This window comes from Prunus avium, chromosome 7, assembly GCF_965620075.1.
Source record: "Prunus avium chromosome 7, drPruAviu1.hap1.1, whole genome shotgun sequence".
NCBI classification, from domain to species: Eukaryota; Viridiplantae; Streptophyta; class Magnoliopsida; order Rosales; family Rosaceae; genus Prunus; species Prunus avium.
In genome coordinates this window covers 21,497,240-21,569,328 of record NC_142290.1, presented here as the reverse complement: position 1 = coordinate 21,569,328, position 72,089 = coordinate 21,497,240, and the positions used below count along the sequence as shown (strand labels likewise).

The window sequence follows — 72,089 nt, the reverse complement described above, 5'->3', positions numbered from 1 at the left end:
AGTTCTTATAATGGAGAGTGGCTGCAAGCAAACAAAGCCCATAGTGCAAATATATATGTATATATATACTTTATGCAGAGAAGATGAATTATTAACCAAACAATATATGTGAATACTTTATGCAAACATAACTTATCTACTGTGTGTGCACGTGTGTTTCTTCTTTTGGACCAGAATAAAACCAACGGCCATAGTGCAAAGAAGAAAGTTTTCAAGACGCACGTACAAACAATCGCTGCTTTTTTTTTTTGGTCGAAAAAAACCCCACTTATTTTTTTTTTTTTTTTGGGTAGTTTATAATCCCTCTTCACTTCACACACCCCTGCATGTAGAAAACAGAAAAGTGATATGTAATAGATGTTTCTTGAGGGGTAAAACTCATTATGTCATACTGATTAGGTGTATTTTTTTGTTATCAATGAAATTCACTCGTACTATCGAATTTAACAAGAGTGTGCGTAAGGTAAATTTAGCACACACCAGTTTGAAATCCTGAGTCTGTTCCTTACAATAACCATTTATGACTGTTTGTTTTCTTGGTGATCAAATGTTGTCATTCGGCCACCGTTGTCCTGGCTTCTTGCATGAAACGTCTTCTCCTTCCTCCCCTCCATCAATGGCCCCCAAAAATCAGAACCTGTAACATCCTACATCTCATGCAAATTCTATGTGGTGAGCATGGTCTTAAATATCGATAATATCCCCGATATTATCCCGATAATATCTGATTTTTGGGGGTCCGATATTTTAACAACTAACCATATAGTTATCGTCAATATATCGATATTATCCCGATAATATCGGAAAGATATTTTCAACACTTTTATGAATGATTTGGTCAATATATCGAGATATTATCGATAATATCCCGATAATATCCCGATATGAAACTCAAAAAATGTAGAGAACTGAAGTAGCTCATTGAACTGATTTGGGTACTCTACGGAAAGCATGTCTCCTAGAGTAATACAAAAGTAGCTCATTGAGCTAATAAACAAAGCATGTCTAGCCGACAGAATGCTCACATGCTTTTACAAAATGGATAAAATATAAAACTTAGCTTTGGATTCCTGGCTTGGTTTACAAAATGGATAAAATATAAAACTCACCAACGTTTTTTCAACTTACATTACTTACCCTACCATTCAACCACTCACCTGCTTTTACTTACCCTACCATGGCAGTAGGCGGGCAGGACCAGGAATTGGTGCCATAAGGAAGAACTATACTCGTAGAGAAAGAGGCGAGGGGACATTGTCAAGTCAAGAAGATGACTCGTTATCTATAACTTCGGACTCTGTTGGAGTAGGAAGTAGTAACTATGGTTATACTCATAACCAACCATTTCCCTACCCTTCATATTCCATTCCTGTTGGGATGGAATCAAGTGACACATGGAAAGAATCCGAGACTCAATCTTCAAATGATTTTGCTTATGGACAACGTCAACCAATCTCGGATCCATATGGGTGGCATGTTAACAATTACATGGAAAACTATTTTGGGGATTTATCATTTGATGACTACTCTTCAAAATATACTTACTCTACACATAGAGATGATGAAGATAGTGAAAATATTGTAGTAATTCATTATATATAAATGATTATGGTGTGTTTAATCTTCTTTCATTAATTACTACATATTTCTACACTTACGGTGTTTGCCAGCTCGCTATATAATCAACTTAAATCAATTAAATCCATCATGCAATGCATTTCTTTCCAATTTTTTGTGATAAACTAATAGATAATTGACTAAATAAACATCCTACAAAGTTTCAATAAAAATTTCCAAGTTTTTCTTACAATTTCCGTGGTTTTTATTCAATTTTTTCCGATACCGATAATATCCCGATATTTCTTGCGATATTTCCAGATTTTTTGACTTCCGATACTTCCGATACTTCCGATATTTAAGACCATGGTGGTGAGTCACTTGGCTATGCCCTTAAAATCGTGTCCATGGTATGAACAATACATTTATTCCTTGATTGCAAGTAATGAAATTCTTAAGTGCTGAACTTTCAACTTATAGAATGTGTCATCAAAATTCAAATTTAAAATTTGAATACCATGGGGGCATAATGTATTCATTTCTGTCCTATCTCTTTCTAATTATTTTATATCTCTGCATTTAAAACTTATATTTGCTTTGGTGCAGTGCAGCTTCTCGTGAATCAATTGGAACTCTTAACTGAGCAGAAATTAAATGGCGGGTATTTACAAGTTACAACTTCCAGCAATCATCCCAGCAGGCTGAAGATCCTCTATCACAAGGGATGAAGGCATTGCAGCAATTAGGGGTGGGCACGGTTTAATCCGGTCTGGTCCGGTCTAGTTTGGAGCTCACCCCAAAACTGAAATTGGTACTATTCATTTGGTCCAGTCCAGTTAGATTTTTCAGAAAAACAAGAGGAAAACCGCACCAACCCAAACTGCCAATTTCTTGTGTGGTTTTCTGGTTTCTGGTTATGCACTTGCTTCTACTAGATCTACCAATAAGCACATACAACTGCTCAACAAAAGCGCATCAAACAATAAGTAGGGCTGCACACGGGTCGGGTCGGGCCGATTATGGGCCCAAACTGTACACCAAACCGGGCCATGTCGGCAGACCAAACGACAAACCGCGCACCTGTTTCTTAGGCCCATTTTCGAGTTAAATCGAAACCTGAATTAGACGGATCGGGTTAGTTCGATTTGGATGTCTGCCGAGGCCCAACAAAAGCAACAATTGAAGGTGTTTTTTTATATAAAGTTTTCCAGGCCCATTCTTCTTTTTTGATCAGATTTCCAGGCTCATTCTCCTTTTTTGGTCAGATTTCCAGGCCCATTATACTTTTTTAGTCAGATTTCCAGACCAATTCAAGTTTTAGGGTTCCTTACGTTTTTCCCGGTTGTCTAATTTTGCATATTTAAAGGAATTGGGAAAGCTAAGGATTGTGGGCTTTGTTGAATAGAGGAACATGCACTCATATTTGTTGGAGTGCCTGCAATTTCCATTGGAGATGGCTTGCATCCCTGTATCCAAAATAAAATAGACATTTAAAACAAAAAATTAAATAAGTAAAATATGAATGAAAAAATGGATTAACAGAAAGCTAAATAATAATAAAAAGTCTGCTTGGAAAATTAGGGTCTTTGGTTCAAATAACAATTGGATTTCAACAAATTAGTATATGAAGCAGGGTAAAGTGATGACCTGCTGGATACAGATCTCACCCACAATTCAAAAACAAAATTGCATGACCAAATCACAACCTTTTCATCCTTAACTATCAACAAATCATAACCTTTTTTTTAAAGTAACAAAATCTAGTGAGAGACGAAAGGAGAAAAGACCGTTTCAATATAGTCCAGATCCTAGCTCATAGCAATACCAGAACAGAGAAACAGATATGCAACATGCATGTGCTATTATTCAATTACAGAGAAAACAAAAATCAAAGGGGTTTTTTGCATTTGTGGAATAGATTAATTTGGGAAAAAATATAAAAATCTTTCAAACAATAAAAAATTTCTCCAATGATAATCCAAGATCAAAATCCAACAGGGATATAGCAAGAAGGCAAGGATTTACAGATTCAACATGATGTGCATGCAGATCTATGAACACGAAAAGCAAAGCCCAATCTAAAAAAGAGCCGATTCAGCTGAATCTGAATAACAAGGACACCGGAAATTACAATAATTTATGTCCCAAAATCAATTCTTTGATCCTACATATTACCAGAAATTACAACAACAACAGAAATAAATCAAACAAAAACAGAGTTAGATCAGAGAAATTACCCAGAGCAAGCCAATCGTTTCCTATGCTCCCAAAATCAATTATGTCCACCAAAAATCACAAGAGTCAGATTAGATAAATATAATTAACAAAAAAATTGTCAAATAGATAAATATAATTAACAAAAAAATTGTCAAATCCCTAAATTTTTAGGGTTTACACATATACCTCAAACTGAGAGAGAGAGAGAGAGAGAGAGAGAGAGAGAGAGAGAGAGAGAGAGAGAGAGCGAGAGAGAGTGGGTGAGAGAGAGAGTGACAGAGAGATCGGGTGAGAAAAATCTGGAAAGAGAAAGAGAGAGAGCGGGTGAGACAGAGAGAGAGTGAGTGACTGAGAAAGAGCGGCTGAGACAGAGAGAGTGACTGAGAGAGATTGAGTGATGAATCTGGATGAGTTTCACGGGCAGAGGTGAGAGTGATTGTGAGAGGCAGAGGTGAGAGGCAGAGGTGAGACTCGAGAGGGAGTCTGAGAGAAGAGAAGGGAGGAGGCGGAATGAAAAAATCGAATGAAGTTAAAACTTAGGGTTTCGCTCGATCTGGTGTAGCCAAGAGCAGCGAAACCGGCTAAAACTCCACCAATCATAACTTGACACATGTAATACTTATTATTTTAATAATATAATTTAAATATGCGGTTCGGTCCGGTTTTTGGACAATTAAAACCAGTCCAACCCGATTTAGGGGCGATTCGGGCTGTTTTTTTACTGGTTCTTCAATTTTACAGTTTAAAAACCGAACCAAACCACCTTAAACGATCTGGTTCGGTTGGGTCTTCGGTAATAATGTGCAGCCCTAACAATAAGCACGATCTACCAAATCTACCAACCTACCAATCTACTACCAGATCTCAAACCGCACCAATCTACCATATTTGCAACCAATAAGTACGAAGGAGGCGAACGACAGCGGAGACGAAATTGGCGAACGGCCGCAGAGACGAAATCGATGAACAACCATGGACAATCACAGAGAAGAAGGAAAAATAATAATAATAATAAGAAGAAGAAAGAAATTAGTTGTAGAAGAAGAAGAAAAGAAAAGAAAAAAAAGAAGAAGCCGAGAGAGTGAACGCAGAAGAAGAAGAAAGAAGAAAAGAAAAGAAAAGGAAAAGGGGGAGAGGGAGAGAGAGAGTGTGAAGTCGCAGAAGAAAAGAAAAGAAAAGAAAAGAAAAATGAAAGGAGAGAGAGAGAGAGATAAAAAGAGAGAAAAATTAGTGTATAGTGACAAAAAGCTTTAGTAATTAGCATAGGAGACATTACCTATTTTTCTTTTGGATATAACGGATGAGTTATAAATTTTATTTTGTTAAAAGCCAATGGGCCTACGCAGGTGCTCTTTAGGTTTGTTTAATTTGTATTGGAAAGGCTTATTTACTGTAGCACCCCCTGAAACTTCGGTCAAATCTCACTTAACCCCCCTAAAGTTAAAATGGCCCACTTAACCCCCTTGATCGTGGTTTTGTGTTCCACTTAACCCCCCACCATCAACGCCATCCACGGTGGCATTATGGTCAAATCATCCACGGTGGCCAATTGTTGACCGTAGTCAGCATCCTACGTGGCATAGTGGACCCCACAGGCGTTGAAAAGCCTAATCTAAGCGACTGAGTTTGAGGACCCCAGATAACAATCTCCTCTCTTCTTCTTCGATAATAGAGTTGGTAAACCCAGAAAAATTACTTGCCACCATTTGAAGGATTTAGGATTCCCCAGAGAAAAATCTCTCCATCTTTCTTTGATTAGAGGGTGTGAAGATGAGGAAAGAACCTCCAGGAGGAGAAGAGCTAGCCGTTGCTGCACCTCATTGCTACTGTGGGAGGCTTGCTCGGCTGCAGACTTCTTGGACAGAGTCCAACCCACTTCGGAGGTTCTTTGTGTGTCCAAAGTCAGAGGTAGGTTTTGGATTTGCTAGTTTATCGAAAATTGGACAAATTTTTTTGAGAATGTGATGGAATTGTTGTTTGAATGCAGAGGGGGGAAAACGGTTGTGGGTTTTTTTGTATGGGTTGATATTGAAATGCCTCGCCGTGAGAGAGGTCTGATGGCTTGGCTGCTGAGGACAAAGAGAGAAGTTGAAGATCAAATTGTGCGTGTGAGAGCAAGAGAGAAGAAGTTGTGGATTGCTCTGTTTATTTCTTGGGCCTTTGTGTTTATGGTTTGGTTTGGCAATGTTGGGTAATGTAAGTTAGGCAATTGGTATGTTTGAAAGTTAGGCAATGTGGTATGTTTGAAAGTTAGGTAAGGTTGTGTAATGTACGTAGTTGAATGGAAATTTAGGGAGATGAGAGCCTTATGTAATGGCTATAGCATTTTGCAAATGTAATGGTTTCAAAGCCCTTTTGTAATGGTTAAGACTAGACACTTTTTGTAAGCACCACTAATTCTGCAAACATTTAAGAACTTTTCAACTGCCATTGATTAATAACTTGTACATAAATTGTACACAGTCTTGTACATATATTGTATATACATAACTCAAAATTGACAGGATCCGACCCAAATTCCACTTTGGAATCCGAGCAGGACCCTGTTTGTGTCCGACACTTGGCAAGTGCCGAGCACCAAAGACCTAATTACCCTTCTAGTCAACTTTCAACTAAAACTGGGGTTTGACTTTTGCTGAAAAATTCAGCAAGGTCTCCCTTGCAGTTAAACCAATCCCAAGATTACACCTGTCAAACATGCATATAAAATATACACCAATTGTCAGCATGCAAATAATTACATTCCAACAGTTAGACATGCAATCTAGGGCAATATCAGAGCTCTATACAGAAGATTATAAGTATAAAATAATTATACAAGACCCTACGCTGTCCAGGGATATGACGGAAGGTGGACTCGGCCCGGTGGTGGCACTCTGATGCACGACTACTGCCTTGGGGCGCAAAACATTAAAAAGGTGAGTGGACCAAAAACAAAGTTTAGAAAGTAGCATAAGAACATACCAACCCCTCTGTAAAAACAGTTATGAAACTAAAACATTTCTTTTATGTATAAATCGTAATGAAATCCATGCCTACCTATTTATATCTATAAGCCAATCATACACGAAATCAAACATTAAGTCTGATATAAATATACGTACAGTAATTAATGCAATCGTATATATATATATATATATATATATATATCTCTATATATAAACAAACACACACTTGATTAAAACATTAATTACTCGAAAGCATTGAAAACAACTTTAGTCTACCACCTAGGTTTACCCATTTAGCAATCCGTCAATTCCTTATAATCCGTCAATTCCTTTAATTTCCGTCAATTCCATATAATCCGTCAATTCCATACTTGTGCCACCGGAGTGACACGTCCCAGCAGACCTCGGGAAACACAAGTCACCCGAGCCGCAATCTTAGCAGATTCAGGGGACACTTGGTCGGCCTGATCCGCAATCCTAGCAGAATTCAGGGGACACTTGGTCGGCCTGATCCGCAATCCTAGCACCACACGGTTCGAGCGTCCCCGAGACTCGTGGGGCTGTGTCAAGCATGCTGACATACCCGAAGGCAACTGGATGTCCGTCGACATCAATAATACCGAAGGCAACATATAACTGAAGGCAACCTTTAATATGTTTGGGTACCTAGGGTGGCTTTTAAGAAAATAGTAAGTTCTTAAAAGTAAATAAGAATTTAATTGAATTCTTATCTGCCCTTGAACTCTGCTGCCAATTTATCTGTTAATTATCTAAAAATTCTGCTATGCCAAAATCTCTAGGCACTCTCGACTCGGCAGCATATAAAATAAACATATGAAAACAACAATAAATCAAGCTATTAAAACTCTGGGCAATGAATAACTTATTCAAGATCAAGTAATAAGATTAAATTGCATAAATTCATTTATGAAAACAAAAAGGTCCACTCACAGGTGCTCTGAGCTAGCTGGACCCTTTGAAGGTCCCTCCTGCGGGTCACCTGGTGCCCGGGTGCCTGTATAATCATCACAATATTTTATTAAAAACTCTACTCAGTAATATAATATTAAATTAAAAATCCTGACCCCCGGCTCCTAAAAGTGCGTGCATCACTTTAAAAGTCATTCCTATGCCCACATTAACTTCCGATCGTTCCTAGAGGTTCCGATAGGCCTAGGACACATGTCCCAAAATTTCGGTCTCGATCGAATGGTCGGATTGCTCACGATCGCACGATCGGACGGATGAGTGATTTTTCTATAATCCTAGCCCTAGGATTGGCCTTTTCGGAGTATCCGGGACTCCGATTGACGATCCGTCAAAACCTACAAGATCTTGAAATTACCTAGATCAACATACTCCAGTTTGACTACGATCCAACGGTCTGAACATAATGAACCCGGAAATCGCACACTATGCGAGATCCGTTCGGGGTTCAAACGTTATCCGAATTGAGATCCGTGAAATCCTACGCGCTCGTGAGGATACGAGGATTATTCTAGGACCAAGAGTGGCTCCTGCTACCTGGCCCACGCGCCGCCCACGCGCCGGAAGCGCGTGGGTGTACCTAACAATTTCCGGTGACCGGATTTTCTCCACAACGTCGGCCCAAACTCCTGTTCTAGGTAATATATCCTATTTGGAACCACTTTTGTTCTTAGACTATGGCCAAAAAGTGGCCGGAAGTGGCTGAAATTGGCGATGCAAACCGGCAGAACTTCAATTCGAAATTTAACCTATCAAACCTCAAAATCTCTCCAATCCTACCCAACCATCAGCTAGTTCGTGAAAAATAGCTAGAAATACATACCTTACTCGCTTGATTTGGTGGTCGGAGGAGAGAGAACGAGAGGCTTGAAATTCGGGGAAAAACCAGCCAAATCCGAGCTGTTTCCAGTGGCTGGAGCTGTCGACGGAGGCGGCACAGGTCGGGGGTGCGACGGCGAGGTTGGGCTGGTCCGATCTTGGCCGGTTTCGTGTCAGGCGGTGTGGTGGGGTGGTGGCTATGGAGGTTTGGAGGAGCTGCTGGAAAATTTTCTAAAGGGGGGAGGGGTTTGCGCGAGGAAGAAGGGAGTGAGGAGAGAGAGAAGCAGATTTTTAAAAATCTGATTTTCGGAAAATACCATTTTGCCCTTTTTCCGTAATTTGCTCGTATTTTCTTCAATACGACTCGGAATTGAGCCCATTACGTGTCTACGGACTCGTTTTGTCGTGCTCTACGCAATGGTACAAGTGGATTTTTCAAATTCTTTCTCTGTCAAAAAGTCAACTTAAAACCTAATAAATTATTCCGAGGGTAGTTTAGTCTTTTCCTTCATTAAATTAATAGTTAAATAATAATTAAAGTTTGGGTTGTTACAAAAATACTTTCTAAGCACATGTTTAAACCATGGCAATGCCAAAACAAAATACAAAAGACCTCATATGCACCTGTTTAATCCATGGCAATGCCAAATAGTTTGTACCCAAAAAAAAACGTAGACAATAAAATACCAAACAAACAGTTTGTACCCAAACTTCTTAGACACCGAAGGTGTCGCCTAAAGAACTCCTAGACACTGTATTGACGGAGGTGCTCACTGGGGTAACCAAAAGTTAGCTTATATGATTTTTTTTTTTAAAAATAAAAAGAAACAGAAACTTAAAATGACTAAAATAAAAACAAAACAAGTAAAGAGAAAGGATTGAAATGCTCCCCCTTAAAGCGATTAGGTCGAGCATGGATGCACTTGGAGGTCGCGACTTCTCCCACTGCTCCACACTTCCCATTCTTATGATTGAGGTTGCCATCTCTCACCATTTTTATTGAGCTATCCCAAATTGCTTAAAACAAACACAGAAAACTTGAAACAGAATTAAAGGATTAGGAAATAAAAACTAAAATGAAAAGGAAAATCAACACACATCCAATTTCATGCTTCAAAGTAACAAACACCAATGGGTTGTGTAAGCTGGGACTTAAACCCAGTTCTCTTGCTTGTTGGGCAATTGTCCTTTTCCGTTGGACTACAAACACAACTTGTCAATTAACGTCATTAACTTTAAAACATGAAACTGTCCAGTTATAAATAAAAATAAATAAAAAGTAGGAAAACCAAATAGAATCAAGCAATGTTACCAATCCCCGGCAACGGCGCCAAAAACTTGTTGCGTCGATTCAGCTACACCAAAATGGATTCAGCTGCATCCTCAACTTGTGATACTCGCAAGTGCACGAGCCGTTCGGTAGTATAACATATGTAAGTGCGAGGTCGATTCCACGGGGATTGGTGATTGAATAATCCAATTCAGTTTTCCTACACAAAACAGAAAAACAAGAAAGAATATAAATAAAACAAGAAAGAAAGAAAAGAAAATAACTCAAGTAGATAAGTTCCCAAGTTCAATTAGATTAACGGATTGATTCTAGCTAAAGTATGATTAAGCCATGGTGTCTAGTCCTAACCTTGTATTCCTAATTCCCTAATTTGATCATTTGTTGTCTAACCTAAACTAAGCATTAGGAATCCATTAAGCATAGAAGAACATTTTAAACAACCAAGTATGTATCTAATCTCTGTTGTCGAATGTCCATACATACTCTTCCTATTCATAGTTCAATTCGAATTAAAGCATGGTGTCTACTCTTAATTCAAACCAAGATAGCTAACATGCAAGCCTAAATGGTGATCAATCATTCAAACTAGCATATTAACTTATAAGCATAATGAATAAGAACAAAAACCATAATTTAAACTTGGAAACTAATCAAACTTGAAACTAAAGAAAAGAATTTACATAACAATAAAAAGTAAAGTGGAACTAAGAAAAACTTAAGGAGAATTTCAGCACAAAGATTTCATTACAACAATTGAAAACTAGAAAGAGAAACTAAGAGAATTTGAGGGAGAGAAGGGAGGGGAGCTCTAGAGAAGTGTTTGAGAGCTCCCCCCTTTGGGGGTGTTTTATGAAGCTTGAAGACTTCTCTATTTATAGGGCTAAGAGGGAGGAACATCATGATGAAATCCAACACCACCATTCCTCTTTTAATACAATCCATAACTCCCACTTCATCTTGTCTATGTTAGTGTGGTTGGAATCAATTCCATCCCATACTTCTTTTGTTGCACCTCAAGCTTTCTTCACATGGGATTTCAAAGGTGTTCAATTGTGGCTGCACTACTACAAAAAAGGCAAAAGACGACGGGAATTCACCGTCGTGAATTTGGTTTTCAAACCGTCGTAAAATCGATCGATGTCTTTTGCAAAGTAAAACCACGACGCAAAATCACCGTCGTTGTTATAACAAACAACGTCATTAACAAAAAAACAACCGACGTCTGTATACTGAAAAATGAACCAAAAAATTGTCTTGGAGAAGAATAGACGACCTATTTTATACAACCTCCGTCGTGTAAAAGAATACAATACGTCTTTAAATAAATAAAATATGACGTTATTAAATCATACGACGTCCAATGTATTTATATAACCGTCGTGCAATAGTAATGCCACTTCGTTTTTTACATTAATATTGACGTGGAAATAGCGGTTAGGGTAAATCACCGTCGTTGTTGTAACAAATAACGTCATTTACAAAAAAAACCGACGTCTATACACTGAAAAATGAACCAAAAAATTGTCATGGAGAAGAATAGACGACTTATTTTATACAACATTCGTCGTGTAAAAGAAAACACTACGTCTTTAAATAAATAAAATATGACGTTATTAAATCATACGACGTCGAATATATTTATATAACCGTCGTGAAATAGTATTGTTACTTCAGTTTTTCCATTAATATTGACGTGGAAATAGCGGTTAAGGTAAATCACCGTCGTTGTTATAATAAACAACGTCATTTACAAAAACAACCGACGTCTGTATATTGAAAAATGAACCAAAAAATTTTCATTTAGAAGAATAGACGACCTATTTTATACAAACGCAGTCGTGTGTATGTATATACTACGTCTTTAAATAAATAAAATACGACGTTATTAATATTTACTACGTCTTATATATTTATATAACCGACGTGGAAAATATGTTAGGCTCATGACTTACGACATATTTATTTCTATAAACGACGTAGTATGTGATATACAACGTCGTGATCATGTAAAAGACAGCCGTGTTTCCCTATTTATACGTCGTCTTTAGTAAAATAATAGTCGTCTAATCCATCCAAGACGTCGTCTTTTGTAACGTTCAGGTTCGATATCTGTCCTTTTAGACGTCGGTATTATTGTACTGAAGTCGTGTTATTTGTAATTACATGTCGGCTCTTTATCCTTCTCCGACGTGATATCGTTAATAACTGTTTCACAATAACGTCGTCTTTTTTCACTTTTAGTTCGCTTTTAGACGTCGGTAAATTCAATGCCGTCGTTGAATGCTCCAAAACGTCGTTTTTTATTGACAATTTTATGGCAACAGACGTCTGTTTTTCACAGTTTTATAAGGACCGTCGTTTTATAATACTGAACCAGTATTTTATGTACTGATTGTTTTGTGTCCAAAACCTGCATAATGAAAGTGAAGAAAACACATTACAATTTATTGCAAAATTAATGTCATACAGTAGTGCTGTTTAAGGCATAAATAATTTCATAAATTACAAGAGCATCATTCAATCCATATATCTTCACACCCATCTCGAATATTTTGACTCCCAAACTCACCCACTAGTTCATCAAATGTGTCAACATTTGGCATCCCTCTAGTAAATGGCTCACACTCAATTCTCACATCACCTAAGACATCATCACCAATAACATCATCATTATATTCTCTATTAGGCGCTGATAACACTACCGACCAACCATGATGCATCGGGTCGTCAACAAAAAATACTTGTTTGACTTGAGAAGCCAAAACAAATTGGTCATTCCTATGTCCAATTTTACTCAAATCTACAAGGGTAAATCCAAGTTCGTCGACTACAAGGCCGGAAGTACTATCTATCCAATCGCACCTAAAGACTGGGATTGTAAACTTTTGGTAGTCAAGGTCCCAAATTTCTTGAATGACACCATAAAAACCCATATTTGAGAGAATTGGGTTTTTATCCTTGGCACTAGCAACTTGCATGGTATGTGCAAGTAAATAAACTCCACTATTTTGAACTGTCCGCACATCATCTTGTTCCTTGATGTTAAATTTAACACCTTTAATAAGATAGCTCCTATATAATGGCACTGCCATGTTTGGACCAGCTGCTAGCCACCTTAAATTTTCTGATACCCCATGATTGCCTCCCTCATCAAGTTCACTTTGAACCTGCAAATTAATCATATCTTAATTCAATCTAACATAGAAAGAAGAAAATTAAAAGTCCAATATGTTATTGAATAACATATACCTTGAAGTGTAGCCATTGAATGAAAGTGCTATTGTGCTTATCTTGCAGCCACTTTGTTCTCTTTCTAAATTTTGGATAAGCGGCCTTGATGTGGATCATATGTTCCCTACATGACACAAAAAATTCAAGCATTACGGTCCCAAACATATAAGATAAACATAAGGAATAATTTAAAATGGAAACTTAAGGAATAAAACTCATACTCGATATAAGGTAGAACTTCCTCCGTATTCTCCAAGACATATAGATGTGCTTGGTTCAACAGGTCCCGATCAACTAAGCTCACTATGCAACCTGATAATGGCTTTGAAACTCCTATCTTCTGACTTGATGGCACTCCAATTGTACTAATATCAGATAAATATTCAGTGCAATATTCTACAGCTTCTTCAGCTATATAATGCTCCGCAATGCAACCTTCGGGATGAGTACGGTTCTGAACATACCCCTTTAGAACTTTCATATATCTTTCGAACGGATACATCCATCTAAAATAAACTGGCCCACATAGACGAACTTCTCTAACAAGATGTACTACTAGATGAACCATGATATCGAAGAATGAAGGTGGAAAGTATTTTTCAAGCAAACACAAAGTAACTACTACATCTTCTTCCAACTTATCTAGCTTGGAAACATCAACCATCTTTGCACATATAGCATTGAAGAAGAAGCACAAACGAGTTATTGCATACCTTGCAGGCTTCTCCAAAACAAAACGAATTGCCACAGGGAGCAATTGTTGCATTAAGGTATGACAATCATGTGATTTAAGGCCAAGAAGTCTTGAATCTTGTAAAGATACAAGATTTTTTATATTTGAAGAATAACCTTCAGGGACCTTCATACCATAGAAAGAATTGCAAACCGCTCTCTTCTCTGCTCTTGACAAATTCCAAGGCCCTGGAGGCAAACGAGTACTTCTTTCTCCATACTCGGGTTGCAAATCAGTTTTGACCCCCATGTTCAATAAATCTAACCGAGCAGCAATCCCATCTTTATTTTTTCCAGGGATCTCCAGCAATGTACCAATGATACTATCACAAACATTCTTCTCAATGTGCATAACATCGAGGACATGCCTCACTGGAAGGTATTTCCAATACTCAAGATCAAAGAATTTTGACTTCTTCTTCCAACAAACTTTGTCACCATCATTTTCACCTCCACCTCCCCCTTTTTTCGATCCCCATATGTAATTAATATCTTCAACCATATGCAGCACTTCTTCTCCCCTTAATGGCTCCAAAGGCGTGCCATATTCAGGTTTCCCATTAAAAGCTGCACGTTGCCTTCTATATGGATGATTAATTGGTAACCATTTTCTATGCCCAATGTAACAAATTTTGTGGCCATTTTTCAACCTATGACTAGGTGTATCATCGCCGCATATTGGACAAGCTTTATATCCTTTAACAACACAACCAGATAAGTTTCCATAGGCGGGAAAATCATTAATGGTCCACAGTAATGCAGCTCTGAGTGTAAAATATTCTCCTATGTGTGCATCATACACTCCTCTAATCCCATCCCACAAAGATTTTAAATCATCAATCAAAGGCTCCAAGTAGACGTCTATATCATTTCCGGGTTGTTTAGGACCGGAAATCAATAAAGTCAACATCATGAACTTTCGTTTCATGCACATCCATGGTGGGAGATTATATGTAACTAAGATAACTGGCCAGCAACTATATCTACTACTTAGAGAACTGTGGGGATTGAATCCATCAGATGAAATAGCCAATCTCAAGTTTCTCGGCTCATTACCAAACTCGGGCCATTTATCATCAACAAGTTTCCAAGACGAGGAATCCGCCGGATGAGACATCTGACCGTCAATTGATTTTCTAGCAGCATGCCAAGTCAAATTCTTAGCTGTCTCATGTGATTGAAACATCCTTTTAAACCTTGGAATTGGAGGAAAATACCACAACACCTTCGCTGCCACACCCTCTTTCAAGAATCCATCTTTGGTTTCCTTCCACCTTGAGATACCACAAGTAGGACAATTAGTTGAATCTTCATACTCCTTCCTATACAAGATGCAATCATTGGGGCATGCGTGGATTTTCTCATAACTCAGCCCCAATGCACACAAAGTCTTTTTTGCCTCATACAAAGAGGCCGGTATTGTATTTCCTTCTGGAAGCAACTCGCCCTGAAGTATCAATAATTCTGTAAAACATACATCACTCATCCCATGTTTTGCCTTCAAATTATACAACTTCACTAATGCCGATAACTTGGTGTACTTTCTACAACCAGGGTACAATGGTTGATCTCCATCCCCAATCACATTAGCAAACTCATAAGGATCGGATCCAAAATCACCAAAATCATTATCATCCATCTCTATTTCTTCAGACACAAAATTGTACCTACTATGGTCATCATCTTCTTCAACATTTCTACTAGCATTACCAGTTGCAATTGGTTCCCAAGGTTCTCCATGAAATGTCCAATTCTTATAGCTTTGGTCAACTCCATTAAAGTATAAGTGATCCCTTATAATTCCAACCCCAAACAATTTCAAATTCGCACATTTAACACATGGACAACGGATATGCGTTGTAGTTAGAAGATTTTCTACAGAAAATTGCAAAAATGCTTCCACCCCTAACTCATATGCCTTCGATCTTCTATCCGAGTGCATCCATGACTTATCCATCTCCGACACTATATCCTATTATCTATAATAAGGTGAAAAGACAAGCAATGACTATCACTTATAGCAGATTATATAAGGTTTTAATAGCAAATAATAGAGTAAACAGACGACGATTTTTAAACAACAACAGACGTATTACACATATATAGACGACGGGTTTGAAAAGAAACGTCGTCTAATGCTAGCAAGAAACGACGCCAGCGAACTTGAACCACGACGGTAGTTAAAAACTGCGTCGTGGTATATATTTACAAACGACGGTTTGTTAAAAAAACCGTCGTCGTATGCATAAAAAGATATCCAAATCCCAGTTTATTTTCAAGAACCCAAAATATATTCAGAACACACATATATAAGGTGAAAAGACAAGCAATGACTATCACTATAGCAGATTATATAAGGTTTTAATAGCAAATAATATAGTAAACAGACGACGGTTTTTAAACAACAACAAACGTTTTACACATATATAGACGACGGGTTTTTAAAAAACGTCGTCTAATGCTAGCAAGAAACAGACGCCAGTGAACTTGAACCACGACGGTAGTTAAAACAATTATGTATAATATTTTTATAGACGACGGTTTGTTAAAACAAGCGTCGTCGTATGCATAAAAAAGATTTCGAAATCCCAGTTTATTTTCAAGAACCCAGAATATATTCAGAACACAACATATACATTAATACTAAGCACGAAACCAACATATACTAAGCATGAAAACATTAAATCCATTCCCGATTCATAATAACAGAGAGTATTAAAAGATCCGACAACATTAAACCCTAAACCCGATTCATGAAAACAATAAACATTAAATCCATTAACCCATACCGTCGACAACATTAAAACATCACAAAACCCTTTACCACAGAACTGAATATCATTCAATGAATTTACAAGCATGAGATTAGGGTTTGCACTTACAGGTAGGCAGAGCTCACAGCTTATGGCCAACTTGGATTCGACGGAGTTGTAAACTTGGCCAACTTGGATTTGACGGAGAGACCAACTTTGAATTAGAGTTGAAGTGAGAGAGCGGAGCGAAATGTTTTAGGACACAGAAATTTTGGCAACTTGTATAAGAGTTAGAGCGAAATCTGAAAATTTTAAGTCGAGGGGAAATTTTTAGAAAGCGCGCTTTTTAAAAAACATCGACGGAAACAAAAACACAATCGTCGTTAAAAGTTAAACATAAACATGACGCTTATTTTAAACATGACGTCGTTGTAAAGCTTAAGGGGGAAGAAAATATCTCAATGACTTCATAGGAGTTGACGTTGCATTTTTTGGATTTATTTTCAATTTATTATGAATATTTCGAATTAAATAGAATACAATATTATTAATAAAACCCACAAACCACGCCGGCGTTAATAAATTAACGACGTTTTAAATTATAATAAACGACGTAGTTTTTAAACAAACGTCGTTTAAAGTTAAAACCATGGCCATTTTTACACAGAAAACGACGTACAAACCATTTTCCACGACCTAAACGTGTATAATGTAATTAATACACGTCGGTATATTACAAAAAACGACGTGTTAAATAATATACCATGACGCGAGAGATTAATTTATCGACTTATTATTTTGGAGCATACTACGACGGTACCTACAACACTACTGTCGTGTTTATTTACCACGTCCTAAGTTCAAATTACCGTCGTATTTTTTCAATTTATACGTCTGCCTTCTCTGTAAACCGCCGTCTTATTTTTATAGCTTTTTAAAATTAATTAATTTTTCTTTTATTTTGGTAATATCTTTCTTAACACAAAACAAAATTTAATTCTCAATCCTCAACAACATTTTCATCTTAAAAGGCAAATCTCTTCGTGTTAAATATTGATCAATATTTACACAATATATGTACACAAATTTGGCAAATACATCGTGGTTTCTTTTCTGCCTTCACCCTCAGCTTGTTCAATTGTTTCTTCCTCTCATATGCAAGCTGGGCCCTCTCCTTCCTCTTGTTCTCAAGCTCCTGCACAGCCACAGATCAATATCTAATAATTTCATAAAATCAAAATCAACAAAGTGTGAAAAGCTCACTCCTCGATTCCTGGTTACATTGTAGTCCCCTTTTCCACAGTGATCAACTTCAATCCTCCTGTGTAGCAGGGGGGAACCAGCCTTAGATCCTGTTGTGGGTTGTGCATCTGCAAACCCATGCAGGTTCTAAAGCTGGTTCCACCCTTGCTACACAGGAGGATGTAGCAAACCTATGCTTGGTCTTGTGAGGAATCATTCTGCAAACCCATTTGCTTTCAGAAAGACAATTTCTTGTGAGGAATCATTCTGCAACCCTAATTGAAAACTGAGAGTTAAAAAACGCGTGAAAAAATCATATTTAAACAAATTATCGAAGTACAACGTCGGTTCTAATATACATAGCGACGTCATATTTTAATAATCAACGTCCGTTTAGATAAACAAGCGCCGTCATAACTACATCGGAAATCCAAAAGTCACTTGGCGAGTATTAAAAAGAGAACGACGTCGTTTTCAGAACCCCAAAGTAACCACGTCGGTTTATTAAAATACACAGTCGTTCGGAAGTTGTGATAACTACGTCAGTTATGAATTATTTACCGTCGTTATAAATTTATAATACGACGGTTTGTAAACCCTTTTACGTCGTTTGGTAAAAACTATGACGTTGTTATGTGTGTACAACGTCATTTTAAAGAAACCAAGGTTTAGAAATGTGCTCTTCGTAAATCATCGACGGAAAACAATAAAATCGTCGTTAAATATGACATCTATACCCTAAACCCTAAACCATAAAATATAAACCATAAATTATATATATATTTTTAAATAATTATAGAAAAGGATTTATGGTTTTAGGGCCTAATATATATTAACCATAAACCCTAAACCCCAAAAATAAACCTTCATCCCCCTAAACCCGAAACCCTAAACCCTAAACCATTAAAGTATAAGTAATGTTGTGACTCATGAAAACATTTTTCTTTTTGGTGGTAATTTTAAATTTGTATACCTCAAACTTAATTTTTTAAAGCTTAAGGGGGAAGAAAATATCTCAATGACTTCATAGGAGTTGACGTTGCATTTTTTGGATTTATTTTCAATTTATTATGAATATTTGAATGAAATGGAATAAAATATTATGAATAAAACCCACAAACCACGTCGGCGTTAATAAATTAACGACGTTTTAAATTATTATAAACGACTTAATTTTAAAACAAAACGTCGTTTAAATTCTAAACCATGACCATTTTTGCACATAAAACAACGTACAAAACATTTTCCACGACCACAACTCTTAACTTCTCGCCGTCTAATATCGAAAAAACAACGTCGTCTATAGAACCAAGAGCGTCGTTTGAAAAACCTTTTACGTCGCTTTTTTAAAAACTGTGACGTTGTTATGTGTCTACAACGTCTTTTTGAACAAACGACGGTTTTTCACAACATGAAAACCTCAACAAATTTACAGGGACGTTGATTTCAACAAAAACTTGCGAATTCTAACCAATTTTGTACAAAAACTTGTCTAATTCTAACAAAATTTGTACATTTTATAAAAATGTTTAAGTATGCTAAAATTCCTCTACTCCATATGAACACACACAAACTCTGCCCATTCTTTCCTAACTTCTTCAATGGCAGCTTGGGGGTATGGCGCTTGATCCTTTCCTTTGGCAAACTGCAGTCCATAAACAAAGATTAATCTCACAGACGACGCTATTATTCATTCACCGACGTAGTATATATATTCAACGACGGTATTTTTAATTTACCGTCGTTGATAATATAAAAACCCACATAAAAATAAATCTGAAAATTTTCTTCTTACCATCTTCTCAAATTCCAGGGAAGTATCCTTTATGATGTCTCTCATAAAGCGCATGACATAATACCCGCATTCTACACTGCTTGGTTGCTTTGGAGTGCCGGGCAGAGTTTTCCAGAGAGGTGTTTTACGGCCTACTCTGCCTATGTGTGTATTATACATTTTTAGAGCAGAGTTCACAATGTTTTTCCCGTCCTCATCCACAACCCGATTTCCAGGCAGTGGATCCAAAAAATAGACGGTTTCCTTCTTTGCTCTTACAATGATCAAGACCCAATGACGGCTGCACAAAATAAATATAAAGGTTAAATAGTGTTATATGCAGAGCATCATACAAACAAAATCCTGTTTTTTGTTTGGAGACTAACCCTGGATTGTAAGGCATCAGGAAAATTTGTTCACCATCTGTTTTTTGAAGACGATTGGCTACGAGACGTGATCTTTCAGTTAATGAACCAGCGTCGGCACTAACTAGAGCAGGGTCTATAAAGCCAACCATATTCACCATATTTGCAGCTTTCAGATGATCAAACAGGCACCTAAATATATGAATTGAAACCATGAGTGTTTTTTTTTTTAAACATAAAGGAGAGTGTCAAATGAATATTTGATAAGGACAAACCTCATATATACTGCAACGACAGTAGCCCCAATTTCTTCCATGCCAGCAAATTGGGTAATATCTTCATGCAAGACGAAGGTGTTACGATCTATGCCAAACACCTCCTTCTCAATCATAAAGCTCATAGCCTTCTCCTGAGGCTTTAGTGTCGATTCAACATAACTACAAAGGGATTGTAAAGAAGATGGCAACTCCAGCTTTGAATAATCTGGTACTTCAGTACTCTGTTTGAACAAATAAAGCAACATAAAGTGACGTGGTAAATAAATAACAACGACGGTTTAAATAACAAAACGTCGTCTTAAAATGAGTTACACGACGGTAAAAAAATACCGTCGTAATGAATACTTTATTACGTCGTTTAAATAAAACCGACGTCTAATTCAAATGCAAAATTTATAATTAATGAATTTACCTTTTCAATTTTCTTTTCTCCAACACTGGATTGCTGTTTTAATAAATAAAGAGATATATATATATATAAGAAACATTGTACAATAATTTAAACATTCAACTAAATAAAAAATGGCGTGGAAATTTAAAACAAACGACGGTTGAAAGAAAATATAGACGTCTGAAAATTGAAAAAGAAATGAAAAAGGCAAAGTTAAGAGAATTTACCTTTTCATCTTTCTTTTCTTCAATCTTTTCACGATCCCCAGATTTCTGTTATAAGAAATAAACTCAATATATATAAGACATAGTACAAAAAGGGCAAAAAAAAAAAGTAAAAAAATTAAATTAAACCGTCGTGGTAATAATAACAAACGACGGTATTTAAGAATTACAGACGTGTATATTTAATCACACGACAGTAAATAATAAACGTCGTGGTATTTCATATACTACGACGGTATCTAAGCTTGTACAACAATTTAAACATTCAATTAAATAATTGCAGACGTGTAACATTCATTAAACGTCGTGGTAATTCCTTTATTGAAAAAAAAAATTGAAAGAAGCAAAGTTATGAGAATTTACCTGTTCAACTATCTCAAGTATCTTTCCTTCTACTCTCTTTTCAACTTTCCCTGATTTTTGTTATAAGAAATAAAGAAATATATAAATGACATTGTAGAAAAATTAAAACAAATAAATAAACCGTCGTGGTAAACATTAACAGACGACGGTATGAAATAATTACAGACGTCTGAATAACATCAAACGACGGTTTAATAAAGAGCGTCGTGGTATAACTTTAACACGGCGGTAAATATAAACAGAGAAACAGAGAATTCAAAGTTCAAAGACGTTACCATTTCCTCCTGTTGTTCCCCATTCTTGGCAGTATCCTCCTCAAATTGTAGGGCTCTAACATCAAGTGCCCCAGAACAGCTTGCTTTGTCAGACATTGGATTTTTGGGACTTTGCCCTTGGATTTGGGACAATGTATTCAGTTTCAGCAGGCTTGGATCAAAATTGGGGATGATTTTTGAAATCTGACTCAGCAAATTTTCCCTCTCAGCTTCTACCAATTGCTTCGTCCTAGCCTCCATCTTTAAACTCTCTTCCCTTGATCTAGCCTCCATTTTCAAAGTCTCTTCTTGAAGGACAAGTCTTACACTTTCCTTCAATTGATCAGCAAACCTAACCTTCTGTTGTCTAGGTAAGTTGAAGTATTGCTTAGGGGAAACCCCAGCCCCTACACCTCTAACTCTTCCTGGATGCTCGGGACCCAAAGCCATTGTCAAAACATCATTGGATCCTGACAGAGAAATTGTGCCTTCAGAGACTTGCTTTTGCAAATCATCCTAACAAAAAGACATAATAAAAAGTCAGAATAAGGAAACAAACGACGGTTATTTATAAAAAAATAGACGTAATATAATATTTCACACGACTCAATAACATAACAATCGACGTAATATAATATTTAAGACGACGCTAACTAAATACCGACGTTATTAATATATTAACACGACGTCAATAATAATCCACCGACGTCTTATGATATAATTACAAAAAAACAGAGCATGGATTCCAGATTCAGACCTTTAACGTCGCCTTTTAAAATATTTCGACGTAGTAAAACTTTTCACACGACGGAAAAATATAACAGCAAACGTAATAAAATTTTTAAAACAGAGTGAGTAGGCTTACAATTAATTTTGCTTTCACTGCAGTCTTTGGATCCGGGATGTTACCATGTTTGTCTTCTCTTGCTTTTTTCCATAAGGTAGATCGATCAATATCTACCCCAGGCATGATTTCCTTCAAGTCCTCCTTAAAATCAACATATCCTTTTCGAGACAATCGATGATTGTACTCGAGTTTCTCCCTCCTCTGTGATTGTTCTTCATGCACAGCCTCAAATTCTTTAGATAACCTTGAAGCTACAAAGGCATCCCATTGAGCTTTCTCTATGAATTTGTATGTTTCAGGGGGCTGCCTTAATCTATCCTGCTCCTTGATGAATGGAAGGATATGAAACCTCGTTAGTGTGGACTTGAAATCTTTCCATTTCTTGGCGGCAGAAGATAGCACCATTTGCTTGCCCCCTTTACCAACCACAAAAGCCATGTCAACGGCTTCCCAAATCTGCTCTTTTATATCCTTGGATATTTGAACCCATTTCTTGTCCACAAGTGGGACTCTGGAGCGTGCCAACACACCAATGTAGGACTGCATCTCATTATGTGCACGGCCATAAGGTTTCCCTTCTTCATTGTACTCAACAACAGGCTTGATTTTCTGAATTTTTCTCTGCACAACACGGGGCATTGTGCTCATACCCCGACCTGACTTTGCCTCCTCAGAAATAGTTGCCGTGCTGGCTGGTTCTGTCTCAGAAGATGAAACAAACTTCATCTTCTTCGAGGCCTTGGTTTGAGGATTTAAAACTCTAAGCTCCTTCTTCGAGGATTCATTTTTTTTCAAACCAGACTCCTTACTTTGGGATTGAGAAACCATGGTTACAGACAAATTAAACCTGCAAGTGAAAATATATCAGTGAAATTAAGAAAAACCACGACGATTATTTATAAACTACGACGTATTATAATATTTCAAACGACGTAAGAACAAAATAAACGACGTAATAATAAATTTACACGACGGTAATTAATCACCGACGTGATAAAATATTACAACGACGTCAATAATAAACAACCGACGTCTTATGATATAATAAAAACAGAGTATTAAATATTACAACGACGTTAATAATAAACATTCGCCGTGGTATTGAAAATAAAACGACGTAAATATTAATATACCGTCGTCTATACCACAAAAACAAATTAGGAACAACGTAAAATATTTTCAGCAGAAAAATAATTAAAAAGATTTTCGAAACAAAAACCATTGTTCAGAGAAATCAAACATGCGATGAAAGCTTGGAAACTTAAAATGATATCCTTAAAAATCAAAAACAAAAAAAGGATATCATTTTAAAAAACAACGACGAACACTTTCACACGATGCTAGGGTGACTAACGAACCGTCGTGGTCTATAAATCTAACCACGTAAATAACAAGCCACCGTCGTCTTATTTAGTTGAAGTAAAAGAACCAGAGTAGTGTTCAAACTTGGAAACTTTTCGTCTTTGTCTGCAAATTTTATCAAACTTGGAAAGAAAAAATGTAAAAAGATTTAAAAAAACGAAAATGATATGCGCATGCAAAACAAGAACAAAAATCCTTCCAGAAATGCTTACCCTTTGCTTGCGATGAAAGCTTTCTTCTGGAGTTTGGTGTTTCAGTTCAGAGATGAAGACGAAGAGGAGATAAGCTTGAAAGTTTGAAACAGTTCTTGGAGAATGAAAAATGAGAAAAGCTTGAAAGTTTTTCTCGGGTTTGGAACCAATGCAAGTATGGGTCAGGAAGGCGAAAAGTTTAAAATAATAAAAAACCTTTTCATAACAACGACGCTATTAATAGTATGCGCCCTAGTATGATACATTATACGGCGCTATTGTTAACACTGCCCTATAATATTACTTTCAACGACGGTATGTTTTAATGAAACGACGTTTTGAAATCGAATTACACGACGCATGTTTCTTCAAAAAAGATGAATCGTCATTTTCCAATTTACCCAACGACCTTATATTCAATAATAACGACGTTAAAAATTAATACCACGTCGTTTTAATTACTCATACCGACGTGTAATTTTTTTAATTACACAATAAATTAATTTTCCAAAAAATTACAACGTCGTTTTTATATAGCGTCGTTGTTAAATAATTTATACGACCTTATTTTAAATTTAAACGACGTGTATGTTATATATAAACGTCGATATTTTAAAAAACCGACGTGGTATATAAGTTTTTTTTATAAATAATGGGTTTTCTGTCTTTCTGTCGTCTTCATTTTTCAATTAGGGTTTCAACTTTTTCTCAATTCTCTGGAGGCACATCACCTCTCTGTCTCATCTCGCTTTCATTTTTCAGTTTAGATGTTGATGTGTGTGCGCGTTTGTGTATCTGAAAGACACAAACACGCACACATCATCTAAAAAATTGTCTTTCTGCACAGAAGGAGAACAAGGTCTGCATCAGCCCTCTTTCTCAGCTCCTCCATGATGGGGTTCTCTGGGTTGATCTCCATGGTCTTCTTGCTCGACATGTACCCAGCCGCTCTGTTATCCCTCAAGGCCTGAGCCTTCATGATTCTTTCCATGTTGGCAGTCCAGCACGGTCAGACGGTCAGACACCACAACCTTCTCCACTCTGTCACCCAAAACATCCTTCACAACCTTGCAGAGTCCCTCAAACTTCTCCTTCAACTCTTCCTTCTTCTTTGCCTCGTCTTCACTCTCATCAAGCTTGAGACCTTCCTTGGCGGCTGAGACAAGCTTCTTGCCCTCAAACTCCTTGTGAGAGTAATTGGCACATCATCCACTTCTAAAACATTGCCTTTGTTCATTCTGGTTTGATTATGATGAGGAACAGAGTTCATTCTGGTAATGATAGACGAATAATGGCATAAAATTTGTACGTCGTTAATTTAACAAACCGTCGTGGTTAGTACAATTATGCGACAGTAGAGTTATGGATACCGTCGTAGTATATTATAATTAAAAAGTCGATAAATTTATATTTACAGTCGTGGTAACTTAATTTAAAGCGGCGATTTTTTTTGTAATTAACCGTCGTAGATTCCTTTGAATTTATGCCTCGCTGACTAAGAAAATTGGGTCGTGTTTATTAATTAATTAACACGGCGTCTTATTTTTATATCATCGTCTTTACTTTCTACGGCGGTGATTTCATAGATGCAGTCGTTGTTTTTAGGTTCAGATTTTAACTCTGAAAATACCTTTGTAATAAGACGATGCTTTTTTAATTTGGTGCGTCGTGGTTTCAAAATATCTATACGTGTGCCGTTTTTTAGGTGTTTAAAGTATGTTTCTACGACGGGTTTCTATTACCGTCGTCTTTTAAAAAACAACGACGGTTTTTTGATCTACCGTCGTTGTTTACTGGTCGTCTTTTGCCCTTTTTGTAGTAGTGCTGCCTTTTGCTGCCAACCCATGTGGGTTTTCTTTTGGTTGCTGAAAAAAAAGATTCTTCTGAACCAGGCTTGGTGTAGGAAGTACTGAGGTTTCAATATGTATCCAATGAGGCTCAAATTTGGATATGTCATAATACACACCCATTGGAACAACATTTATGAAGAATGTATTCCCATCTGAGCAGTACAAGTGTACGTTTTGGGCCTTGCAAGTTGACTGCCGAAAATAGACTGGAATTGACTTCATTGCAGTCAGCTTGTGGGCTTGTTTTGGGCTTGATCTTCCCTCCTAAAAAATATGGAAAAATCTGGATCTTCAAACCCTTTGAATTATCTTTCCAAGCATATGCAGCCCAACTCAAGAAAAAATCGGAAATACCTTCAAATGTCATTTTTGGCCGAGTAACGCAGATGCTGCCGAATTTGACCTTAAGCTGCCAAAACTTGCATAACTTCCTCTAGGAGACTCGGAATCATGAACTGTAAAATGCTCCAGAAACTAGACTTCTGCATCTTTCCAATGATATAGGGCTCATCATCTAGTTCATCCTGAGCAAGTGCAGTCCAATCCGTGAAGTTGACAGATTTGCAGACACAAATGTGCTAACTTGTCTCCAAAATGCATTTAATGAGTCTCAAGCTTATTACACTGAAACAAACACAAAATTTATTAAAAGCACAAGTTTAACTGAAAAACATAATCAAATCATAAGTTAGAAGGGTACAAAATGATATATAAATATGCACCGATCATTAGAGGCTCGGTTGATAAAACATTGTTTGTGAAAAGTCTAAGTGGATGAAATAGTGGTTGGTTCAACCTCAGATTCTCATGTGCAAGAGCTCGTACAAGTCATGACAAGTGAGTTTAAACTGAGTCTTGTTGGTGAAACCAGTTACTTCTTAGGACTTTAAATTAAACAAGGGTATGATGGGATCTTTGTATCTCATTCAAAATATGCCAAAATTTTGGACAAGAAGTTTGTCTTGGAGTCCGAAAAAGCTGCTAGAACTCTAATGAGCATAAGTACTAAAAAGTGGCAAGAGTGTTGATCAAACACTCTATAAAAATATGATTGGAAATATGCTATATCTTACTTCTAGTCGACTTGACATAGACTTTAGTGTAGGTGTTTGTGCTTGATTTTGAAGTGATCCAAAAGAGTCTCACTTGCTTGCAGTCAAAAGAATTATTAAGTATGTGAGTGGAACGACAAACTTTGGTTTGTGGTATACCAATGACACTAATGTTGACTTGGTTGGGTTTAGTGATGCAGATTAGATAGAGTTTAGTGACGATAGGAAAAGTACTTCAAGGGGAGCTTTCTATGTTGGCAACAATCTTGTTGCTTGGCATATATAGTAAAAGTAAAAATTTTTTTCTTTGTCCATTGCAGGGGCAGAATATGTGGCAACTGAAAGTTGTTGCACACAAGTTCTATGAATGAAACAAATGTTGGATGATTATATCCTTCACCAGCCTTCCTTTCTTATCTACTGTAATAACAGTGCCATAGATATCACCAAAACCTCTGTGTAACACTCAAGGACCTATATAGGTTGGGGATTCTGTTATGGAGGAGAGAAGCCATGTATCTCGTTGGAATTTCTCAGAGTTTGGGTACTGTGGACATAGTCGAGCAGAGATGGATTTTGAATGCTTGGTTAAATGACTGGAGGAAGTTGGGTGGTTATGCCCTTCTTCTCAAGAATGTTGTTTTCTTCTCAAAGCAGTGGCGTGTTTGCTGTTCCCTGGAATCTGATGTGGTATTGGTACTGCACGTTGAATTCGCTTTGGGTTCCTTTATATTATTGGCTTCTAGTGAGCTGAGTTTAGTGTCAAGTAACTCGCATGAACACTGACTAATCGTTGCTTTTCTATATACCCATTTGCTAGTTTTGCCTCCTCGAGCATTTGGATGTTATAATTTGGTAAATTTTGATGATTTTTAAATTAGAGGTTCTCATGGGATTTTTTTGTTTGTTTGTTTGTTTGTTTGTTTATTCTTGCTTTAATTGATTGGTGAATTCCAACACGTAGTTTGACGGAGGAAGGGAGACAAGGAACTTACTTGGGATGGTAAGGAGGTTTGTGGACACTATCAGGTTCGCTTTTGCTAAAATATGAGAAAATAATTGTTGGAATTTTATATGTATTCTTCTCCTTGTATGAGGCCATATATATATATATAGTACAATCAAGCCTTGGAGGCCAAGTCAAGCTATAACTCCTAATTCTATTTACAGTAGAAAATGATAAATAAAAAGGAAATAAATTAATTCAATACGGGAATCTTGGTGTGCAATGCAAGAAATAAATTAAATCATAATCTTGGTGTGCAATGCAAGTCAACTCTCGCCAACATCTTGGTATTTAATGTGCAGATGTTTACTTCATGTATGTATATGAAAGTAGTTTTGTTACTGCAAATTTGTTGATAGTTCATCACTCCCATCAACTATTAGACTGTTCCACATGCTTGAGGTACATATATACTTCATGATAACTTATGGAATTACGTTCTCCAATATTTCATTTATAAAATTATCAATGTTAACTTGGAATTATCAATGTATACTTTGACTTTATTGTGTGCATGCCAAAGAATATGGGGCGAAGATAGAATGACATTCTTACTCATGAGATGAAACAAGGCGTATATAGTTGCCGAAGCATAATGGCTTTTAGCAAAAAGCACCATAATCAGTATGCTTTGCTCTCAAACCACACCATTAAAAATGGTGTGACTTGAGCTAGGAGGAGCTAGGAGGCACCAAAAAGAAGACAATTATGCTTCGTTGCATGTTAACTAAACAAAAGATCATATGAATCAGTGTTTTATTCTACTAAGCCAGAATGTTTTATTCTACTATTGGTTCATGATGCATATTTGTGCTAGAAAGTTATCAAACATTGGGGCGTACGGTGGTTCCAAAAACGGCATTCAAAACATACTTTACTTTTGATTTTTTTCTTTTTAATTAGTACTGAGCTGCTTTGCTTTGTAAGTTCTTCCAACTTTTGTTATAGTGAAGAGTTTTATTAGTTTATCACTCGTATTTATAAAGTATTTTATTAGTGTATCAACGCCAATAATATGTTGTTTCTTCTATAGATCAAACACTAATGACCAAATTAATAAGTTGCGTTTTAAGAAGATATTTCAATATTTTTTTATACAAACGATATTATTATTCTATTTTAATATAATCTAAATTACGGGAAGGGAGATTCGAACTCAGGTGTAAAGTGGGGGAGCACATCCACTCTAGTCAACTTGGCTAAGCCCACGTTTGCAAGAAGATATTTCAATTTAAGAGGTCTAATATAATGTTGAAGTAATGAGACAGGGTAACCACTATTATTGAAAACAGAATTATTATTACTTTTTATACATGAGGTGCATCATAGTCACATAATGTTTAAATTCTTTTATTGTAATTTTTCATTACCATAATACTCGGTGCTTCTAAACAACGTATTAAGAAAGTACGTAGTGAGGCCACTTGCATTGGGAGGAAGGATCATTACTCTTGTTGTCCCAGTTGTGGTGGCTCTCATTGCTGTTGTGGTTCCATTCCATTCGTCTGTTGAAAATCAACAATTTTATCCCTACATACAAATGAAGTAAAGCAAGCCATGAGAGAAAAACTAAGACAAAGAGGAAAAAAAAACAGCCAAGATTACGCAACTGAATGTGTTATGAAAATGTAATTTTGTAATTTGATTAATGAATTCCTAATAGAACAGATTTTATTGACCTTAGATGAAAAAGGTTATCAATAGTACCACTTCCATCCATTAGCTCCTACTTGTTTGTGTAAGAGGGGAATTCTGAATCCACCTCAGAAATGCTGACATTGCTCCGGGTCCGGCCGCTAAATCTTGGGGCAAGCTCTTCCAAGTCTTCCTCGTACACCAGACGAGCCGCACACTGCTTCACTATTACTCCATGGCCAACTCTGGCCGTAATTGAAAATGTAATCTGACCAAATATACCTTGCCACCACTCTGTGCCAGAAGGCAATTTAACCTGATCGCTGATACCCTTCCAAAACTGAGGAAAGTGACGAGGAAAAAAGAGTACCCAAAGGTGATCAGACACAGCTTGGCCCAACTCTGCATTGAAAATCACAAATGGACGCCTACGTGCCGTCGCCTCCTTTCCATTGATGTCCACTTTGCAAGTAATAATATGTGTATAATTATAATCATAATTGGGATACTTCAAAGCATGGTCGCAATTAGGTGATCGTTCCTGGATTGCAAAAGCAATGCACACTGCGAATCCCATCCAGTTTTCAGTAAACCAACCTGGGCGTAGCTCTGCACTTAATGGATACTCCACACTTTGAGGATTGAACCACTCTTCCTCGTTGTATATATATTCAGCAGATTTATGATTGAACCACTCGGGAATTTCATTTCCAGGAACAACAAATTGAAATACTTCTTGAGTAATAGGGACTTCCTGCATCATAAATAAAAAAAAATAAAAAAACGTCAAAACACTTAAGAAGCCAACATATTATTGTGTGTACGAAATAGAGAGCGAGAGAGAGACCCCAACATATTGTTCCAGTAATGTAAATACCAAACTCCTGAAATCGTGCGTCTCCGCAAATTTGAAGCAGTTGATACATTGTATCTGGAACAGCAACTTGCAGTTTTCTGTGGAACCTCTGGCAAATCTTTGTAATGAAATACAGTTTTGAACAACTGGTATTACTCTTTGTGGAACCTCTGGCAATTCTTGAAGCCTCTCGCAATACTCCAAGTTAAGAAATTGAAGTCTAGAAAGCAGAGAGATGACGTTGGGTAGGCTAACAAACTGGTTTCTACTGAGATCTAGGTAGATTAATGTGGACAAGCAGCTAAGGTCATTAGGGACTTCCAAGAGATTGCAATCACTTAGAGTTAGTTGTTTTAAGGAAACCAAACTGGATAGAGAAGGCAGCAACAAAGGCGTGGGAACTCGACTTCTTATTAGAAATCGCTGAAAAAGGGAGAGAACTAGCTGAACAAGGCCGAGCAAATTCCAAAATTTAGGTGATGGTCCTTTACATCCACGAAAGTTAAGTACTGTGAGGCTTTTCAACCGAACAATGGAGGAAGGCAGTTCTCTTATGACAGTTCCACTCACATCAAGCTCCTCCAAGCACTCTGCATTGCCCAACTCATTGGGCAACTTGTCGAGCTTTGAGCAGCCAGAAAGATTAAGTACTTTGACAGATTTTAAGCCATACACACTTCGTGGAAGATACACAAGACTTTTGCAATCCTTCAAGTTTATCTGAGTAATTCTTTCAAGCATTCCAAGGGATGGGTCAACCTTATACAATCGTATACAACCTTCCAGAATCAGATTCTCAAGATTTGGAAAGCCTCTAAAGTCTGGGGTGTTGACAAGATTCAAAGAGTGGCTGAGCTTAATGACTTTCAAATTGTATAAAATCTGTCAAAAGAACACAGCAAAAAAATTAGCTTCAAATTCTATGAAAGGCTGTCAAGTAAGAACATATAAAAGGGGAAAAAAAAAAAAAAAGGCTTCGATGTTTAAAGGTAATAGAAGATAAAGCAGCAATAACATACCTTAACACCCGTCCAAAAAGATTCAATGTGACTATGGCACATGATAAGTTCTAGTAGGTTCTCTGGGTTGAAATGTGACGGGAAATATTTTGAAGGATACCCAGCCCATTCAAGACTTCGTAAATTATCGGAGAGATATTCAAGATCATTAGAGAGGTTCACATTAGCAAGATTGAGAAGTCTCAGTTTCTTCATCCTTGAAAAGCATATAGCGACTGCGTGCACCACTGGCCCAGTTTTGTCCATGGTTATACTTTCTACTGCGTCTGTTCCCTATCAAACATGCATGAATAAAGAATAATGAAGCTCATATAAACTAACATATGAAAAGAACTGAACTCATTCGTAAACTAAGAGTCCCCTTACTGTATTTTTGCTCAACACATGATTGGCCTCTTCATGGCGCCACAACCTGCTGCGATTTCCTGGCTCATCAAGACACTCTCGATTGACTATTTCACGACCCATCTCTTGGAGCAACTGATGCATCCATAGAGTGCCATAGGAATTAGTTAACAGAGATTTCTCAATGAGGACATCTATTCCAATACCTGCACAAAAGCCGCAACTGTCTAGGATTTCTATAACTCGATCTTCTTTCTCCCCGTTAAAGAAACATGCAATGTCTAGGAAAATTTTCTTCTCCTTGTCATCTAGATCATCGTAACTTATTTGAAGTGTCCCCAAAACTGTGTTACAAAGATCTCTTAGTTTACCCAACGCACTGTTCCAAGCACTTACATGTCTTCCACGCAAAAAACTCCCCAAAACTTTAAGAGCTAGTGGAAGACCATCGGTATAACTCACAACACGGCTAGACAAATCAATATAGTTTTTTTCAGGGTGGTCTTTTCCAAAGGCTTTCCAACTAAAAAGCTTAAGAGCGTCATCATGATTTAGACGTTTGACATGAAATCTTCTCTCCACTCCATGTTCAATTAACAAATGCTCATTTCTAGTTGTAATAAGAACTCTACTCCCAGAACCAAACCACTCTTGCTTTCCAGCCAAATAATCTAAATGGTCTGAGTCTGTCACATCATCGAGAATGAGAAGAACCTTTTTGTGACGAAGTAATCTTCTAATCATTGTGGATCCTTCATGAATATCATATATGTCAATCGTTTTCATCGATATCCTTGAAAGAATTTCTCTTTGTTGGGATATTAGACCACCTTTTTTAACATTATCACTGACATTCTCAAGAAATATGCTGAATTCAAATTCAGGAGAGATTCTCTCGCGAACAACTCTGGCAATAGTTGTTTTACCAATCCCACCCATACCCCATATCCCTATAAAGCGAACATCATCGACCCCTGCACCTAACAATAAATCAATTGAGTTCATACTTGAGTCTAATCCAACTGAGTTCTCCACAGAAGTAAACGATGTAGGACGTAATCTTTTCCATATCACATCGATTATATCTTTGATGAGCAAGGTTTCGTACCTATAACATATTAACATCAATATCAGTCATGTTAATTGTGTGGACATAAAGAATCAACATGCAGATATGTTTTCCCTAGATTTTATACAAACACTGAAAAGAAAGGTTGTCAAACCATATACAAAAGGGTTTTTATCACAAATGATCCTGAGGTTTGCCAAATTATCACATTTAATCCTTTATGTTTTTTTTTCTAACATTATTAGTTCTTTATGTTACAGATCACACATCAATTTGGTGCTGCCATTAAGTTCCGTGAAAATTTCTGTTAAATTGATGATGTGATGTGTATGTGGTGCTCACATATCTAATGAGATAATGCCACATGAATCTAAATAAAAAAAAATTTAAAAAAATAATAATTTCACAGTTTTTTTTTTTTTTGGTCAAGGTAATTCATTTCATAAAAAGAAAGGGATTACACAGTCAGAAAAGGAAAAATAAAAACCAGCCCAACACTGATAGATACAAGGCCTCAGCTCAACAGAAATAAAAAAACCACATAAAAGAAAACCCAAAACAAACATCTAGCCCAATACAAACACAAAGGAAGAACCCTAAATCTGAGAAGATCTAATAAAATTTGTTTTTTTTAAAAAGTTGCAGAGCCCCTCGTCTCTCTCTCTCTCTCGTGTTCGGTTCATTTTTACACATGATTTTTCATGTTATTCACCCACTATTTTGAGTTAGTTCTTGACATTTTATAGCTTTTTATAGCTTGTCATGGTGAAGTTGAACCACTAGGTAATTGCATTTCACAACATTCAATTTGCCAACAGAAACTAGGTAGTTGCACACACAACATGCAATTGCATTCACAGTTTACGAAAACCAACTTTCTGTTGTCAATTATGTTCGATTCCAATTCACCCACTATTTTGAGTTAGTTTTAACATTTTATAGCTTTTTACTTCCTTTTTGTGTTTTCTTAGATTTTACCTTGGTTGGGATGAAAATGAGCTAAAAGTGCATTATTAGTCATAAATTCTGTTTTTGTTCATTTTCGTAGGTCAACTTCTTGGCCTGGGATCAACATGCTCTGGTGCTCGGATGAGGTCATGATCTTCATGAGACTTGTTCCAATGGATGTTAACTACAACATATCCAAATTTGAGCTCCATTGGACAAGTATTGCCTATCCAACCAATCCCGCATGTTACCACAGCTCTGGAAATCCGGATTTGGCCAGCTTTTACCTCCTTTGTGTCATCTTAATTTCTTGTTACCATAACTCTTGGTAACAAGGAATTACCTTTGTAAATGAGATATTTTCTGAAGCTTTTGGCATCTTTGTGAAGTCAAGGCTTCATCATGGCAAAGGGGACAAGGGCAAAGGCTTTAACTAAAGTATGAGTTTTATATTATATTGGTGAGCTGGAAATTGATGGGCAATGGAAAGTTAATTGCAATCTGAAGTGGGAGAGGTTTTGAACGTGGGTAGCCAATTCATTCTATCATTCTACACAATTGAGAGCAGATTTTGGAGAGTTTGGAGCTAGGAGAAAGCCAAGGTGCAGCCAAGAAAAGTGGAGAAGAAGACTTCCACCATTGATGATCTTGAAGCTTTCATCATTTTCTGAAAATCTGTAAACTCTTTCTAATTTCATTTTGAGTTTGTATTTGAAATAAGTATGAGCAACTAAACTCTATAGCTAGGGCTTAGGTTGAAGCCCTAAACATGATTACCTTATTGTTTTGATACTTGAGTGTATGAATTTCTAGATATTGTTGATGAATTCCAATTCACCAAATTAATCTATCCTTGATGTGTGTTTTTCCTTGGTTGGCCATCTTTGAAAGCATGCTTCTTGAGATTGTTGGGATTATGTGTATCTTCATGTTATCCTAAGCAATAAATGGATGAAGTAAGAATCATCCATGTGAATTGGTTTCTTGAATACCTAATGTAAACACCATGCTATTAGGATTCTTGTGATGTTCATATTCTCTTTGAACTTAATGGGTTCTCCTTGTAATTGAATCAAAGTACGAACCATACCTAGGTTCGGTTATGGGGAGGGCACAAGTATTGTAGCACGAACCATGCACTTTACGTATATTAGAGAGAATCAATGCATCTTGAGCCACGACCCATGGTCTTGATTGCGAACATTTTCATCAACACATTTAGAGTTCATCACTTGAGTATTCATGAACTTTGGTAGAATTGTTTAGGGTGGATTCCGAAACCCTAGTGTTTGTTACTTGGTACTTTCACATTTTGATAATTCATCTCTGCCTTTCTCATTTAAATTCAAAGTCCATTTACTTTCATGCAATAGAAATAGGTCACTTGAAACAAATCAAAACCCCCCCCCCCCCCTCAATGTGTGTGTGAGTTGTGTGTTCGACACGTGGTGTGTCTTTGTTACTGAAATTTATTTGTTTCCGTAATTGTTTTGGACTTTTGGTCCGCGTGTGTTCTTCCAATTTCTGTGCTGAATCCAACCGTATAAAGAACGTAAATTTTGGACATACGGTTGGAAAGTTATAGGTCAAACACTGGACAGAGGTCGAAACTGGAAAAATAGAGAAACGAATCTGTCCAAATGGTGATAAAAGGGTGATAGAAAGTGCTGTTTGTGTTTTTCTCTAGTTTTCTTGTGTTGTTCCATTTCTGTTACACTTCTTTACTCATTTCTAGTTTCCCTCTTTCATTTGTGCATTTGTGGTGTGTTAAATAAGTGTTCTTTATGTACTCAAATTAGAACTTATAGGAAGCCGACAAGTTCTTCGTGGGATCGACCCCGTACTTACATAATCTATACTTCGATAGATTCGTGCACTTGCGGGTATTTTTAATTGGTTGTTTGCACATTAATTTGTGTCCTCTTAGGAATGCAACAATTTTTGGCGCCGTTGCCGGGGAACTGGCACGGTTGCTTATCTGTTTTGTTTGAGTATGTTTAGAGTACTTAGTTTTATTTTTGTTTATTGATTGTTGTTTCATTTTATCTTGATTTGTTTTTTTTTTCTTTTTCTTACAGGAACATCCGAGGAGTCATCTCCACCATCTCCAATGGCAGCCGCAACTGAAATTGTGGAACTTACTATGTAAGAATACTCCAATAAATTTGTGATGGAGGAAGCAAATGTTTTTGGCTCATTTCATAATGAGTTGCCTATGAATGAATATTTCCGACAAACATACAATCCGGAGTAGAGAAATCATTCAAACTTCTGGTGGACCGACAATCCAAATTTTCAACAAGTGTCATATCAACCATATCAAGGCCAACATAATACTTGTCCACCTTATGGTCAACCCCAATATTATAATCCACCACCACTTAGTCAATCTCACCAACCACCTCAAGGACCAACTTTGGAAGAAATTGTTGCTTCAATGGTTAGAAACACAGATAATTTCATCATGCAGAGGAATGACACTCACATGCAGAGGAATGATACCCACATGCAGAAAATGAATAAGGCCATTGCCAATCTAGAAAATCAAGTGGGGCAAATTGCTATAGCTTTGAGTCAAAGGGAAGTTGGGATGATGCCTAACCAAACAGTGATACCAACCGGGCATGAGCATGTTCAAGCAGTTACCTTGAGAACTGGTAAGGTAATTGGTGAAATTGATGGTTCTAAAAATTTGATTCACAATGTTGATGACATGCAGGTTGAACAAGTGACTGAGCCTAAAGAAAAGGATGAAAGCAACAAAGAGAAAGATAAACAAGCAGCTTCTTCATCCGAATGGATCCCAAAGCATGAACTTGCAAGAAGGGCAAGAAAGGAGAAGGTAAGTCGTGAACCTACTGATGAAGAAATCTTACGTGCTCCTTTTCCTCACAGGTTGATGGGTTCTAAAAAAATTCAACATGCCAAGGACATATTGGAAACTTTCAAGAATGTGCAAACCAACATTCCTCTCTTGGATGCAAACAAGCTCAAGGAATGCGAAACTGTTGCATTAACGGAAGAGGTTTCTGCTGTTTTGCAAAGGAAGCTTCCTCCCAATTTACAAGATCCAGGAAGTTTCACAATTCCTTGTATAATTGATGATAAATTGTTTCAGAAACCTTTAATTGATTTAGGTGCTTCAATTAATCTAATGTCTTATTCTATTTTTGAAGTACTAGAGGAAGACAAGCTGAGCATCCATGTTCCAAGTACCAATCATATGTTCAATGTCATTCCTTCTACTCAAATGAGAAGGCCACCCGATCCTAAATATGTGCCTCCTCCATCTAATCCACGTATTGAAAAGCGCTTAAAATTGCTTTTGAAATCTACTCATGCGCATAAAAAGAAAAGAATACGAAATGGGTTGATTAGATGGCAAAGAGATTTGAAGAAACTTCATGTTCGGCACAAGGAGGCGATTGAGCCAAAACCCCCTACGTGACCATGGTATGTTGGAAGTCCGGCAAAAGACTTTAAACTTAGCGCTTTTTGGGAGGCAACCCAAGGTGAACAGAGAAGTTTGTTGTCGTCCTAATCGCTTCAAAGTGGAGTTTCTCTAGACTCAAACTTTCTTTTATTTTATTTTATTTTTGAGTTAGGGTTACATTTTTCCAACCAAGGTAATTAAGATTTTCTTGTTGTTTCTCTTTGTTTTTTTTCTTACTCTTTCTTTCTTTTATTTGTTTGTGTTTCTTTTTTTTGTTAGTAAGTTTGGGAAGTGGTTTGCTTCATGAATGCACAATCAGAGTTGGGCGTGAATGCTTATTCTATTTCATAACATGTGATTACAAACACATTAATGAAAAGCGTACATAAAATTTCTCAATCACATGTTTCTTTTTGCATTCTGAGCCACCCGAGGCATCTGCTAATTGCCTCTATCTGTTCTTGCTTGTAGGATCTGCAGCAGCTCTACATGATCTTCATTCCTTTTTTGCAGCATCTCTACATGCTGATTGGCACTGTAGAGCCGCTTCTGCAGGTCCGCCACCAGAGCTTTCAGGGCCGCCACCTCTTCACTCAGTGCCCCGCACTCTCGTGTTCTCGCCAGTAGGCGCATGCCCAAATTTGTGGCCGAGACCGCGTTGAGCACGGTTAGATTGTGGGACTCGTCCACTGCCATCTGGTCAGACCTCTGCGCCACATGCAGGTGATCTGCAACTGTCAGTCTGCTGACAGTCATGCCCTCCGGCATTACTGCCCTTCGCGGCACCACCTCAGAGAAGTTTGAGGCCGAGCCATGGTGGTATGAGGAGTTTGGGAAGATAGGGTTTGGAGGAGCCCTTATCTGGGAATTTGGTGGTGCTAGTGACAGCTCAAGGTTGAGATCATCAAGGTGAGTACATGTGGATGCCATTGTTTTGTTTTTGGATGTTTTTGATGGTTTTCCTTGAGTTTGCAGAAAGAATTGCAGGGTACTCTTCCGCTTGCAGAGGCGTGGCTTAAATAGACATATGCAGATGAGAGGGAGAGCCAACGCCATTTCGGATTTCCGGGGCATGCTCGACCTAATCGCTTCAAGGGGGAGCACATTAACTTTCACTTTACTTTTCTTTTTTCCGTGTTTTTCTAGTGTTTTGTGTTTTTGCCTTTCCCTTTCGGCTATCACCTTTGTCTTATTTTAGTTAGGGAAGTGTGTTTACCCTTTCGGCTGTCGTCTTTGTTTTGTTTGGGAAGTGTGCTTCTTTTTCTTTTGCAACTTCATTTCTTTTATTTCTGAAAAAAACAAAAAAACAAAAAAAACAAAAAAACAAAAACAAAACAAAACAAAAAAAAAACAAACAAACAAACAAACAAACAAATACACGGAAAGGGCAAAGACAACCAGGCACACCACTAATACATTAGAAATTATTCTTTCACAGTGCTCGGTGTCTCGGCCATTGGACCTTTGAGTTTAGCCCTATGGCTATCCTCTTCCGGGGCTTCACGCACAGCCTCTTGGGGCTCATCACTCGAGCTCCCAAAGATCGCACTCTTAGCTTGAGCATACCTACTCTCGCGATCGGTTTTCTTGCGTTTACCCGGTTGGTCCAGGTCCTCCAGCTGCTTTCTCATGTCATGGGCGTAAACACTTACCATCTTTGAGAGATTTTGGTTCTCTTCCCGCAACGCCTCTAGCTGGTGTCGATTCACCTCCACTATCCTTGCCCTTTCCCTTTTTAAACTTTTAATAATACTCTGGCACTCTTCCACCATACTTTGCTCCACCGCCAACTGACCTCTTAGCACCTCCACTTCATGGGACTTCGCAAGTAGGCGATGACCCACACTTGCGACTGTTGCGGTGCTTTGCACGCTTAGTGCCAGAGCATCGCTCACGACCCGGTTGTCATCCCTTGATCCCAGCACCCGTATATCCTTGGGAGTTACTAGATTTCTAGCAACTCCAAGGGCAACATCGTTGTCCAGCAGTATCGAGTCATTCACTGTCACGTGCCCTCGTGCAGAGGCAAAGTAGGGCATCCACACTGGTGCCACTGCTTGGCCCCGAGTCTGAGTCGGTGGAGCTAGGTTGAGATCCAGCGAGAATGGGTAGGAAGAAGCCATTTGAACTTTCTTTTCTTTTGTTCTTTCTTTTCTCTGTTGTGTGTTTCTGCGTTTGTGTGTTTTTCCCCAACTCTTTCTCTTCTTCTTTTATAGAGTTAGTTTCTACGTAACCCTAGACACGGCGCTTCTGCGTTTTGCGCGGCCCTTACGGCCTATCCCCTTAGGTCACCTCACCTGGTCCCCAACCCCTTTAATTACAGTTCTGCCTTTCAGCACTTTTGAGAAACAAAAGTCGTCACACCTTCCTATGAAGCCAATAATTCTGGCTTGGGACCGAGAGAGAGACCGCTGCTTGTCGACACGTCTCTCACTTTGTTTCCCGTGACTCACAGGTGCCGAGACTTCAGGGCCCACTTTTTTCTATTTTACTGAGTCCTCGCTCTTTGTGCTTCTGACTTGGTTTCTCTGTTTTTTTTACTTTCTTCGCTTTTGGGCTTTCGTTTGGGTTGGGCTTTCATTTGGTTTGTGCATTTCATTGGGTTGGATTTCTGCATGTGTAAGATTGTTGTTAGGGCTTACTGTTTGGTTTTGTTTGGTGTTGTTTTGTTTTGTTTTGTTTTGCAACCGTGTTGTAGTTGTTTTTCTTTTTTGTTTTTGTATTTACTTGCTCTTTCCCTTTATTTCTTGTTATAACGTTGTTGATGCCTAAATTCTTTAACATTGAGGACAATGTTTGTTTCTAAGTTTGGGAAGGGATCGCAAGTCTTTTTCGTTTCACTTAAATTCTTACTTTCTTTTATTTTGTTTTCTTTTCTGTTTTGAGTCTTTTTTGTTCTTAAGTCACTTTCCGGACATATATGATGAGATTGTGATGAATGTTTAAATGACTTGATTGAAAATGCTTTAAATAAAAAATAATAATAATTTGTTATTCACTAAATGACATCGTTCTAGCATGATATGTTTGAAACCCTCTACGCACTTGCCATTTGTTTCATAATTCTCTAGTTGAGGGACTTGCATGATCCAAAGAATTGTATCAAGCATGAATTAGACTTGTATAACCATATAATGTGAGCTTTGAGCCTTGTGCTTCAATTCATGAGTGTTATACACATATTCTTACTTTTCTTGTCATCTAAGTTGTTGTTTGATCTCATTATTCATTGATTTGGTTGAGCACTTAAAAGTCACTCATTCTTGTGCAATTTGATTACATGACATTTGAGAAATGATATTAAGGCCCTCTTTGGACCGTTTGTGCCTTTCAAGCTAACCTTATGCATGCTTAAGCATGATTTTCCATTGTAACCACTTTGAGCCTACATGTATGCCTTTTCTTTCAAGTAACCAATTATTACTTCTAGCCTTAGCCTGAAAAACAAGAATTTACCTTTCTAAGGAACTAGTGAGCTTTAATTTAGATGTGTTTTTCATGCTAAGTTTGGGAAGGGTTATTACATTTCGACCAAAAAAAAAAAAAAAAAAAAAAAGAGAAGAATACTTCACTCAAAGGGTGAAAGAAAAGAGAAAAGTTGTGGTTAAGTGGCAATGGTCTCAAATTCAATTCCATGTTTCTTGGTTGTTCGAATGGAAGGAAGGAGTGTGAATCGTAATTAGTGGAGGTATAAGGCTTTGTGGTCTATTTGATCACCTAAAAAAAAAAAAAAAAAAAAGAGTGAAAATCTCAAGCGTGATGTTTCAAAGTCTTTTAGTCAACGATTGTATGCTCTTACATTGTGAGTTCCTTGGACTTTGTTGTATCCATATCCTTCATTTCTTACTCACCTTACACCCTTAGCCCCATTACAACCTATAATAAAGACCTAAATTGATCCTAAATGTCATGTGGTTGAATTGCACACATTTTTCAGCTTTGAAGTGTTTAGCATCCTTCTTGAGATCATATTCATGCATGTTTTTCATCTTGCTAATTGTGAGTTAAGTTCCGTATGGTTTAACTCTATTCTCATATTTATTATTGAGTGATGCATTGTAACCCTCTTCCGAGTGATTCATTTGTGAGAGGACAATTTTGGTGAGATTTGAAGTTACATTTGTGCTTGGTATGATTTTTGAAGTTGTGTGAAAACTGAAATTGGAGAATGAGTTCCATTTGGCCATCACACTACTACACTTAAGCATGTTGTGTTCTGAACCTTGCTGCCTTGTGAATAACGTCTAAACTGAGTTTTTCTTGGGAAACTTTTAAGTCATTTGCATAAGTCGCTCTCTCTTTGGAAAGTGTTCGGAAAGTTTAGTTTCGAGTCTTGTTTTAGTTTCTGTTTTGCTCGAGGACTAGCAAAAGATAAGTTTGGGAAGTTTGTTCGGTTCATTTTTACACATGATTTTTCATGTTATTCACCCACTATTTTGAGTTAGTTCTTGACATTTTATAGCTTTTTATAGCTTGTCATGGTGAAGTTGAACCACTAGGTAATTGCATTTCACAACATTCAATTTGCCAACAGAAACTAGGTAGTTGCACACACAACATGAAATTGCATTCACAGTTTGCGAAAACCAACTTTCTGTTGTCAATTATGTTCGATTCCAATTCACCCACTATTTTGAGTTAGTTTTAACATTTTATAGCTTTTTACTTCCTTTTTGTGTTTTCTTAGATTTTACCTTGGTTGTGATGAAAATGAGCTAAAAGTGCATTATTAGTCATAAATTCTGTTTTTGTTCATTTTCGTAGGTCAACTTCTTGGCCTGGGATCAACATGCTCTGGTGCTCGGATGAGGTCATGATCTTCATGAGACTTGTTCCAATGGATGTTAACTACAACATATCCAAATTTGAGCTCCATTGAACAAGTATTGCCTATCCAACCAATCCAGCATGTTACCACAGCTCTGGAAATCCGGATTTGGCCAGCTTTTACCTCCTTTGTGTCATCTTAATTTCTTGTTACCATAACTCTTGGTAACAAGGAATTACCTTTGTAAATGAGATATTTTCTGAAGCTTTTGGCATCTTTGTGAAGTCAAGGCTTCATCATGGCAAAGGGGACAAGGGCAAAGGCTTTAACTAAAGTATGAGTTTTATATTATATTGGTGAGCTGGAAATTGATGGGCAATGGAAAGTTAATTGCAATCTGAAGTGGGAGAGGTTTTGAACGTGGGTAGCCAATTCATTCTATCATTCTACACAATTGAGAGCAGATTTTGGAGAGTTTGGAGCTAGGAGAAAGCCAAGGTGCAGCCAAGAAAAGTGGAGAAGAAGACTTCCACCATTGATGATCTTGAAGCTTTCATCATTTTCTGAAAATCTGTAAACTCTTTCTAATTTCATTTTGAGTTTGTATTTGAAATAAGTATGAGCAACTAAACTCTATAGCTAGGGCTTAGGTTGAAGCCCTAAACATGATTACCTTATTGTTTTGATACTTGAGTGTATGAATTTCTAGATATTGTTGATGAATTCCAATTCACCAAATTAATCTATCCTTGATGTGTGTTTTTCCTTGGTTGGCCATCTTTGAAAGCATGCTTCTTGAGATTGTTGGGATTATGTGTATCTTCATGTTATCCTAAGCAATAAATGGATGAAGTAAGAATCATCCATGTGAATTGGTTTCTTGAATACCTAATGTAAACACCATGCTATTAGGATTCTTGTGATGTTCATATTCTCTTTGAACTTAATGGGTTCTCCTTGTAATTGAATCAAAGTACGAACCATACCTAGGTTCGGTTATGGGGAGGGCACAAGTATTGTAGCACGAACCATGCACTTTACGTATATTAGAGAGAATCAATGCGTCTTGAGCCACGACCCATGGTCTTGATTGCGAACATTTTCATCAACACATTTAGAGTTCATCACTTGAGTATTCATGAACTTTGGTAGAATTGTTTAGGGTGGATTCCGAAACCCTAGTGTTTGTTACTTGGTACTTTCACATTTTGATAATTCATCTCTGCCTTTCTCATTTAAATTCAAAGTCCATTTACTTTCATGCAATAGAAATAGGTCACTTGAAACAAATCAAAACCCCCCCCCCCCCCCCTCAATGTGTGTGTGAGTTGTGTGTTCGACACGTGGTGTGTCTTTGTTACTGAAATTTATTTGTTTCCGTAATTGTTTTGGACTTTTGGTCCGCGTGTGTTCTTCCAATTTCTGTGCTGAATCCAACCGTATAAAGAACGTAAATTTTGGACATACGGTTGGAAAGTTATAGGTCAAACACTGGACAGAGGTCGAAACTGGAAAAATAGAGAAACGAATCTGTCCAAATGGTGATAAAAGGGTGATAGAAAGTGCTGTTTGTGTTTTTCTCTAGTTTTCTTGTGTTGTTCCATTTCTTTTACACTTCTTTACTCATTTCTAGTTTCCCTCTTTCATTTGTGCATTTGTGGTGTGTTAAATAAGTGTTCTTTATGTACTCAAATTAGAACTTATAGGAAGCCGACAAGTTCTTCGTGGGATCGACCCCGTACTTACATAATCTATACTTCGATAGATTCGTGCACTTGCGGGTATTTTTAATTGGTTGTTTGCACATTAATTTGTGTCCTCTTAGGAATGCAACATCTCGCTCTCTCCACCCTCTGCCCCCTCTCTCTCCCCCGCTGTGTCTCTCTCCACCAAAATCCATCTCAATAAATAAAAATCCCACATACCCCCCTCATCCTCTCCTAAAGTAGTTTGTAATCCAACAAAACACTCTCATTCCCCATCCTCCTCTGTGTCTCTCACTCTGCCTGAAACCATTGAAACAATCGCAACCCAAATGAGATTTAAATACTAGAAACAGTCCACAGAGGAAAAAAAGAGAGAGAAGATGGGGTTGGGCGTTGGTTGCGGATGGAGATGGGGGCGATCGGGTTGTGGGCAAGAAAAGAACTAAGTTACACGGAGAGAGAGAGAGAGAGAGAGAGAGAGAGAGAGAGGGCAGAGGGGAAGAGAGCTGCAACTTTAAAAAGACCAATTTTAAATATTTTTTTAGATTTTAAATGTGAAACTATTTTTTAAAAATAATTTTATGTATTTAGTGCCTATTTGGGATTTGATTATTTGGGCTAAAAAGTGATTTCTGATAAAGTTTTTGAAGTTTAACCCGTTTGGTAAAAGACGAAATAATCACTTTTGGGAGAAAATAGCTGTCGATGACCGTGATTTTGGAAAGCAGCTCAAGGGCTGATTTTATTTTAGCTTTCGCACAAAGCAAAACACGGAACCGGTGGTGTTTAATGAATTCTAAGGACAAGAGCGTGTCTAGTGGAGTTGGCTCCAGCGCATGTTCACTTGTTGGAAGCGCCAGAGTTCGATTCTCGCTGAAGTCAGTCCATTTGGCTTTTTATCGTCAACTTTCGACAAAAAAAAAAAAATGAATTCTAAGGAAGTGCCTATAATATCCTTGTTAACTTTCATAATTTACATGATATATCCCTCATCTTCTTCTAGACCAGCACGTTACTCATCTTCTTCCCACATAGACCATCTCACAACGTTTCAAAAGTGAAAACCTCTCAGACCTTACTTTCTCAACTTCCTTAAATCCTCCAATAAACATTTTGATAAAGCAACCCATTCCAACTCCTCCCATTTTCATTGACAAAGCATTATTGCACACAACAAATTGAAATCTTTGAATAATTTGATAGAGCAATAGAGGGAGAGTGGATTATTTTTAGATGTTGTAGTCAGCTATGCTGGTCTGGAGAGCAAAGATCAACATATGCTGGTCTGGCAGAATACTCTCCTTGTATTGGATCTTGGCTTTGACATTGTAGACTGTGTGAGAGCTTTTCAGGGTGTTGATTCTTAAGATCAAGGTGGATCTGTCTGTGGGAGGGTGGGTCGAGGTGAGGCTGGGAGGGAGAGGGGTGCATAGAGGGTTCTGTTTTACTTTTTTTAAAATGTTATTGTTTTAGGGTATCTCTCAACAAAAAAAGTTTACCAAACCCCAAATTGCTTTCTTTCACAGCTGATTTATCTCACAGCAAATCTGACAGTGATTATTTTCACAGCACAGCAATGCCAAACTGGCCCTTAGATTAATGTGGCATTATCTCTATATAAAAATAGTAATTTTGACGGAATCTAACAGTAAGAACCAAAATGATATGTGAGGTGTAATATAAAAGATCAATAATGTAAAAAAAAAACACATAAAAAATCAAAAATGATATTTCACAAACTTCAATGACCATTTGTAATAAAAAGTAAAAACTCTATATAAAAATAATCTTGGCTTAAGGTCGAAAAAGCAGCAGGTATATTATTCATTGCATGTGCCCAAATCCAATTATGCAACAGCCTAACATTATCCAAAGTAAGAGCGCAAAAGAAAATCACCAAACTAGTCATACTGATTTGCATGTGATCAATTTTAGTTTAAAAAAAATCTTGTTTAAAAAGTTGTTTGGTTAACAATTTCAATTTTATGTGAAACTTAGAAATTGAAAAAAAAAAAAAAAAATCAGTCAAATGGTGAATTAGATATCATAGAATTAAAGTGCAAGTTACAAAGAGTTCATAGTATTTTTCGCTGAAATTTTTGAAGTTAGGATGTTTTTTTTTCTTAATTTTTTATTGGAGGTCCTTAGGCTTGGATGTCCTGAGCCGAATGCAAGAGTCGATGGGTCCGATCCAATTCAGGAGGTCTCAAATATCAAGTATTAGTAATTGGAGTGTAATGCATGTGTGGTGATGTAAAATTTGTGAATAAAACATGAGGACAAAAAAAAAGGAAAATAAAAACTAAAAACTGAAAAACTTTCGAGTTAAAAAAAAAATAAGGGTATATACTTCTAAAAACTAAATTTCACTTTTTTGAAACAGAAATGAAATCTGCTTCCAAACATATTTTCAGTTTTCAATAAAACTGAAAATTAAATGGGTATCACGCAACCCCTTATAGCTAATGAATCTAGCATAAATAAAAAAAATCCCAAATCCTAACCCTTCACTAATTTCACCCCTTGGCTGCAAACCCTAAACTTAATTTAATTTTGATCTTCCACTTAATTTAATTGATATCTCAACCATTTGTCTAATTAAACTCTGTGTGTATTTGAAGAACATTAAACAATTGTCCTCGAATTTAAATTTTTGCGATAAAATTTATAGTAATGCTACTTGGACTTCTTTTTTTTTGTTTTGCAAAAGTTATGAAGGGAGAGAGGGGAAAACTCACACAAGCGGGTACCGGCTTAATGCTATTTGGACACTTTTTCTTTTTATGCCAAAGTTAGGAAGGGAAAATGGGTAAAATGGGTAAAATTGACACGTGTTAATATATTTTATTAATTTTGATCTTTTAATTATGAAAAATAATTACTAACATTTTGTTTCTTTCTTATAATAATCATTTTATAAATAAATAAATAAAAGAGAGTTAATTATGGTTATACTCATAGACACGGTGTCAAGTCTTCGAGAAAGGTGGAGTAACTAATGTGTATTTTTTGTTGTCTAAGACATTTTTCATAATTAATATGTATTTGTAATCTTCATGTGTTTTCTATTTTTAATTTTAATTACTAAAATGAAAAATGGAAAAAAAAGGGCAGAGGTGGAGGTAATTACTACCACATTGTAATTGGGTTTTGAATTTTGAATTTTCTTTTAATTTCTTTACTTAAACTAGCCTCTCCACATACGCTTCCGCGTCTGTGAGAGGCTTTTTATAAAAAAAATTAAATTTATTTTAGAATTAAAAAAGATAATGGGTAATTGGGTTCCATAAAAATAGGATCCATTATTTGATTTTTCTTTTAATTAAAATTTTTTTTAATATGAAAAGGTGTGAATTTACCATATTATCCTCATTTTATTAATAATTTTAATTCTTAATGTTTGCATTAACCAATGGCCTTTTCTGGTATTTTGAATGTTTTACCATTCTCTGCCTTTTGCTTTATATATATAGATGATAAGTATTTCACCATTTTACCCTTAGAATGTTAAATAGATAACTTTTAGCAATTTAGTGAATCAAGGGTATATTTTGGATTTGTGAATGTTTTACCATTATTCTATGTTTCTCCCTTCATATATACTAAGCCCCTTGGAGTACGTTTTTATATTTTTTTATATTTTTTTTTAGAATTAAAAAAGATAATGGGTAGTTGTGTTCCATAAAAATAGGACTCATTATCTAATTTTGTTTATAATTTTAAAATTTTAAAAATAGGATCCATATTATCCTTATTTTATTAATAATTTCAATTTTTAATGTTTGAATTAACGAAAAGCATTTTTTGATATTTTGAATGTTTCACCATTCTTTGCCTTTTGCTTTATATATAGATGTAAATATAGATATAGATATAGATATAGATAAATCATCATATAAAAACACAGCTACTCTAAAACCTTTTAAGAAACTTTCCTTGGGAAAATAATAAAAGTGAATGTATACCAGTCCTTAGCCTTCCACCCAGAGAAATCTGCCACTTTCGCCAACGCATCTCTCCACTCTTGCACCTTCGTTTTTTCATCATAACTAAATCTTTCTTCCAGTTGTGTAAAGGCTTTCTCAAAACACCCCGTTTGTTTTCGTACATGAGATGGATCAACATAATAGAAAATTGGTAGCACTGCTTCTCTTGCTTCCATGAATTTAAGAATGTGTAGAAGTTCATCCAAGCACCATGTTGAGGATGCATAATTTTGTGAGAGGACAATAAGCGCAAACCTTGAACCTTCAATCGCAGCAATCAGTTCTCGAGAAATAGCTTTTCCCTTCGAAATTTTAGGCTCATCCCTGAAAGTTATGATTCCTTGAGCTCTCAATGTTTCATATAAGTGGTCTGTAAAGCCCTTCCGAGTGTCATCACCTCTAAAACTGAGAAAGACATCATATTTCCATTGAGGTGTTGTAGATGTTCTTCGTGTGTACATATCGCCACTAGAATGAACTTAATTACTTAGCTGTGGCAATTTCCTGAAGATTGTGATCAAATCCACTGCGAGAAAGCCCAAAAGTTTTGATCATTTAACAAGTCCTTTTTTCGACTGCAGAAAATAGTAGAAACGTTAAAATTAATGCACACTTGTGTCTTGAATAATATAGAAAATCTAGAATAATGGAGAATGAGCAAACTAACTTAACAAAGTCGGTGAATCCAAAATATCATGATATCAAAGTATGCTTTAGTATAAAATAATCAAAGTGATGTAATATAATAAACTAACCGACTAAGCTATGTTGGTTAGAACTCTCCTATATATAGGCAGAGGTGACGTTGAGTAGGAGCAAGGTGAGCAACAGATCAAGGTCTCACTTTGATGGGGCCCCACAATTAATATTAATACAAATTTAGTTATATACTCAATCTTAGACATGGTCTTATAAAGCAACACTATAACATTTAAAAACTATAAACACATCCAAAAAAAACCCAAAAATCGACATCTCTATATTTTTTAATTTAATTAATAAAATGAAATACCTTTATTACCCTTTTAACATTAAATTGGAATTCTAATCCATTCATCTAGAGTTGAAGCCAGAGCATAGCTCATTTCACAAGCTCCAGTCTCTCATCTTCATCTTCAACCCTAATTTTCAGTTTTTGTTCTTCCATTTCTTTTTTTGAAATCATTTTTCTCTTTGGACTTTTCAGATTGTGCAGATGTCTATGTCATAGCCAACAATGGAGAGGAGACATAGACATCTCCATTGTCGAGTCCGTGTCGTTGTGCAAATGTCTATGTCTCCTCTCCATTGTAGCCGTTTGGTTTGGACTTGGGATTTTTGATCTTTTGCTTCAATTATGTGTTTCTCTTTAGATTTTAGTTGATTTGAGGAATGTATTTTAAGCTTTGATGATCTATTTATCTTTTGTTACTATTTAAGTTATGGATCACATATTTTTGTTTAATAATGTATTTCTATGACAGAGTATTAACAAGATAGTTCTATGACAGTGTATTAACAATGTACTTCTATGATATAATAGTATTAACAAGATAGTTCTATGACATAGTATTAACAATGTACTTCTATGACAAAGTATTAACAATGTAGTTCTATGAAGAGCCCCTACTTGGTTTTCGTGAATTTTTTTTAATAAATTGTTTGGGTTTTTTAAAAAACTCTGGGCTGGGCTTGTTTTGGGTTTATTTTGAGTTTTTTGTGTTGGATTTTTTTTTTAAAGTTAATCAGTGGTAATCATGTAATTTATAGGAATTTCAACACCCATTTTTTATGTAGTAAATGGGTTTTGAGTGTATTTCTAAAGTGCATTCCATGTAGGCATTTAAAAAATAATAATAATTTCAGCCCTTATTTTAAGTATAATATTAATTTACATTTAAGAAACTAGGGTAGCCTATAGCCTTATAATAGTATTGGTTTAATAAAATTAATATTGACTTTTTATTTTTGAGACTGACTTACAAAAGGAAAAGTGGGCCCCATATAATAATATTATTCTAATAATAATGTTAATTTTCCTATTCCTATTTAATATTGGTTTTCTTATTCCTATTAAATTTTTTTAAATATTTTTTATCTAATGATAATTAGTAATTTAATAATCACACAATTTTGATTATAGAGTGAAAACTTTATTTTAGGAGGCTCTCTTGTTGTTTTGGCACAAGGCCCCTAAAATTTCAGAGATGTTGTATATAGGCTTGTTGGCTTGATAAATATGTAAGCTGAAAACTACCAGCTGTCCTATATCCCATCTTCCTCTTCTGAGCTTTTGGCTGTGCTGCCACCTCTAATGTGGCTTTTACTTTCCTTTTATGTCGTTTTTTTGTGTGCGCTTTTTCTATTTTGTTTGTCTTGCTGTTGCCCCAGATCTCCTCAATCTCTTCTCTCCCACTACTCTATAGCCATTTCACCTATTTCTCCCTCTTCTCCTCTCATCCACTCACCCCTCTTCAGCCCATTTCTCTTTCCCTCCCATGAACTCTTTAACCCTAAACCCCTTCCTTTTTCCTAGGATTGCTTGGTTATCTCTTGATTTGTTGCTGATGTTCATCTCCTAACCCATCCTCAGATATGAGCTTTTGCTCTAGATGAGTGGGCTTTGTAGTTTAATGGTCAATTTAGACCAATTCATGGATCGTTTGAGCTTGATGCATGGTGGTGGCTTGCTTCCCCAAATCCACGCTCTTCAGATCTCCTTTGTTGGTTCTCATGAACCTTCCTCTACTGGCGGCGACGACAGATTAGGTGGCAAAGGCGGCTGCTTGGTTTTTGAGTGTGATTTTGTTTTATTGTTCTGTTTGTTGTATTAGGCTTGTTTCGTATTTTCTTTTGTTGTGTGCGGCTACTTCAAAGTAAGTTCATGTTGCTTCATATAGGAACAAAAATTAAAATCCCAATCTTTTTTTATTTGGGTAAAAGTCTACTTCCTATTTAATAAAGGAGATTTTTTGAAACTTTATTTGATGGGCTGCTTTTATTTTTTATTTATTAATATATTGATGGACACTAGATTTCACTTTTAAAAAAACAAAGCTATTATTAAGTTGAAAAAGTTAATAGAATCTGATTATTATCTAGAAATGTCCACAACCTTCGATCAAGTGGTGATTATTATATATACTTAATTTGGAAAAAGAAACACATCTTTTTCTTCATTGTGAGGGGGTCACAAGCAAAATTATCATATATACTTCCTAAAATCTGTAGGAATAAAGGACCAAACATCAAATATTGTCAAACTTTTGGGAGGGCCCAGGCCCCTTCAGGCCTTCAAATACCTCCGCCACTGGGGATGACAATTAAGAATGTTTATAAAACAAAACCCTTACAATCTAGGCATTGCGGGAGAGATGAAAAATGGCTTACTTGACATGCATGTATGTAAAAATAGGGCCACAAAGATTACCTGGTTTTACGTAGCAGAGATTAGACCGGTCGAAGGATGACTTCTGAGAAAACTAGGTTGAACAACCCCTAGCTATCTACCTTATCCCCAGATTCAATGAGGCTCCTAATTTTTCAGAGGTTTTTTTAATGCTTTTTCTGTGCTCCTAATTGTCTGTTTTCTTAGTGGGAAAGTGGCTAGCGGCCATATATATCAGCGTTTTTGGTCCAAGTCTATGACAATTACTTTTGTTGCTTTGTCAAAACATTCACACCTAGCGTGTATTTTGGGGAAGTATTTCTACAGTCTTTCTCAAAGAATTGTATATAACCAAAACCAGTGAATTTTTTAACAATAAAAAAATTATGTATTAACACACTATACAATATGGTGATTTGTTTTAAGTCTTGGTGACGGAGTCATTTATTATTAAATTACTTATAATTAACTGCTTACGAATACGAAGAGAGAGACAAATCAGAAGAAAAAAGAAAAAGGCAAAACAATAGTCGTAGTCCCTGTGGTTTCCAACTTTTACCACTAAGGTCCCTGTGGTTTCAATTTCGTCACTTTTGCCACTGTGGTTTAAGAATCCAAGCAATTCGAGGACACTTCTCAATTTCCGTCAGATTCCTTTTAGTTCTGTTAGGGCATCAGCTATTGCCGTTAGTTATTAAATAAGTGGAGGGGCATTAAGGTAAAATCCCCTGTAATTACAAAAACAGTAAAATATTAATAATATTAATAATAACAAAAATAATAAAAAATAAAAAATGAAGAGCCTTGCATTGCTCTATAGTAAGTTGCAGAGTGAGTGACTGCGTCTTCTCTGAGAAGCCAGCACCCAAAAATATTCAGAGAAAAAGAAAAGCTTTGAGAGAGCTCAGATTGTAGTAGAATACAATACAAGATTCAATAATTGCCTACTTCTCCAAGCCAAAGCCATCATTTTTGCTATTTGGATGCTGAACCTCATACTGGTCATCATCACCACACCAACTCCATACTTTTTCCATTAAAGCTTTCACGCCATTTCCCATGAGAAATTTGTAGCTTCCTCTCACGGAAAAGTGTTTTCTCCAACCTCTTCTTCCCTAAAAGCTCAACCTTTCTCTCTGCTATAAAACCCACAACACAAAGCCCTCTTCTTTCACACCAAAGCCTTTTCTCAACCAATCATCCTCTCTCTCTCTCACTCCTTCTCAGCCAGAAAACCACAGAACCTAGAAAAACGAATTAAACCAGAAAACCCAGAAAAAAGAATTAATCAAACCCAGAAAAACAAAATAATTAAAGAAATAAATTAACGAAACCCAGATTTGGAACCGAACTTAAAAAGTCAATTACAACTGGATTTTAACTTGAAATCCAAATTTAAAACAAAAACAAAAGAAATTGATTAACTCCGGTAAATTGAAGTGTTTTGGTGAGAGTTTGGGAGAGAGATTGGCTGGGTTGGTGGGGTGTGGGAGGGGGCACTCGTTGCTGGACGAAGAGTTTCGATTTGACCGTAATGCCCCTCCATGTGAGGGGGACGTGCTGATGCCCTAACAGAACTAACATAAATCTGACGGAAATTGAGAAGTGTCCTTGAATTGCTTGGATTCTTAAACCACAGTGGCAAAAGTGACGAAATTGAAACCACAGGGACCTTAGTGGTAAAAGTTGGAAACCACAAGGACTACAAGTGTCGTTTTGCCAAAGAAAAATATGCTACAACCAACCCAATAACATATCAGAGACTTCTTAGTTGCAAAAGAAAAGTCTGCAGCATATTTTGTCTTTTTTTCTTCTTCTCGTTATTTGTCAAAGACTTCTTATTAGTACTAACCAACCAAAACAACAGGACTTTTATAGTAACCTTCACTTCACGAAGAAGGTGAAGAATGAAGGGCTGGCCCCCGGGGAAACGTTCTCATGCAAGACAAAGCCCTCGCAGATAATGGGTTGATAGAATTATCTATTACAAAATATAGGAACATAGCTAGGTTATGTTAAAACAAAACATAGGACCAAGGGGCTCGTAGGTTATGCTAATTGTTGACGCCAAAAAGTGGTCTTTTAACTTTGAGGGTCAACTTAGTAATTTTATGCCTTCGGTATCCTCGATGCCTCGGTAGTCTGTGTAATCTGCAATATGAGCAAACGCACGGTAAGACCTAGGGCACCGGTGTGGTACCGGCCGAAGGCTCTCCGATGCTTAAGTAAGTTCGGGAATAGAAAGTTCAACTGACAGATCAATAGGCTTGTATGCCGTAAGTTCTGATTACCTCTATTTTGGGATAGTTGGCCTCCTTTTATAGGTCTTGGGAGGTGTGCATTTGTTGATAATTTCGATGTGGGACTGTAGACGTCGCTTGGGGGCGCGCCACGTGTCCCAGAAGAGGGCGTTGCCTGTTGCGTAGATTCAGCTGCACCAAAATGGATTAAGCTGCATCCTCAACTTGTGATACTCGCAAGTGCACGAGCCGTTTGGTAGTATAGCATATGTAAGTGCGAGGTCGATCCCACGAGGATTGGTGATTGAATGATCCAATTCATTTTCCCTACACAAAAAAAAGAAATGAAAAAGAAAGGAAATAAATAAAACAAGGAAGAAAGAAAATAACTAACTCAAGTAGATAAGTTCCCAAGTTCAATTAGATTAATGGATTGATTCTAGCTAAAGTATGATTAAGCCATGGTGTGTGGTCATAACCTTGTGTTCCTAATTCCCTAATTTGATCATTTGTTGTCTAACCTAAAATTAAGCATTAGGAACCCATTAAGCATAGAAGAACAATTTAAACAACCAAGTATGTATCTAATCCCTGTTGTCGAATGTCCATACATACTCTTCCTATTCATAGTTCAATTCGAATTAAAGCATGATGTATACTCTTAATTCAAACCAAGATAGCTAACATGCAAGCCTAAATGGTGATCAATCATTCAAACTAGCATATTAACTTATAAGCATAATGAATAAGAACAAAAACCATAATTGAAACTTGGAAACTAATTCAACTTGAAAACTTAAGGAAAGAATTTACATTACAAAGAAAAATAAATTACAACTAAGAAGAAAAAGAAAAGCTAGAATTGAGAACTAGAAAGCAAAATTAAGAGAATTTGAGGGAGAGAAGGGAAGGGAGCTCTAGAGAAGTGTTTGAGAGCTCCCCCCCTTGGGGTGTGTTTACAAGCTTAGAGAACTTCCCTATTTATAGGCCTAGGGGAAGTGAAAATCTGAATTCAATATGGCTAATGCATACAACACTTGTTTTATAAAATCTGAAATGGTTGATGCACTTGTATTAGAAAATCTAAATTGGGTGATGCACTTGTATTAGAAAATCTTGAATTGGTTGATGCACTTCACCAATAGATCCCACCAGCAGCCCTAGCTCATCTTCATGTCACCATGACCAAGCTTCCAACCAGAAATGATAGCTCATACCTAGCTCACCATGACCAAGCATCCAACCAGCACATGCTGAGGTCAGCATGACCAGCAACTTCAAGTGCTTACAACTTGGGCTTCTCTTAATCAAATTAGGACTTTAAGCACTCGAAATTGAAGTTCGGAATGTCTTCTTTCCATCCATATGTTATTTAGGCCAATCCAAGGTCGGAGGAAGAAGTTAAGGCCGAAACAAATTGCTAACTCATTTTCCGCGCTGATAAGATCCATCCTGAGCATGGTTCTGTGTTTGCTAGGTGACAGACTCCACATTTATCCAATTGGGCTGAATTTTGGATATGTTATAGTACACACCCATTGGAACAACTTTCATGAAGAATGTGGCCTCATTCGAGCTATGTAGGTTGTTGAAACAAAGCTTGCAATATGACCTACGGAACTGGACTGGCAGGGGGCTGTAGCCAAAATGAGTTTGTCTTTAAGCTCTTCATCTATTCATCCAAATTAGGCCTTAACATGCTTGAATTGCATGAATTATGCTCTCTTGCTCTATTTGCCTACAAAACACACAAAGGGAGGCAAATAACTCAGAATTATAGGAAACTAAGCAAAAGAAGTAAGTAAATTGGGCATGTATATGTATGAAATTATGAGCTTAACACACCCCCAAACTTAGATTTTGCTAGTCCTCGAGCAAAACAAAAGAAAAACAAAGCTAAAAACAAAATAAGAAGTTAACTAGACCACTTTCGTAGGTAACTCGATTGCATTGAGCGTATGCAACAAGCCTTTAAACCTCTAGGCATCCCTAGTAGGAGGAGTTGTGTCTCCTGAGGGTTTAACAGATACGATACCCACAAACGTTTTTCTAACTCTACAAAACAAAATGGTTAGAAAACTTAATAGATTTGTTAGTCCTTAAGCAAAAACAAAAACAAAAACCAAAACAAAAATAATTACAAAAACAAAAACAAAAATAAAAGAAATAAAAATAAAACTCAAAACAATCTTTCCGAACATTTTCTGAAGAGAAATGACTCATGCACATGACTCAAAAATTTTAACAATAAAAACTCAATTTTAGACATTATTTACAAGGCGGCAAAGTTCAAAACACAACATGCTCAAAGTGTGGTAGTGTGATAGCCAAATGCAACAAATTCCCCAATCTTAGTTTTCACACAATTTCAAAAATCATACAAAGCACAAATTCAACTTCAAATCTCACCAAAGTTGTCCTCTCACAAATGAATCACTCAGAAGAGGGCTATAATGCAACACTCAGTTATAAACATGAGATTAGAGTTAAACCATAAAGACTTAAGTCGAAATAGAAAGATGAAGAACTTGCATTAATATGATCTCAAGAAGGATGCCAAACACTTAAAAGTAAGAAAATGCATGCAATTCAACCATATGACATTTAAGATCAATTTAGGTCTTTAGCATAGGTTGTAATGGGGCCAAGGGTGTAAGGTGAGTAAGAAATGAAAGGTATGGATAATACAAAGTCCAAGGAACTCAAAATGTAAGAGCATAAAATAATAGTTTACAAGACTTCGAATCATCACGATTAGATTTTTTTCTTTTACACGATCAAAACTCCTTATACCTTCATTTACATTGATTCACTCCTTTCCTGAACAACCACCAATTTATTTTGAAGGCCCAAAAATGAATTTTCAAACAACAGCCACTTAATCACAACTTTCTCTTTTCTTTCACCAATTGTGTGATTTTTTTTTTTTTGATGTAATATCCCTTCCCAAACTTTGCTTGAAAAACACATCCGAATTAGAGCTCATGAATTCCTTAGAAAGGTAAATATTTGTTTTTCGGGCTAAGGTGAGGAAATATAATTGGTAAAATGAAAGAAAAGGTTTACATGTAGGCTCAAAATGGTAAACAATGGAAAATCATGCTTAAGCATGCATAAGGTTAGCTTGAAAGGCACAAATGATCCAAAGAAGGCCTTAATATCATTTCTTTAAATGTCATGAAATCAAATTGCATAAGAATGAATGACTTTTAAGTGTTCAACCAAATCAATGAATAATGAGATCAAACAACAACTTTGATGACAAGAAAATAAGAGTATGTATATAACACTCATGAATTGAAGTACAAGGCTCAAAAGCTCACATTGTATGGTTATATAAGTCTAATTTGTGCTTGATACAATTCTTTGGGTCATGCAAATCCTTTAATTGGAGAATTATGAAACAAATGGCAAGTGCAAAGAAGGTTTCGAACATATCATGCTAGAACGATGCCAAATTAATTATATATATATATATATATATATATATATTTTTACAATAATAATTTACAAGGAAAAAAAAATATAAATAAATAAAATTCAATTTTCATTTAAGTCATGCAAACATTTATCACAATCTCATCAAATGTGTTCGGAAAGTGAATAAAATCAAAATCAAAATTTAAAAAAAAAAAAAAAAAAGCAAGACTTAAAAAATAAAGTAAAAATAAAAACAAGCAAATAAAAAAAAATAAATTAAATTAAGGAAAAACCAATTTTACATGCTAAACTCCAATACCCCCAAACCTAGAAATGAACATTGTCCTCAATGTTTAAAAATTAGGAACAAGCAATGTCATAACAAGAAATGAAAGGTACTAAAGTAAATATAAATCACAAAACACACAAGAATTAAAATACACAAATAAAATAATTACAAAAATAAAAATTACAAAACAAACAAACAAACAAACAAAAAAATGAAACAGTAAACCCTAATCACACAATTCTGAAACCCAAAAAAAATTTTGAAGCCCAAAGCCCACAATTTCGAAACACAAACCACGGTGAATTTAACCCACTTTGAAACCCAAACTAAAGTAAAACCCGACCCACAATTTGTTTTCATTTCCGGCTTTTTATTATTATTTAGTTTTGTAAAAACAAACTATCGAACCGTGATTAGCAACACAAAGAGCGGGATTTTAACACGGGTCATGATGTCTCGGTTCAGTGTAAGGGACTAACAGACAGGGCGAGACACGTGTCGACGCATAGAGGCGCCGCAGACTCCACAAGCAAAAATTACGGGCTCATGGAAAGGCGCGAAGACTTTACTGAACGCGTTCGTTCAGAAAAGACACGTCGTGATAAATGAGTTGGGTATGGTTGGAAGGCGAGAAGGTTGTGGGACTCAAGGAATGCTGGAGATTCAGAAAATGCTCAGATGCTGTAATGGCTAGGGTTTGTCAAAGACTAAGTCTATAAGAAAGGGTGAAAAAAAACGCAAACTCAGAAACACACAAAAGAGAAAAGAAAGAAAGAAGAAAAAAGAGTGAGAAATCAAATGGCCTCTAACTACCCATTTTCGTTGGATCTCAACCTAGCTCCACCGACTCAGACACGAGGCCAAGCAGCGGCACCAATATGGATGCCCTACTTTGCTTCCGCACGGGGGCCTGTGACAGTAACTGACTCAATACTCCTGGACAACGATGTTGCCATTGGAGTGGCTAGAAATTTAGTGACTCCTAAAGATATACGTGTTCTGGGGACAAGGGATGACAACCGGGTCGTGAGCGATGCCCTGGCACTGAGCGTACAGAGTACGGCAACAGTCGCAAGTTTGGGTCATCGCCTACTTGCGAAGTCCCATGAGGTAGAGGTGCTAAAAGGTCAGTTGGCGGCGGAGCGAAGTATGGTTGAAGAGTGTCAGACTGCTATAAAAAGCTTGAAAATGGAGAGCTCAAGGATAGTGGAGGTGAATCGACACCAGCTAGAAGTATTGCGAGACGAGAATAGAAACCTATCAAAGATGGTAGAGTTGTACTCTCGCGACATGCGAAAACAGCTGGAAGACCTAGACCGACCGGGTAAACGCAAACAAGCAGATCGCGAGAGTAGTTACGCTCAAGCTAAGATTGCGATCTTTGGGAGCTCAAGTGATGAGCCCCAAGAAGCTGTGCGTGAAGCCCCGGAAGAGGACAGCCAGAGGGCCAAACTCAAAGCTCCAATGGTCGAGACACCAAGCACCGAGAAGAAATGATTTCCTACTGCATTATTGTTGTTTTTATTTTATTTTGTTGTTTTTGTATTTTCCTTATTTTGTTTCGGAAATAAAAGAGTAAGGTTGCAGAAAGAAAAAGAAAAAGAAAAAGAAAAAGAAAACAAAGACGACAAACGGAAAAGAAAACACATTTCCCTAACTAAAATAAGATAAAGATGATAGCCGAAAGGGAAAAGCAAAAACACAAAGCTCTAGAAAATGAAAGTAACGGGCAAAAACATTAAATACCAGAAAACACGGAAAAAAGAAAAGTAAAGCGAAAGTAAAGGTGCTCCCCCTTGAAGCGATTAGGTCGAGCATGCCCGGGAAATCCGAAATGGTGTTGGCTCTCTCTCATCAGCATATGTCTATTTAAACCATACCTCTGCAAGCGGATGATACCCAGCATTTCTTCCTGCAAACTCAAGGAAAAACATCAAAAAAATTCAGAAGCAAAACAAATGGCATCCTCATGCACTCACCTTGATGATCTCAACCTTGAGCTCTCACTTGCACCACCGAATGCCCAGACAAGGGCTCCTCCAACTCCTGTCTTCCCAAACTCCACATATCATCACGGCACGGCCTCAAACTTTGCTGAGGCAATACCGAACTTTTCTGAGGCACTGTCGAACAGAGCAGTGCGGCTAGGAGGCAAGATTAGCAGCAAGCTCACTCCGACAGATCATCTGCATGTGGCACAGAGGTCTGATAAGGCAGCGGTAGAGGAGTCCCACAATTTAACTGTGCTCCACGCGGTCTCCGCTACCAATTTGGGCATGCGATTACTGGCGAGGACAAGGGAGTGTGCCGCGATGAGCGAGGAAATAGCTTCCTTGAAGGCTATGGTGGCGGACTTGCAGAAGCGGCTCTACTATGCCAATCAGCACGTGGAAGCACTGCAGAGAAAAAATGAGGACCATGTGGAGCTGCTGCAGATTCTACAAGTGCGAGAAAATAGAGGCAAGCCATGATGATTATGGAGATGAAGAAGATGAAGAAGATGATGAAGAAGATGATGATGATGTTGTTTTTTTTATTTTTATTGTTTTTATTTTTGTTTTGTTTTTTTGTTTTTTTGTTTTTATGCAATGTTTGAATTGAAATAAAGTTTGTTTTTAACACTCAGAGAAAAAAAACTAACTAACCATACCACGTAAATAAATACATAAACTAACTTAACAAAACAAAAACAAAAACAAAACAAAAACAAAGACTTAACAAAAAAGAAAACAAAGAAAATAAAATTAATAAAAAAAACTTAATTTAAAAACACACGAATATACAAGCAACTCACGGATGACCAGTTAAGGGCCTCAGAAAACACAGCCAGGGGATCCGGGAAGGTTGGAGGGGTCACAATGGTCCCGCTTAAAACCCAAACTTCTTAGACACCGAAGGTGTCGCCTAAAGAACTCCTAGACACTGTATTAACGGAAGTGCTCACTGGGGTTACCATAAGTCGCCTCATATGAAATTTTTTTTTTTTTTTAAATTTTAAAATTTTTAAGATAAGAAATAAATAAAAAATAAGATAAAATGAAACAACAAACCATAAACAAAAATGAACTAAGTACTGTAAACAAATTCAAACAAACAACATAAATTGTTGTACTAAAAGAAACAAACCAAGAAAGAAAAAAAAAAAAATAAACAGCACTTTCTATCACCCATTTATCACCATTTGGACAGATTCGTCTCTATGTTTTTCAGCTTCGACCTCTGTTCAGTTTTTAGGCTATAACTTTCCAACCGCAAGTCCAAATTTTACGTAATTTATATGGTTGGATTCAGCATAGAAAAAAAAAGAACTCATCGCGGACCAAAAGGCAAAAACAACTACGGAAATAAACAGAATTCAAAGAAGAGAAAGGATTGAAATGCTCCCCCTTGAAGCGATTAGGTCGAGCATGGATGCACTTGGAGGTCGCGACTTCTCCCACTACTCCACACTTCCTATCTTTGAAGTTGCCATCTCTCTCCATTTTTATTGAGCTATTTACATTGCTAAAACAAACACATACAAAAACTTCAAAACGGAATTAAAGGATTACGAAATATATAAAAAAACTAAAAATGAAAGGGAAAAATCAACACAAGTCCAATTCCATGCTTCAAAGCAACAAGCACCAATGGGTTGTGTAAGCTGGGACTTAAACCCAGTTCTCTTGCTTGTTGGGCAATTGTCCTTTTCTGTTGGACTACAAACACAACTTGTCCATTAACGTCATTAACTTTAAAACTTGAAATTGTCTAGTTAAGAAAAAAAAATAAAGTAGGAAAGCCAAATAGAATCAAACAATGTTACCGATCCCCGGCAACGGCGCCAAAAACTTGTTGCGTAGATTCAGCTGCACCAAAATGGATTAAGCTGCATCCTCAACTTGTGATACTCGCAAGTGCACGAGCCGTTTGGTAGTATAGCATATGTAAGTGCGAGGTCGATCCCACGAGGATTGGTGATTGAATGATCATATTCATTTTCCCTACACACAAAAAAGAAATGAAAAAGAAAGGAAATAAATAAAACAAGGAAGAAAGAAAATAACTAACTCAAGTAGATAAGTTCCCAAGTTCAATTAGATTAATGGATTGATTCTAGCTCAAGTATGATTAAGCCATGGTGTGTGGTCATAACCTTGTGTTCCTAATTCTCTAATTTGATCATTTGTTGTCTAACCTAAAATTAAGCATTAGGAACCCATTAAGCATAGAAGAACAATTTAAACAACCAAGTATGTATCTAATTGGGCTGACAGACTCCACATTTATCCAATTGGGCTGAATTTTGGATATGTTATAGTACACACCCATTGGAACAACTTTCATGAAGAATGTGGCCTCATTCGAGCTATGTAGGTTGTTGAAACAAAGCTTGCAATATGACCTACGGAACTGGACTGGCAGGGGGCTGTAGCCAAAATGAGTTTGTCTTTAAGCTCTTCATCTATTCATCCAAATTAGGCCTTAACATGCTTGAATTGCACGAATTATGCTCTCTTGCTCTATTTGCCTACAAAACACACAAAGGGAGGCAAATAACTCAGAATTATAGGAAACTAAGCAAAAGAAGTAAGTAAATTGGGCATGTATATGTATGAAATTATGAGCTTAACATTGCCCTAATAGAGAGATCGGTAGGCAGGGTGCCGAAGGCGCCTCTGACCAAGCCCAGTTTCCTCCACGTGTCTAGCTCTTATTGGCTGTTTATTCTGAGTGTAAATAGGAGTCCCCCAAGTTCTCGAGCGAGATTTCTCGGTCGGGGACTTGTTTGTTCTTCGGTAGCTGCAAAGTTGTCCTACCGTTCGGTAGGTTATCAGGGAGGCACACTGGGGTTCTGTCTTGGTGCCGATTCGTTCAGAGAAACTTGCCGGGAAACTCAAGAGTCGCCACTTCGAGGGTTACCGTTCGGCAGTCTTGTTGCCGATTTATTGTTAACTTGGGCGAGTTTGATCTTTTCTCATGCGACTTCGTGCACAGTGAAGGGTAGTGAAGGGACAGAATGACGCTTCGTCTTCTGCACCCAGCGTGCTGTCAGAGATTCCACTCAGCGCACGACACGTGGCGTGTCTTATCACGCGGAGCGGCGCCATTAATGCGCCGTTTGGTATTTCGAGGCGTACCGTTGCAACTTTTGCCCTATAAATAGGAGGAGTCTCAGAGGCAAAACTCACTTTGCATTTGTGAGTGAGGCGAGAGCTCTGTCCAGGCGATTTCTGACGAGAGCAAACGGTAACAGAGGCGATTTCCGGCGGGATCAATCGGCAACAAAGACGGTTTCCGGCGAGATCGATCGGTAACACAGGCGATTTCTGGCGAGGTCATTCCGAAGGCGAAGCGACTTTCGTCATTGCACTCCAATCCACATAAGGTACCGTTTGGTAACCTTGCTATTTTTCTTCTTTCATTGTGCATACGTCCTTCCATGGTTTGAACTAGACTTAGAACTTTATGCAAGTGGGGTGTGGTTCGGTAGTCTAGTTGCCATAGGTAGAGACGTAGGCATCGGTAGGATAGCTCATTGCATGGCCCTTAGTTTCCTTCCGTTGCTTTTGTAGATGTCTGATAGCGAGTCAGGGTTCGAGAGTGAGCCCAACGCATTTGAGGAGGAGTCCCCAGATAGGCGAAGGGATACCGAAAGTGAGGAGATGGGCCAAGATACCGAGAGTGATAGCGACTCTGAGGTTGAGGTCGTTGGTAAGAGGTGCAGACCTGCGCCCACTCATGGGATCGGTAAGGGGCTTATGACTAGTCAGCCCCTACCGTTGGCGGTCGTGTATAGCAACGGTCGTCAAGCTGGGCCGGGCCCGCATTCCGAACCTCATATGGAAGATGCTCGGATGCCGGAGACATCTTCTAGTCACCGTGAGGAGGCTTCCATTTCCGGCCGTGAAGAGTCTTCCGAGCCAGTTACCCTACCGAGGGTAACAATAGTGAGCAGAGGGAATCAGAGGGTACCGATGGGGGTAGCGAGGGAGCAGCTCTTCGACGTAGATTACCTACCGCCCAATAAGCTGACCTACCGTGAGCTGGCGCAGATTAGGGCAAAGTTCATGATCCCCGATTCGGTAGGGATGAGGATCCCGAGCCCTATCGAATCCCTGAGCAACCCCCAGGACGGCGAGGTTGCATTCTTCACCGATGTCCTTCAGCAGGGCGTTAGGCTGCCGTTGCAGCCTCCAGTTCAACGGATCCTGGCTCAAATTGGGTATGCCCCAGGGCAGTTCAATTCGAACTTCTGGGCCGTTCTGATGGGGGTTGTAACGGCATTCGGTCTTGCCGATGAAGAGGGGCCTTCATACGAGCAGTTCTCCCACCTGTACAGCATCACCAAGTCCAAGAGTACCGATTATGGTGGCTGGGTTCAGGCGAACTATCTCAAGGCTTCCGAAAGGGGCCATTTTCTTGTGGCCGTGCCAACCTCCCAGAAGTCCTGGAGGAATCGGCGGGTTCTTCTTTCTGGCGATTGGGAATCGCCCTCGGGAGTTCCCGTTCGCTTCCACATCCCAACAACTTTCCAGATTGCCGGTAGGTTGCTACCTTGCCGAACGGTAGGTTAATTTATCTTTGTTCAATGGACTAACCTGTTTCGTTTTTTTTTTTGTAGGCAAACTGAAGCAACCAACGGCAACCCAGTCAGAGCTTCGGCAGATTGATAAGGTGATGCTGAAAGTTCCTGCCGGCGACAGGGAATACCCACAGTTTCTCTTCACCGAGAACCTCGTCAGAGCCCGTCTTGCGAACCCTGCCGAGAGTAAGTTCACTTTGAGTTTTCTTTTTCTTTTTTTTAATTTTTTTTTTTATTTTTAAACTTCGGCTAACCAGTATTAGAGGCCAGGAAGAGTGCCGAGGCCAAGAAGATGTCGGAGACCTCGAATCGGCGCCTCCAGGTGCTTGCGAAGGGGAAAAAACAGAAACGGCAGCCCGAAGGATCGGCAGAGAAGGTCGGCCAAGTTGACGTCGAGGAGCAGCCTCCTTCCGAACGGCAGAGGCAGCGCCATGCCGAGCCCGTGAGTAGAAGGGTGCCGCTCAGCGAGCCGGTCCTCCACCCGGGCCAGGGTGCCGATGCCGCTTCTTCCAAGGCTTCCGGGAAGCGGCCTTTGACAGTAGACCTGGATGCCGCCTCCACCCCCAAAAGGGTGCGGCTAGCTGACCCACCGAAGGCCGTCTTTGCGGCCGAGGACGAGGAGGGCCCTACCGAAGCTGTCACACTTGCATGTCCATCCAAGACAGTCCAGTTTGCGAACCATATGATCGTGGGTTCGCAGATGGAGCTGTCTGAGATCGATGAGCTGCCGAATAGGGCTCTTCGGGAAGAGGCGGGGCGCGCCTTCCTTCTCCAGGCCATGGTAAACTTCTGACTCCAATTGTATTTTTGTCGTTGTTATCTTTCGTTCGGTACTGACTTGTGGCTTCATTTTTCAGGCATCGATGGACATGTGGTTGTGTATGAAAAGAGCCATCACCGCTGCCGAACGCGCGAAACGGCTCTATGAGGACGGCCGCTCCAAGGTTGCCGATGCTGCTAAGGCTCTCCAGGACCACGCCCATCTCGTGGAGGATATGCATGCTGCCGAACAGCAGATCCAGGCGCACGAGGCGAAGCTTGCCGAGATGCGCAAGGCCCTGGACGGTGCGGAGCAGGCCGTTAGGGATGCCGAGGGCGCCAAGGCGGCTGTGCAGGCGGCGCTCGAGGCTTCTGAGCGGTCGAAGGCAGCGGAGATAGAGGCTGCCGTTAACGAAGCCATCAGGGGATACCGTTCCTCCTCTGAGTTCACCTCTCTGGTGGATAATGAAGGGGCTTCGGAGATGGCGGACCTCATCTACCGTTTCAAGCGGTTTAACCCAGGCTAGAAGCTGAACCTGAACTTCGCTGCCGATCCCCCTCCTTTACCGGAAGGCATTACAGAAGAGATGATCGAGGAGTATGAGGGGGAGGATGCTCCTGAAGATGCCGAGGGTGCCCCTGATGCCACCGTCGATGCCGTGGTGGAGACTGCCGGTGACCAGGGAGATCGGGCTGCCGAGGCCTGAGCTACTTTTGTTTTTTTGTAATAATTTTTTATGTATTTTTGAATGCCGTTGGCAAAATTTCTGAACACATTGATGCCGAGGGCATCTTTCAATTTCAAGTTATTTTCTTTTCAAATTAGTGCGTGTTTGCTTATTTTTGGTTTGAATTCTTTCCATGTTTGTTACTGCCGTAGGCTAATAACTGCTTAGGATAATAACTGATTGGGCCGTTGGCCACTTAGGAGCTTACTTGCCTTGGATTAGCGAAGTGTCCCTACCTTCGGTAGATAAACCCAAAGTAGCGATACTGCCGTTGGATCATATATATTTGCCAGAACCCAAGTCGAACCAACATCGGTAGGAACAAGGTCCCAATTAACTTTCGTCCATGGAGATGCCGTGGGCAAGTCTACGATACCATATAGCTTTATAGTCTGCTCGATGAGAATACCGTAGGCAATTCCAGAGCGTGGTACTGCCGTTGGCTCGTACCCAATGCTTGTTGCCAAAAAATTGTAAAAAATGGCCAAGGCATCTCTGAATCGGTAGGTTAAAGTAAAGAGCGTAGCTTTTGATTGCCGTAGGCAATGCTGCTGTGGCTCGTAACTAATGAGCCCTACCGAAACATTTTTCTTTGAACAAGGTGCCGTTTAGGCTATAACGTTTCAAATATATGCAACTGAATAATCTCATTTTATATATAAGTGCCGTAGGCAAAAATACAAATTCCTCCCTGCCGTTGGCTAGGGGGCTTCATTTAAAATAACTCTTGAGATGGTCCACATTCCATGAGTGACCGAGGGTCTTCCCATCTGTGCCTCGGAGCCTGTAGGTGCCGGATCGAAGGATGCCGATGATTTCATAGGGTCCTTCCCAGGAAGGTCCTAGGGTTCCTTCCGTTGGGTTTTTGGTTGCAAGCGAAACCTTGCGCATGACCCAGTCCCCGATTCTGAAGGAGCGCGGTTTGACCCTTGAGTCGTAGTACCGAGAGACGCGCTGTTTGTAAGCTTCGTTCCGAAGGTTGGCTACCGTTCGGCGTTCCTCGATTAAATCCAGGCTCAATGCGAGTGCCGCCTCGTTAGCCTTTGGCTCGAAGCTTTCCGTTCGGTAAGAAGACTCACCGATCTCAACTGGGACAACGGCCTTTGAGCCGAATGCAAGGCTGAAGGGAGTTTCCCCTGTGGAGGTTCGGTAGGATGTTCGTATGGCCCACAGAGCTTCGGGAAGATTCTCCGGCCAAGCGCCTTTGGCACTGTTGAGTTGCCGTTTCAAGAGTTTCTTGATAATTTTATTTACGGCTTCTACCTGGCCGTTCGATTGTGGGTGAGCTGGCGAGGCGAAGAACAGGTTGATTTTGAGGCGAGTGCAGAACTGCCTGAAGAGCTCCGAATCGAACTGGCTGCCGTTATCAGTGATGATGGCGTAGGGGATGCCGAAGCGGCAACAGATATTGGTCCAGACAAACTCTTCGACCCTTGCCGCCGTTATGATGGCTAGGGCTTCGGCCTCAACCCATTTTGTGAAATAGTCCACGGCAACGATTGCATACTTAACCTGTCCCTTGCCCTGTGGCATTGGACCAATCATGTCGAGCCCCCATTGGGGTGAGGGGTTTGGCAGGCAGGTGGGGAATATTGCCGAACCGTTGGCATTTATCGCACTTCTTCACCATTGCTATTGCATCCCGATGCATTGACGGCCAATAGTATCCCTATCGGAAGGCCTTGTGGACCAGGGATTTAGAACCGGAATGATCGCCGCAGACACCATTGTGGATCTCTCGAAGGACATACTCGCCCTGCTCTTCGGTGATACATTTCATGTAGGGGGTCGAGTAGCCACGTTTGTACATAATGTCGTTGATGACAATGTACCTTGTCGATCAGTAACGCAGCTGTCTGGCCTTGGCCTTGTCTGCAGGGAGGGTGCCATTCGTTAGGTAAGCATGAATGGGCGACATCCATGTGTTGTTGTATTCTATAGCGCAGATCTCGGCAATGGCTGTGCTCGGAAGTGTTAGTATCTCGACGGGGATCTTTCGACCTACTTTGTCGTTGATTGCCGAAGCCAGTCTAGCGAGGGCGTCGGCATGACTGTTCTCGTTTCTTGGTATTTGCCGAATTTCGTACGCCTGGAACTTTTTCAGCAGTTGGTGTGCTGCCGTGAGGTACGCCGTCATTGATGCGTCCTTTGCTGCGAAATCGGCAGTCACCTGGTTCACTATTAGCTGTGAGTCGCTGTAGATGCTGATCTGAATTGTCCCCATGCTTCTGGCGAGCCGTAGGAACGCCAAAAGCGCCTCGTATTCGGTTTCGTTGTTGGACGTTCGGAAGCCAAACCTGATGGCATATTCAATTTTGGCTCCATCGGGAGTGGTGAGTACCAGACCAGCTCCGCATCCTTATTGGTTTGCTGAGCCGTCAACGTGTAGGATCCAGAAAGGAGTCGACTGGTCGAGACGACTGCCGTTCGGTAGGCCTTCCTGTGGGGGGTTTTTTTCGGGTTCTGAAGCCTCCGAAGGTGTCAGTTCAGCGATGAAGTCTGCTACGGCCTGTCCCTTCTCGGCAGGTCTGGGTTTGAACTGTACGTCGAATTCTCCTAACTCGATCGTCCATTTCACCAGCCTACCGGATGTTTCTGGTTTTTGAAAAACCTGCCGAATGGGTTGGTTGGTTAGCACAATGATGGTATGGGCCTGAAAATAGGGCCTTAACCGCCGGGCAGAAACGACCAGAGCTAAAGCCAGCTGCTCGAGTGGGGGGTACCGAGACTCTGCCCCCTGAAGGGCCTTGCTGTCGTAAAAAATCGGTAGCTCCGCCCTCTCAGGTATTCGTATTAACACTGAGCTGACGGCAGTGTTGGATACCGATAGGTATAGGGAAAGTATTTCCCCAGGAAGAGGTTTGGACAGTAGCGGTGCTCTGCCCATGTAGTCCTTCAAGTCTTTAAACGCTATATGGTGTTTGCCCCCTTTCAAGGCTTTGAAGAACGGTGCACACTTGTTTGTGGCTTTGGAGATGAAGCGAGTGAGGGCTGCAACTCGTCCGGTAAGGCTCTGGATGTCTGATCGGTGCATATTTACATATCATTTTGTACCCTTCTAGCTTATGATTTGGTTATGTTTTTGAGTTAAACTTGTGCTTTTAATCCTTTTTGTGTTTATCTTTCAGTTCATTGAGCTTTAGGTAATAATGAGGGCTTTGGATAGTAAATGATGCAATCCATGCATGTTAGGGCCTAATTTGGATGAATGGATGAAGAGCTTAAAGACAAACTCAATTTTGGCTACAGTCCCCTGCCAGCCCAGTTTCGTAGGTCATATTGCAAGCTTTGTTTCAGCAACCTACATAGCTCGGATGAGGCCACATTCTTCATGAACGTTGTTCCAATGGGTGTGTAATATAACATATCCAATATTCAGCCCCATTGGATAAATATGGAGTCTGTTACCTAGCAAACACAGAGCCATGCTCAGGATGGATTTTATCAGCGCGCAAAATGAGTTAGCAATTTGTTTTGGCCTTAACTTCCTCCTCCGACCTTGGATTGGCCCAAATGATATATGGCTGGAAAGAAGACATTCTGAACTTCAAGTTTGAGTGCTTAAAGTCTTAATTTGCTTAAGGGAAGCCCAATTCGTAAGCCCTTGAAGTTTCTGGTCATGCTGACCTCAGGATGAGCTATTATTTCTGGTTGGAAGCTTGGTCATGGTGACATGAAGATGAGCTAGGACTGCTGGTGGGATTTATTAGTGAAGTGCATCAACCATTTCAGATTTTATAATGGAAGTGTTGTATGCATTAGTGAAGTGCATCAACCATTTCAGATTTTATAAAACAAGTGTTGTATGCATTAGCCATACTTAATTCAGATTTTCAGCTTCCTTAGGCCTATATATAGTGAGGTTTCCCAAGCTTGTAAACACACCCCAAAGGGGGGAGCTCTCAAACACTTCTCTAGAGCTCCCTTCCCTTCTCTCCCTCAAATTCTCTTAGTTTCTCTTTCTAGTTTTCAATTGTTGTAATGAAATCTTTTGTGTTGAAATTTTCCTTAAGTTTTTCTTAGTTCCACTTTACTTTTCATTATGTAAATTCTTTTCTTTAGTCTCAAGTTTGATTAGTTTCCAAGTTTCAATTATGGTTCATGTTCTTATTCATTATGCTATAAGTTAATATGCTAGTTTGAATGATTGATCACCATTAAGGCTTGCATGTTAGCTATCTTGGTTTGAATTAAGAGTATACACCATGCTTTAATTCGAATTGAACTATGAATAGGAAGAGTATGTATGGACATTCGACAACAGGGATTAGATACATGCTTGGTTGTTTAAATTGTTCTTCTATGCTTAATGGGTTCCTAATGCTTAATTTTAGGTTAGACAACAAATGATCAAATTAGGGAATTAGGAACACAAGGTTATGACCAAACACCATGGCTTAATCATACTTTAGCTAGAATCAATCCGTTAATCTAATTGAACTTGGGAACTTATCTGCTTGAGTTAGTTATTTTCTTTCTTCCTTGTTTTATTTATTTCCTTTCTTTTTCATTTCTGTTTTGTGTAGGAAAAATGAATTGGATCATTCAATCACCAATCCTCGTGGGATCGATGATCGGTTCATAATTGTATATCATTTTGTACCCTTCTAGCTTATGATTTGGTTATGTTTTTGAGTTAAACTTGTGCTTTTAATCCTTTTTGTGTTTATCTTTCAGTTCATTGAGCTTTAGGTAATAATGAGGGCTTTGGATAGTAAATGATGCAATCCATGCATGTTAGGGCCTAATTTGGATGAATGGATGAAGAGCTTAAAGACAAACTCAATTTTGGCTACAGTCCCCTGCCAGCCCAGTTTCGTAGGTCATATTGCAAGCTTTGTTTCAGCAACCTACATAGCTCGGATGAGGCCACATTCTTCATGAAAGTTGTTCCAATGGGTGTATACTATAACATATCCGAAATTCAGCCTCATTGGATAATTGTGGAGTCTGTTACCTAGCAAACACAGAGCCATGCTCAGGATGGATTTTATCAGCGCGCAAAATGAGTTAGCAATTTGTTTTGGCCTTAACTTCCTCCTCCGACCTTGGATTGACCCAAATGATATATGGCTGGAAAGAAGACATTCTGAAATTCAAGTTTGAGTGCTTAAAGTCTTAATTTGCTTAAGGGAAGCCCAATTCGTAAGCCCTTGAAGTTGCTGGTCATGCTGACCTCAGGATGAGCTATTATTTCTGGTTGGAAGCTTGGTCATGGTGACATGAAGATGAGCTAGGGCTGCTGGTGGGATTTATTAGTGAAGTGCATCAACCATTTCAGATTTTCTAATACAAGTGCATCAACCATTTCAGATTTTATAATTCAAGTGTTGTATGCATTAGTCTTATTGAATTCTGATTTTCACTTCCCCTAGGCCTATAAATAGGGAAGTTCTCTAAGCTTGTAATAACACCCCAAGGGGGGGAGCTCTCAAACACTTCTCTAGAGCTCCCTTCCCTTCTCTCCCTCAAATTCTCTTAGTTTCCTTTGTAGTTCTCAATTGTTGTAATAAGATCATTCTACTAAATTTTCTTCTCCAAATCTCTCAAACACTTCTCCCATCTCTAAAGTTCTCCAAACACTTCTCCTCCCTTCTCCAAATTTCCCAAACACATTTCCCTTCTCTTCCAAAAGTCTCCATGTCTCAAACACTTCACAAACACCTCTCCTTTCTTCCTCAAAGTTCTCTTAGTCTCTCTTTAATGTTTTCTTAGTTGTAATTTATTTTTCTTGTAATGTACATTCTTTCTTAAGTATTCAAGTTTGATAAGTTTCCAAGTTTCAATTATGGTTTTTGTTCTTATTAATTATGCTTATAAGTTAATATGCTAGTTTGAATGATTGATCACCATTTAGGCTTGCATGTTAGCTATCTTGGTTTGAATTAAGAGTAGACACCATGCTTTAATTCGAATTGAACTATGAATAGGAAGAGTATGTATGGACATTCGACAACAGGGATTAGATACATGCTTGGTTGTTTAAATTGTTCTTCTATGCTTAATGGGTTCCTAATGCTTAATTTTAGGTTAGACAACAAATGATCAAATTAGGGAATTAGGAACACAAGGTTATGACCACACACCATGGCTTAATCATACTTTAGCTAGAATCAATCCATTAATCTAATTGAACTTGGGAACTTATCTACTTGAGTTAGTTATTTTCTTTCTTCCTTGTTTTATTTATTTCCTTTTTTTTTCATTTCTGTTTTGTGTAGGGAAAATGAATTGGATCATTCAATCACCAATCCTCGTGGGATCGACCTCGCACTTACATATGCTATACTACCAAACGGCTCGTGCACTTGCGAGTATCACAAGTTGAGGATGCAACTGAATCCATTTTGGTGCAGCTGAAATCCACACAACAATCGACCTCGCACTTACATATGCTATACTACCAAACGGCTCGTGCACTTGCGAGTATCACAAGTTGAGGATGCAACTGAATCCATTTTGGTGCAGCTGTATCTACGCAACAATGTCCTTCTGTGTCTTTGGCACCTCCATGTCGATTATGGCCTTGATTTTGTCGAGGTTAGCCTCGATGCCCCTCTGGCTGATCATGAAACCGAGGAATCTCCCAGAAGATACGCCGAAGGCGCACTTCATCGGGTTGAGTCTCATTCGGTAGTCCTTCAAGATGCCGAACATGAGCGATAGGTTTTTCAGATGCTCTCCTGCCATTCGGATCTTTACTAGCATGTCATCCACGTAGACTTCCATGGTGCTTCCGATCTGTTTGGCGAAGATTCGGTTGACCAGTCTCTGATAGGTTGCCCCCGCATTCTTCAAGCCGAACGGCATGACGTTATAGCAATACAGACCTTTGTCTGTTATGAACGTCGTGTGTTCGCTGTCGGCAGGGTGCATGAAGATCTGGTTATATCCAGAGTATGCTTCCATGAAGCTGAGCAGCTCGTGATCGGCAGTGGCGTCAACCAACTGATCGATGCGTGGCAACGAGAAGCTATCTTTCGGACAGGCCTTATTGAGGTCGGTATAGTCCTGGCACATTCGCCACCCGCCTTTTGCCTTCCGAACCATGACAGAGTTTGCTAGCCAATCTGGGTATACAGCCTCCCGGATGAAGACGATGGTCATGAGTTTGTCCACTTCGTTCTTCATGGCTTCATACCGTTCGGTATCATAGGATCGGCGCTTTTGCCTGACCGGTTTGAAAACTGGCGAGATGCTGAGCTTGTGGCTGATGATATCA

General features: G+C 38.3%; 2 protein-coding genes and 1 long non-coding RNA gene across 4 annotated transcripts; all 3 read right to left on the bottom strand.

Annotated features, from left to right (window-relative positions):
* Positions 1–29,006: 29,006 nt before the first annotated feature.
* LOC110748789 (TMV resistance protein N) lies at positions 29,007–51,048 on the bottom strand. Of its 2 annotated transcripts, none has more exons than XM_088244874.1 (7): positions 50,909–51,048; positions 47,479–48,074; positions 31,611–32,697; positions 31,245–31,517; positions 30,217–31,107; positions 29,414–30,123; positions 29,007–29,264 (listed from the first exon to the last, which is right to left on the bottom strand). In XM_088244874.1, exons 2-6 carry the CDS (start codon positions 47,958–47,960, stop codon positions 29,461–29,463), a joined length of 3,396 nt encoding a protein of 1,131 aa, XP_088101000.1. In that variant the 5' UTR covers positions 47,961–48,074; positions 50,909–51,048; the 3' UTR covers positions 29,007–29,264; positions 29,414–29,460. The 2 variants fall into 2 exon arrangements, with proteins under 2 accessions (XP_088101000.1, XP_088101001.1); XM_088244875.1 differs by having other exon boundaries at positions 29,442–30,123.
* A 334-nt stretch (positions 51,049–51,382) lies between these two features.
* Positions 51,383–52,199, bottom strand: LOC148293121 (uncharacterized). The gene is made up of 2 exons (XR_015825816.1): positions 51,795–52,199; positions 51,383–51,594 (listed from the first exon to the last, which is right to left on the bottom strand). It is a non-coding gene; the product is annotated as an uncharacterized LOC148293121 (long non-coding RNA).
* Positions 52,200–66,707: 14,508 nt separating this feature from the next.
* LOC148293120 (uncharacterized) lies at positions 66,708–67,091 on the bottom strand. Its single transcript, XM_088244598.1, has one exon. The coding sequence runs from the start codon at positions 67,089–67,091 to the stop codon at positions 66,708–66,710; it is 384 nt and encodes a 127-aa protein (XP_088100724.1).
* Between the last annotated feature and the right edge of the window lie 4,998 nt (positions 67,092–72,089).

Coding starts and splice junctions, on each gene's coding strand:
- LOC148293120 (XM_088244598.1), bottom strand. CDS start 67,091: ATGGGGACAATTCAGATCAGCATCTACAGCGACTCACAGCTAATAGTG.
- LOC110748789 (XM_088244874.1), bottom strand. CDS start 47,960: ATGTACACACGAAGAACATCTACAACACCTCAATGGAAATATGATGTC. Junction 31,108..31,244: donor CTTTTTGGACGGGTGTTAAG/GTATGTTATTGC, acceptor TTCTTTTGACAG/ATTTTATACAATTTGAAAGT. Junction 30,124..30,216: donor TACTGGAACAATATGTTGGG/GTCTCTCTCTCG, acceptor TTTATGATGCAG/GAAGTCCCTATTACTCAAGA.